This window comes from Nicotiana sylvestris, chromosome 6, assembly GCF_000393655.2.
Source record: "Nicotiana sylvestris chromosome 6, ASM39365v2, whole genome shotgun sequence".
NCBI classification, from domain to species: Eukaryota; Viridiplantae; Streptophyta; class Magnoliopsida; order Solanales; family Solanaceae; genus Nicotiana; species Nicotiana sylvestris.
Window position 1 is genome coordinate 118885090 of NC_091062.1, and position 72089 is coordinate 118957178.

The following is a 72089-nucleotide window of genomic DNA, read 5'->3' on the forward strand; positions in this document are numbered from 1 at the left end:
AGAAAGATTTAGCAGAAGTCACACCTGTAGAAGATATAACTTAGATTTAAAATTGTCGTTTAGTTAAGAGTTGTCAGGACCCCCCTGCATAATGGGACCTAGCTTTCAAATTCTTAGTAATATTTGGTAATATGATTCAGTTTAACACTCACATATGTGCCCAGATACCAAACTAGGCCAGAAAAATTTTCTTTGTTTTTGTCTATTTTGTTGAAATCAGGAGCCCGCCTGGAGAGCAGGGAATACTTTCAAGCGTAGCAGTCAGGAGCCCGCCTAGAGAACAAGGGAGTACAATTTAAGTTTTAGCTTTGAAAGTCTTTGCTTTGTTTATTGTAAAGTCAGGAGCCCGCTTGGAGAGCAGGGAATACATTTCAAGTCAGCAGTCAGGAGCCCGCCTGGAGAGCAGGGAATACTTTCAAGTTAGCAGTCAGGAGCCCGCCTGGAGAACAAGGGAGTGCAATTTAAGTTTTAGATTTCAAATTCTTTGTTTTGTCTTTGGTGAAGTCAGGAGCCCGCCTGGAGAGCAGGGAATACATTTCAAGTTGAAGTCAGGAGCCCGCCGGAGAACAAGGGAGTACAATTTAAATTTTAGCTTTCAAATTCTTTATTTTGTCTATCATGAAGTCAGGAGCCCGCCTGGAGAGCAGGGAGCACTTTCAAGTTGAAGTCAGGAGCCCGCCTGGAGAGCAGGGAATACTTTCAAGTTAGCAGTCAGGAGCCCGCCTGGAGAACAAGAGAGTTCAATTTAAGTTTTAGATTTCAAATTCTTTGTTTTGTCTATCATGAAGTCAGGAGCCCGCCTGGAGAGCAGGGAATACATTTCAAGTTGAAGTCAGGAGCCCGCCTGGAGAACAAGGGAGTACAATTTAAATTTTAGCTTTCAAATTCTTTGTTTTGTCTATCATGAAGTCAGGAGCCCGCCTGGAAAGCAGGGAATACATTTCAAGTTAGCAGTCAGGGAGCCCCGCCTTGAGAATAGGGTCAGTTTTTACTTTAGTCAAGCTTAATTTACAGTTTTCCTAGTCTATTCTTTAGTTTAATTTCATCATTGCATCAATAATACAGGTGGTTTACAATTTTGCTAACAACTCACAAATCTTCCTAGTGCAAACTGGGGCAGAAAAATTTCTTTGTTGTGTTTATTTTGTTGTAATCAGGCGCCCACCTGGAGAACAAGGGAAAACAACTCAAGTTTCTAGGGAAAACAGTTTCGAAGGAAGACAGTTCGAGTTTCAAGGAAAATGGTTCAAAGTGCAAGGGAAAACAATGTCAAGTAACAAGAGAAGACGGTTCAAGTTCATCAATTAGGCGCTCACCTGTGAAAAAAAAGGGAATTCAATTCAGAATGCAATTCAGAAGTTGATGAAGGATGTGAGCTGATCAAGACATGGCCGAGGTCACAAGCACACATGTCCGGTCCTGACCCAAAAGCTGTAGAAGAACGAGCTAGCACCTGCAGCTAACAAGTGTCAAAGTTCAAATCTAAAGTCTGCATGAAGAACCATTCAAGACTCAAGATCAAGCTTCAGAAGACTTATAGATAGGAATCTTGTAACTCGTAGTCGATAGGCTTATCTAGTCTTTTTCATCTTTTGATTTTTGATGTAATAACATGGACCGCAGACCGGAACCTCGACGGAACGGCACCTCGACCGGATTTCCACCTCGACATACTCCATCATCTCACTCATTTCTGAACTACACGTGACCTGATTCCTTTATAGCCAAGGATATGTAGGCAGCTCAGATACCTGGGCTCGGTCACACTCCCTTCTCTTTTAGCTTTAGTCTCTCCAAATAAGGGTCGGGTCAAAAACCTGTCTAGTCAGTCTTTGTCTGAAAACTCTGTACGTTTCCAGTCAAAGAGGGGCAGCTGTAGACATGTGATTTTTAACCCTCCCCATGATCTTTTATATATTAGCGTAAAATATTTAATATAGGCATAATATAGATATTTTAAGTAATTTTGACTCTTTTACTCTATTTTATTACAAGAAAACAAAATTTACAAAAATAGGTTCATTAATATTTTGTAGTCATTTTTAATCCAAAAAATATACAAAAAAAAGGTATCGTATTTTTATTTTAATATGATATTCGAAAATACCAAAAATAGATTTGTTTTAATGATTAGTTTTATTTTAATAATTATTTGAATAGTAGGACTGATTAATAAATAGGCCCGTATTTTTAATCTTGTTCACAGCGAAAGAATAGAACTTGGGCTCGATCAACCCATCTTTAGGCATAATTTTGGACCTAGCCTACAATTGCCAAGCCCATAATTCCTAGGCCCATACCCCTTAACCTAAAACCCTACCACTAACCTAGACCTATATATATGAAACAAAGCCTAAGACTAAAGAGAGGAAGGAAGGGGGAACGAACAAAAAGCTGCGCCTAAAGAAAAAGGGCTGACAAGCGCAGCATCGCATAAGAAAAAGAACAAAAGGAAAAACGCAGCAAAAGCTGCGCATAAAAAACGGAAAAAGGGGAACAAAAAAAAAAGGGGTTGCGAACCAAAACGACCCCCCTGAGATCGTCTTCTTCAAAACACCCCTCGTCACGTCATCGTCTTCTTCAACAAGAAAAGCACCCAACGACCCATTTTCCTCCTTCATCACACCACCAGAAAACCACCGTTCACACCACCAACGACCACCTCCCTTCCTCAACCACGCTGCCGACGTCGCTCAGTCCAAACGACACAGCCCTTTACCTCCGTCGGAGTCTGTTAAACCAGCAGCCATGGCCTGAAACTCGCCGAACAAAAAACGAGCTCCACCAGCTCATCGGAGTAGCGAGTTCCGAACGCGACAAGTAGAGCCAAGCGACCCCACCCAGCTCACCATCATCGTTGGACCTCACGTTCACCGTGAAGCTGCCATTTCCGGCAAAGCCGAGTTCGAACCCAACAGTAGGTCCAGCTCCAAACTCCCTGAACCACACCAGACCAGTAGCTCAAAATCTCCACCCCAAATCCAGTCGAGTTTGTGTTGTTGAGTTTTCTGGCGAGGTCGTAAATTTGTCGAGGTTAATATTCGTAGCTCCGGTGCCGATTCGAGGTTCGTCCACGGTTCGTAGTGTTTTTGAGTTCAACGTTACCTCACAGTTAATAGGCTGATTCATTTTAAGGTTTGGTTCCTCATTTCCTCATACTATGTTTTGCTTAATAGTGTATTCCTGTCAATTTGTTGATTATTGTTATGGTTGACTATTCCTTGTTATTCTCAAGAAAATGCAAGCTTGTTGCTGTTGATTTGTTTGTGGAATTATTTAAATCATTTTGTTTTCCTAATGATGTTGCTTAATGTCCATGTATTATTACTTGCCTCTCTCGTTGGAGGAGTCTGACCTCCTTTATCAGACTATGATGCATATTTCTTCTTGCAACAACATTAATGATGTTAACAGCAAGATTATGTGAGCCCCTGAGTAGTGTTAAATTGATTTATGTGTCTTGTGATGTGAAATCTTTCAGTTTAATTCTTCAATCAACATAGAAGTGCCAAATCCAAATCTCAACGGAGTCGAAATGTGTTGACAACCATGGGTGCATTGATTGCGATGTGGTTCGAGATGCATTTCCACAACGTTGCAATTCTTTTAAAATATAATGATAAAAGCGGTTTACGAATAAGCGGCACATAGGCTAGCATGTATTAAAATCAGATAAAATCAAATACAATAGTTGAGCGACCGTGCTAGAACCACGGAACCCGGGAATGCCTAACACCTTCTTCCGGGTTAACAGAATTCCTTACTCGGATTTCTGGTTCGCGGACTGTTAACAGAGTCATAAATTTCCTCGGTTCGGGATTCAACCGGTGACTTGGGATACCATAAATCTCCCAAGTGGCGACTCTAAATCTTTAATAATAAATCCCGTTTTGATTGTCACTTTAAGTTAGAAAAAACTCCCTCATATGCCCCTTTCCGGGGGTATAGGTGAAAAATGAGGTGTGACAATACAGAAATCAGGGAAGAACATCACTGCCCATCTCATATCCTCAGTTAGCTTTGAGACAGAGAGTAAGTTGTATTTGAAATCAGATATATGTAGGACATTACTAATCTTCTAACCCTGAACAATGTAGGAGGATCCTATATGGCTCATGTGAGCTATGTTTCCTGTAGGAAGTTGAACTGTACCACCCTTATTATTAGCAATCAACTTAGGATTAATCAACAAATTAAAGCTATGCACCATGTGACTCTAAGCACCTGAGTCTAATATTCACTTAGCCAACACTTCTGAGTTCATTACACAAGATGCCATACCTGCTGATCCTGGTGTACTTGTACTGTTGCCTTCACTTCCTTTACCTAATAGCTGAATTATCTATTGATATTGCTCCTGAGTGAATTGAGGAATGTTGAGCATTTGAGTCCCCTGTCCAGTTGTAGTACTATGTTGTACCTGTGAAGAACCTGCAAAATTAGCAATAGTAGCAGTTTGGCTATTTCCTTTATCATTTGATGCATCCTGAACGTGATGTACTGCATTCCCTGAGCCAAATTTTTTCTTAGTCTTAAAGTCAGGGGATATCCATTTAGCTTGTAACAGTTCTCCCTAGTGTGTCACTTAAAATTGCAATAATCACAGTATAGAGAGTTCCTTTTATGTCTATAATTGTTTCCTCCAGCATAGACATATCCACCAGAGTAGTTATTTCCTCCTGTAGATCCTCGTGAGTTATTATGACCTTTTCCACTGAATAGACTTGTATTGTTGTTTGGTACACTATATTTTGCTACTGAACAAAGCAATTCCCTCAGTTACTTCAGCAATTTGAGATGTCTGACACATAGATCTTCTGCTCTCTTCAGAAATAATCATGGAAATAGGCTCTATTAATAGAAGGTATGGCAGCATGTTCAATATTTGGTTGCTATACTGTGAATCGGACTCATTCAACCCCATCAAAAACTGCAACAGCCTTTGGTATTAGAAATACTCAAAATACTTCTTTGACTTCTCACAGCAACACCAAAGGCAGGGCATAAGTGCATCAAACTCTGCCTAAAGTTCCTTCAACTTAGAAAAGTAAGTTGACTCAGAGAATATTCCTTGAGTCAAAGTGGCAATCTGTTTGTGAAGATACAACACACGAGAGCCATTGACCTTATCAAAACTCTTTTTGAGGTCCATCCACACTTTGTGAGAACTTAAGGCATACACCATCCACTTAGCAATTCAGCACTTACTGAATTCATGATCTATGAGAGTACTATGGCATACACGTTTCCCACAATTCATGAAGAGTTATATCAAACTTCTCCTTAGGGTATCTATTATCCACAAACCCTAGCTTACTTTTTCCTAGTAAACTCACACGCATCGTACTACTCCACAATGTATAATTCTCAGGTCCAGTTAATTTGACTGAAATTAGAGAACTTGGGATATCGCATGGTTGAAGGAACAGTGGATGATGTTGATCGATTAAGATAGGACTTCCTTCAACTGTTGTTGCACTTGTATCAATTTCTTCATTCTCGATCACCATTGTTGTACAATAATCGAGCGTAGATGAAGAAGAACATAGGAAATACAGTCGTTGATTATCGATTAAGCCCTAACTTTGAAGATATCGAAAAATTGCTTCAACTTGCTCCAACTCAATTACTGGATGCAGCTAAGACTCTAGGAATTTGATAACGATGCGTGGATCTTCAACACGAGCTCTGATACGATGATGAAATCCTAGATCTAGATTGAGCTGTTGAACTATGGAGATGAAGAAGCAATTACACAAATAAAAAGAAGAAAGTGATTCTCTTCATTTTCTGTTAAGTTGGTTAATACATTGTACATTGATATATATATATATATATATATATATATATATATATACATACTGAGTAAGTTATTAGTTATGTATCTACTTAGCTAACTAATGATCCACTAACGTAATACAACTAGCATCCAGTTGTACATTCTAACACCATAACTAACACCCTAACTAACATTTCAACAGATACATGAAACGTTATATTTTTAAATTTGACTTGTTATATATTAATACATTTAAGTTATAAATATTTCTCATGTTTTCCTTAACCGTTGTAAAATGAAAACATTAGTCTAACTAATATTTACGTAGGATTTTCATAATTTTATAAGGGATTGAATTATATATGATCTCAAAATAAAAAGGGTGCATCTGCAATTGAGTCATATTATACGGGCCTTTAGTGTAATTTATATACTACTAAATTAAACTTTAGTGTTGGTATAAAAAAAAAGGGCAACTCCGTGTGTACTAGCGTGTAGTAACTTAGCGAATCCAAAACTGAGTTTAAAGGGGAAAATGGTCTTAGCAATAGCACAACCCTTTTCTTCGGGCTCAAGAAACTTTAGAAACTATATATAACTCTCCACACTAATATTCCCACACACCGCCCCAATACTATACTATTGCCATGACAATAAAGAGAAGTAGAGAAGAAGAATTGACACTGGAGACACTAGCCATGGCTAATTGCGTCAATATCTTAGAGAAGAATAGTTCATTAGCACGTAGACTTTTCGAGTGCAGGACTTGTAAGAAGCAATTTGAATCTTTCCAAGCTTTGGGTGGCCACAGAGAAAGTCACAAGAAACCAAAACTCAACACAGTGGCAGATCTAATTAAACCTAACAAGAAGAAACATGAATTCTCCTATTGTGGAGAGGAATTCTCTCTTGGACAAGCTTTGGGTGGTCACATGAGAAAGCACCGCCACAAATTGCAGAAACTGAAACCGCAAGATAGTGATGATGATAATTCTGCTGGTGAAGAAGTTGTAGAGAAAAAGATTTCGGGTACTGAAAAGGCTTTGTTCTTGGATTTGAATTTGACACCATATGAGAATGAGTTGATGTTGGGAATTATCCCGCTTAGAGTAGTTCAACATTCTTGGTTGTAACCTTTTGAGTTGTTTCGGTTAGATACGTAGATACTATAGTAGTTTTGTGAATTTTTCCTTTTGGAGTAGTTAAATTCTATGATTTCGATTGATTTGTGGCTAGTCTGTATAGGAAAACCACAGAAATTTTGTTAGTCATATAAATTAGTTACTGGATTCCTTAGTTCCTTCCGCAGCAAGTTGTGGTGTGCAAATTGATTAACACATCTCGGGTCAATAACATGGACTCATTAAGAGAGATAAGGAAGCCTGTTTGGCGAATTAAAGAAACATTTTCTCAAGATTGTGGTTTCTTAGAACGAAAGCCCAACAAGTTTGAGATTAGGTTTGTTATCCATTGCTTAAATTTTGAGCAATTGACACTGTATAACAATGCTTAATTACAAGTGGCATTCAACAATCATGGCAGTTGAATATCAATTTTCAGAATTCGGATTCAATAATTAGTGCTTTCTTCAAGAACAAATGTTACACCTTATGTTTTCGTACGTAAAAGTATATCATAAGTCAATTGATGTAAGCTCAGAATTGAGATCATCTTTGGAAGTATAAGTAAGTTAATAATGTTACTTTGGAGGTTATAAATATTAAAGATCATGCATAATAAGTACCAAGAGGGTTGGAAGGCTTAGAAGCTAAACGAATTGAAGAAAATAAGTTTCGTCGAAAGTCAATAAGTTTGGAATCTTATAACATGGCATGACATCACCCTTCGTGCATTAACACTCACTCACGATATCTTACACGGCATCACTCTTCGTGCTTTACACTCTGCCTCAACCAAACAATAGAAATAATACGTCCCGGTAAGGGAATCGACAATATAAGCAATAACATCCCGGCAAGGGAATCAGCTATAACCAATCTCGTTTCAACAGTTACTTTACAAAATGAATCTCAACTTAAGCCAATACTCAACAATGGTCAATTACTAAGAAATTATCATGAATCATGTTCAACATTGATAATCATTAACCCAAGCATGGACAATAGACAATAGTCGCAACAATATAGTATAAGACTCACGGGCATGCTTGACACCAACGTATAGATACTCATCACCACACCTATACGTCGTACTCAATATTAACACGTAGCAAATAAGACCACAACTCATATTCCCTCAAGCAAAGGTTAGAGTTAACACTTACCTCGATTCCACGGATAAAATCAAGCCTCAATTACCTCTTTACCTCTCGGTTCCACTTCCAATCCGCTTGTATCTAGTCATAATTTGCTTAATAACATCAATAAATGCTAAATAAACCAATTCTATTTCATGAATACGAATTTTCCAATGTTTTCCCCAAAAGTCAAAAATCGACCCCGGGCCCACTTGGTCAAATCTCGAAGTTCGAACCAAAATACGATCACTCATTCACCCACGAACTCAAATATGCAATTAGTTTTGAAATCAGACCTCAATTTGAGGTCCAAATCCCCAAAATTCTAAAATCCTAACTTCTATCCAAAAACACCCAATTTCCCATGAAAAACCCTAGATTTTAAAGTGAAATTATGTAAAAAGATGAATTAGATTGAAGAAGATGAGTTAGAAATCACTTACTGATAGGTTACAAGTACCTTGGTTATAAGTATGTTTTGATGATATAACAAACTTACCATCCAGAACCAGATAAGGAAGTTGTTATACATTTACAAGACCTTGAGATCACAAAGTTCCAGGTTAGGATCCAGCGTGGGATATAACTCAACTCTTCAGAGTGGAAGGAACAACTGAGGGAACAGGGCCCTACCAGTTCCCGAGGAAACTGTATGAAGTCAACTCTCCAGTAGGAAAGTTGCTGCCTGCACACGCTACTGCACGGGAACAGTGCAGTAGTCAGCTTTATATGAAAGACTTTTTACCTACCTTGCTTACATTATTGTAAGTGATGTCACACACGTATAAATACAATCAAGGAAGGTAAAATAACTTACTTCATAAGAGAACCAGATAAAGGACCTGAAGCATGCCTAGTACAATCATTCAAGTTAATCGACTCAAGATAATCTAGGCAGTGTGCCTTAGATTCACAGGAACCAGATTAGGGGCCTGATCCCTTGGTGTTCCCCTGACAGAAGTATAAGTCAACTATACAGCTGGAAAGCAACTGCAGAAAGTGACTGCCTGCAGCTGTACACGCAACAGTGCAGCAGACAGTGCAGTAGTCACTTCCCATTAGGAAAAGGCATGTACTAACCAAGATTTGACATCACCATTATGATGTCTTTTGTAGTATAAACCTGGTGCAAGGCATAAGACATTCTCAACACTTGCAAAATCAGAAAAGAAAATATTCTCTCAAGTGCTAGCAATAACCTCTCTCAAGAACAAAGTTGCTGCAACATCAAGGACCGGATCCAAGATTGAAGATATCTTAAGTCCTTAGACTTGTTGAATCTTTGTTAATTGTTCTTCATTGTAACTCCTATCTTGCTTTCTTATAAGTTGTTTTTAGAAAACCCAAAATCCGTAAACTCTCTAGTTTATGTTGTGACTAGGTGTAGTCATAAGTTAAAGTCTTTGTAACTAGAGAGTTACAAAGTGGCTTGTAATAGTGTTATTACAAGTTAGAGTGAGTAAAAGCCTTTGTAACTATAGAGTGACAAAGTGGCTTGTGGTGAGAGCATCACAAGTTAGTTAAAGTCTTTGTAACTCAGGAGTCACAAAGTGGCTTGTGGTAAGAGTACCACAAGTTAGTTGAGTTGAATTCTTTGTAATAGAGTCATTACAAAGTGGCTTGTAATAGGTGTTTACAAGTTAGTGAAGTTGAAAACATACAAGTGTAGGTCGTGGCTTTTGTCCCCTTGAGTTAGGATTTTTCCACGTAAAAATCCTCTGTATTTTTTATTTACTGCTGAGCTAATGTGGGAACAATTAGAGAACCTGATTCTCTATACAGTAGGAACTTATCATGTGTCTCATTTACATACTAGTTCAGTAGTTAGCACTATGAGAACTGATATAGGACCAGATTCCCTATACTGGTTGGTTTTACAGTCTGTTGCTTACATTGGGAACTGATAGAGAATCTGGTTCTCTATACAGTCTGGAGGACGCTTAGTTATAACACTTACTTATGATTTGGAGAAGTTTGGGTCTTTGAAAAATTTCCTAGGGATGCTTAGGGTTTGAAATTTTGAAGAATGAAATTGAAATCCTGTCCAAATGATGTTTTGTTCAGGTGCAGATGTCGCAATTGCGACAGGAGCTTCAGAATTGCGAAGCTCGCAAATGCGAGACAGGCTTCGCAATTGCGAACATGCTGCATGTCTGCTCCTTTTGCAATTGTGAGCATTTTATCACAATTGCGATGACTGCCCCTCCCTGATGGCTTCGCAATTGCGAAGGAAAGTTCACAAATACGAACAAGGCAGGACTGGGCTTTCTTCGCAAATGCAAACAAGCCCTCGCAATTGCCAAGCCTATTGGGCTCGCAATTGCGAAGCCAGACCTCAAAATTGCGAGATCAAAGCCTGCAACACATACCAGTTGCAACAGCAATTTTCTCTAAGTTCAAACTCACTTCGCGGCCTATCCAAAACTCACCTGAGCCCTCGGGGCTCCAAACCAAACATACACGCAAGTCTAAAAATATTATACGGACTTGCTCGTGCAATCAAATCATCAAAATAACATCAAAAACTACGATTTTAACCTCAAATTCATGAAATTCATAAAATAGTTCAAATTTTCCATTTTCTCAACCTAAGGTCTGATTTATATCAAATCAACTCCGATTCTTACAAAATTTCACAGATTCGACTTAAATATTATTTAAACCTATACCGGGCTCCGGAACCAAAATAGAGGCCTGATAACATCAAGAACACACATCATTTCATTTCGAAAAGTCATTGTATTTTTCCAGCAAACAATTTTCTTTAAAAATTCTTTTTTCGGACTAGGGACCTCGGAATTCGATTCCGGGCATATGCCCAAGCCCCATATTTTACTATGGACCCTAGGGGGCTGTTGGAACGCAGGTTCGGGTCTGTTTACCAAATATATTGACCAAAGTCAACCTAATTCCATTTTAAAGGCAAAACTTAGCATTTTTTTCTCAAATTTTCACATAAGGGCATTCCGGATATATGCCCGAACTGTGCACGCAAATTGAGAAGAGATAAAAGGAGGTTTTCAAGGCCTTGGGATGCATATTTGACTTCTAAGACAAGAGATGACCTTTTAGGCCATCACATTCTCCACCTCTTCAACAACCGTTCGTCCTCGAACGGACATAGAAAAGTACCTAAGTCGGGGAAAAGATGGAGATATCGGCTCCGCATATCAAAGTCGGACTCCCAGGTCGCTGCCTCAACAGGCTGACCTCTCCACTGTACATAAACTGAAGGGAAACTTTTCGATCTCAATTAACGAACCTGCCAGTCTAGAATAGCTACCGGCTCCTCCTCATAGGTCAAGTCCTGGTCCAACTGGACAATGCTGAAGTCTAACACGTGGGATGGATCGCCGAGATACCTCTGAAGCATGGACATATGAAACACTGGATGCACAGCTGATAAACTCGGCGGCAACAAATGTCTGTAAGCCACCTCTCCCACTCGATTAAGAATCTCAAAAGGACCGATAAACCTAGGGCTTAGCTTTCCCTTCTTTCCAAATCTCATCACGCCCTTCATGGGCGACACCTGAAGCAATACTCGCTCTCCGACCATGAATGCCACATCGCGAACCTTATAGTCGACATAACTCTTTTTCCTGGACTGAGTTGTACGAAGCCTATCCTGAATGATCTTAACCTTGTCCAAGACATCCTGTACCAAATCCATACCCAACAACCGAGCCTCTCCCGGCTCAAACCACCCAACTAGCGATCGACACCGCCTACCATATAATGCTTCATAGGGAGCCATCTGGATGCTCGACTGATAGCTATTGTTGTATGCAAACTCCGTTAATGGTAAGAACTGGTCCCACGAACCTCCAAAGTTAATAACACATGCTCGGAGCATATCTTCCAAAATCTAAATAGTACGCTCGGACTGTCCGTCCGTCTGAGGATGAAATGTTGTGCTCAACTCGACCCGAGTACCCAAATCACATTAAACTGACCTCCAAAAATGTGAGGTAAATTGCGGACCTCGGTCAGAAATAATAGACACGGGCATACCATGAAGACGAACAATCTCCCGAATATAGATCTCGGCTAACCTCTCTGAAGAGTAGGAGACTGCCACAGGAATGAAATACGCTGACTTCGTCAGCCTATCAACAATAACCTATACCGCATCAAACTTCCTCTGAGTCCATAGGAGTCCAACAACGAAGTCCATAGTGATACACTCCCACTTCCACTCAGGAATCTCAATCTTCTGAAGTAAACCACCAAGTCTCTAATGCTCGTACTTTACCTGCTAACAATTCAAACACCGAGCTACATATGCAACAATATCCTTTTTCATCCTCCTCCACCAATAATGTTGCTGCAAGTCCTGATATATCTTAGCGGCGCCTAGATGAATAGAATACCGGGAACTATGGGCCTCCTCTAGTATCAACTCTCGAAATCCATCCACATTAGGCACACAAACTCAACCCTGCATCCTCAAAACTCCATCATCTCCAACTGTAACCTGCTTGGCACCACCATGCCACACCGTATCCCTGAGGACTAGCAAGTGAGGGTCATCATACTGTCAATCTCTGATACGCTCAAATAATGAAGATCGAGCGACTGCACAAGATAAAACACGACTGGGCTCAAAAACATCCAACATTATAAACTGATTGGCTAAAGCCTGAACATCCAAGGCAAGCGGTCTCTCACCGACCGAAATATATGCAAGGCTACCCATACTGGCTGACTTCCTACTCAAAGCATCGGTCACTACATTGGCCTTCCCCGGATGATACAAGATGGTGATATCATAGTCTTTCAATAGCTTCAACCACCTCATCTGCCTTAAATTTAGCTCCTTCTGCTTGAACAAATACTGTAAGCTCTTGTGATCCGTGAACACCTCACATGACACACCATATAAATAATGCCTCCAAATCTTCAGCGCGTGAACAATGGTTGCTAGCTCCAAATCATGAACTGGATAATTTTTCTCGTGAATCTTCAACTGACGCGAAGCATATGCAATAACCTTGCCATTCTGCATCAACACTGCACCAAATCCTGTGAGCATGTGATTTTTGCCCAAATAATAATATTCCTACAAAAGTCACAAATGTATTTTTCTTTCGAGTGTTTATTATTTTAGGAATTTATAGTAATTGTTCTGTAATTGTTTGCATTTAGTTACATTTTTTGTGCATATTTAATATTTCAAAAATCATGGGAAATACCCTAAGATGTTCAAATTTCATGCATTACACTTTTAGGTTGATATTTGCATTTTTAGGTTTAAGTTGATAGTTAATTGCATTGATAGATAAAGAAAAAAAATCAAAAATATTGGTTGTTTTTACATTTTTAGCTTTTAGTCTCAAATTAGTAATTTTTTTGCTTTAGCTTTGAGTTAATTAATTATTTTTATGTTTTTAAATAAATAAATTAAATTTTAGTTTAGTATTTTTAATTAAATTTAGTAGTTAAAAAAATTAAGAAAAGAGAAAAAATAAATAAAAGAGGGGGAAGACTTTGTTTGGAACTCAAATTGGGCTAATTAAAATGCTGAGCCCAAATTGTTTTGCATGGATCCGCCCCTACCCAGCCCAAATACGGTCTGACCCGTCACCCCTCCATACATAAACCCTATTACAACATACCCCCCAAAGAAACCCTAATCTCCCAAGGCTGAAACGGCGCTACCCCTCCAACCAAATCTCCGTCGCACTCAACCCACCCAAAACTCGCCAAACTCAGGCAAGTTCACTCACACACGGGCTTCATCTCTCCACGTCACTCTAATCCTAATGAATTTCTGACAAACAAGAAGATTCCTTCCGGATTTGCACGTTTTTTAGGGCTCTTGAGCGATTTGTTGGATGAATGAGAGCCGTAGATGGATGGAAATCAATCCATGCCTTTTATTTGTCCCTAAAATCGTTTAGAAAGAGATTGAAATTTTTCGGATTTGAGGAGAAGATTCGAGAATTTTTCAGAGGTTATATAAGGTGAGCATGTACTTGTTTGGGGGGGGGGGCTTTTTTTGGGGGGCGGGGGGGGGGGTAAAAAGATTTTTGGGTATAAAAATTGAGGAGACAGAATTTTTCGGGCAGATTTTTAGAGGAAATTTAGGGTTCTAGAAATGCTCTTCTTCTTCTCTATTGTTCATCTTCATTCTCAGTTTGATTCCAGAACAAGAAAATACAAAAAAAATTAGAAACATGTTCAGTGTTCTATGATTCCATTGTTATTTGGTTTACTGTCTACAAATTTCGAAATACATAGATTCCGTCTCTTCTTTCAATCCGGATTTTGTTAAAAATGGAGTTCGATTGAGAGATAGTTGAGTTCGTTGCTGCTCGAGGCATCGATTTTCGGCTGTTGTGGTTTTTTGGTAGATTTCAGTGTTGTGGCTAGTACAGTTTTCAATTCTAGGTTCACTTCTTTTCCTCCTCTTTATTTCTATTGTGAAGTGAGCCATGGACGAACTGTAAAATGACTCAGTTTAAGATAATAGCTGAAGCTTGTGTGGTTATTTTTCGGTTTTATTTACTGCTCTACTTTCAACCTCTTCCATGATTTCACATGTTGGTTAATGAGTGTTCAGATGATCCTCCAATCTTAGAATTCATTAAAACATGTAAATGTGTGTGTTCATCTGCCCCCTCTATCACTATTCGACCATAGGTTTGTTTGGGGAAAATGTTTGAAAGCTGGTTTCTAAATAGTCGAAGGTTAACTTTGCTTGGTTTTCTTTTATCATGAGCTGTCAAAGTTGGTTTGTTGTTTCCAATTGAATAAGTTGAATGAGTTGTATTTTTCTGAAATTTCATGCCTACTCATGTACTATTCGCAAATCAGTCAAGTTACTCATAGTTTTCGTTCATGCCTTAACGCTAAGAATGTATGCCTATCTTGACGTTTGGAGTCCAATCAGCTTGTATTTTCTATCTATTTGTTCACTTTTCCAGTGATCTGTTTTCACCCTTGGATAATATTGGGATCATTTCAGTTCTCAAACATCAATTTCCCTTAACTAGATGGGTAGAAGTTGGTAGCTTTCTACTTCTTTGAAGTTCTGTGCAACTTTTCCCACTCGAGATGGGATTGAATTGGAGTTTGTTGGTGTATTGTTGTCCTTTCCAAACTGGTTATTTATGTGGTTTTATACTCAAAGGAGCATTGATATGCCTAAAAGAAAGTCGACCCATGAATTAAGCTGTGTGATTGCTTCTTAGTTTCTTGTTCATGCTTAGAGCCACAGATTTCTTTTAGTGTCAAATGCATAACTGATGAATGTTTGCTCGGATCTTGTACTACCGCAGTGTTATCATGAAGAGTTTTGTGCTTGACTGTTTGAATCTGCCTATTCTTGGCATAACTTCAACGTGATGAGCATTTAAAATAGGCATGTTTAATCTTATTAAAGTTTTAGGTAAGATAGGTCCATTATTCTTGCTTGATAATTCTTTGAAATTAAAAGAGTCTAAACTAAAGTGTCGGAGTGTTCCTTCTTATAAAACTGGTGAAAACCTTCAAAAATTGATGTACTGTTTCATATTTTTTGTGAGTTCATACCTAGGAATGATGATTATTCTATTAATTGTTAGCAAGTCTAAAGTCCGTTTCAACTGTTACTAGAGGAAATATAATGAGAGGGAGGGGTGATTGCAGGAAACACCATCCAGAGAACAAGAATATTTTGAGTAGAGTTGAAAACATCTGTAAAAAAATAAAGTACATATATATGAAGTTTCTCTGCATTACTAGCTAGAAATCAGTTTGTGGCTAATGGCTATTAGTGTGGATCGATTGAATTGTGGTAAGACATTTAGGATCCCTGTTCGTTTTCGGCTAAATATCATACTTTGGGACATTTCATTGGCTTAAATTAATTGGGGTGGGGTAGAAATCTTTAAATGGTTCGGCCTAATGGCTATTATTTGCATTCCTCTACCTCGTGGTTAATTGCTGTAGTTTTCTTTAGTTCATATCTTCTATGAATGCTCGATGCTTTTCTGTCAGATAATTTGCTTTGCTAATTAGTGTTGTTTGGGTGTCAATTTGTTTGAATTGTGGATCTGGGAGTGGAGTGGGGATTTAAAAGAAATAGAATTGAGATTTGAGCGCTACATTGACTATTTCATTATAATTTATTGTTCAGTTAGGCACGTTTTGAATTTATTATCGTGATTATGTACACGTTCGCATGACATGATTACGGTTTCTAATATGAATATTTGTAGATTACTTTAGGCGCGCATTAAATCTGCCATCGTAATTGTGTATATGTTCGCGTAACATAATTACGACTCTAAAAACCAATTCGGAGTATGCGTTCTCGCAACTTCGATCAAACTTTCTTAATAATAAAATTGTTATTAATAGACCACTAATTTAATTTAGTTCATATAGTTCGAGGTGTGCCATCCACATTTAATCATTCATGGCCCTCGATATTAATCTTATGACTTAGATATTAAAAAATGATACTCGTAATATGCTTTAGGCACGTTTAATATATCATCGTGATTGTGGACACGTTCGCGTGACATAATTATGATTCTAAAAACAAAACCGAAGTATGCGTTCGCACAACTTTGACCCAAACTTTTCTTAATAACAATAAAGCATTATTAATTGTAGACACGTTCGCGTGGCATGATTTTTGATGCGCCAAACAAATGGGTACACGTACGCGTGACCCGTTTCAAGATAATTTCCTAATTAAAAGAGGCAAATGCACATAGGTTCTAAAATCAGTAATCAAACAATTTGCTTAAGCCAAATATAATCAAAGCGACTGTGCTAGAACCACAGAACTCAGGAGTACCTAACACCTTCTCCCGGATTAACAGAATTTCTTACCCGGATTTCTGTGTTCGCGGACCGTAAATAGAGTCAACTTCCTCGATTCGGGATTTTGAACCGGTGACTTGGGACACCATAAATTATCCCAGGTGGCGACTCTGAATCTAATAATTAATCCCGTTTCGATTGTCACTTAAATTGGAAAAAACTCCCTTATACCCTTCCGGGTGTGGTAAAAAGGAGGTGTGACAAGTCCAATACGAGATGCATCACAATATATTGTATATGGCCCTGAACTTATGGGCAATGCCAATACCGGCGTCGTAGTCAAAGCTGTCTTGAGCCTCTGAAAGCTCGCTTCACTCGTCCGACCACCTGAACTGGGCACCCTTCTGGGTCAACCTGGTCATCGGGGCTGCTATAGATGAAAACCCCTCCACAAACCGACGGTAATATCCGCCAAACCCAAGAAACTCTGGATCTCTATAGCTGATGTGGGTCTAGGCCAGTCTGCCTCAATCTTCTTAGAATCTACCTGAATACCCTCTGATGATACAACGTGACCCAAGAATGCAACTAAACTCAACCAAAACTCACATTTCGAAAATTTAGATATAACTGAGCATCCCTAGAGTCTGGAGAACGACTCGAAGATGTCGCTCATGCTCCTCTCGACTGCGGGAGTAGATCAAGATATCATAAATGAAAACGATCACAAAGGAATCCAAATAGGGCTTGAACACTCGGTTCATCAAATCCATAAAAGTTGTTGGGGCATTAGTCAACCAAAATGACATCACTAAGAACTCATAATCCCCGTACCGAGTGCGAAAAGCCGTCTTAGGGACATCAGATGCCCTAATTCTCAACCGATGGTAGCCAGATCTCAAGTCAATCTTCGAAAACACTTTGGCACCATGAAGCTGATCAAACAAATCATCAATCATCGGCAATGGATACTTGTTCTTGACGATGACCTTGTTCAACTGCCGATAATCTATACACATCCTCATCGACCCATCCTTCTTCTTAACAATCAACACCGGCGCACCCTAGGGCGAGACACTAGGTTTGATAAAGACCTTATCCAGCAAGTCTTGCAGTTGCTCCTTCAATTCTTTCAACTCTAGCGGGGCCATACGATACGGCGGAATAGAAATGGGCTGAGTGCCCAGAGCCAAATCAATGCAAAAGTCAATATCCCTTCTAGGTGGCATCCTCGGAAGGTCTGCAGGAAATATCTCTAGAAACTCATGAACGACGGGCACAGAATCCATAGAAGGAACCTCAGCACTAGAATCACGAACATATGCCAAATAGACCAAACATCCCTTATCAACCATACGTCGAGCCTTCATATATAAGATAACCTTGCTGCTAGAATGACCAAGAGTCCCTCTCTACTCAAACGAGGCAACCCCGGCAAAGCTAAGGTCACGGTCTTGGCATGACAGTCCAATATAGCGTGGTAAGGTGACAGCCAATCCATCCCCAATATGACATCAAAATCAACCATATCCAGAAGTAGAAGATCTACGCGGGTCTCAAGACCCCCAATAATAACCACACACGAGCGATAGACACGATCTACAACAATGGAATCACCCACTAGTGTGGACATATATATATAGGAGCACTCAAAGAATCACGAGGCACAACCAAATACGTAGCAAAATAAGATGACACATATGAGTATGTAGACCCTGAATCAAATAGAACTGAAGCATCTCTACTACAAACTGAAACCGTACCTATGATAACGGCATCGGATGCCTCGGCCTCAAGACTGGCTGGGAAAGCATAATATCGAGGCTGGGTCCCACCACTCTGAATTACATCCCCAGTACGGCCTCCTGCTGGCTGGCCTCCACCTCTAGAGGCATGACCTACACCTCTAACGGCCTGACATTCACCTCTATATGCCTGACTCCTACCTCTAGATGGCCGAGCGGGTGGTGGAACACCCGATAACTGAACCATGGCACGGGAACCCTGATGCTGAGAACTGCTCAAAATTTAGCAATATGCCTCGTATCACCACAAGTATAACAAGCCCTCGGCTGTTGGAACTACTAACCCTGACAGCCTGAGTAACCACCCTGAAAACTCTGGAGCAGAGGTGCACTGATAGGAGCTGGTGATGCACTGTAAGGTAGCTGATCTGAGTACTGCATATGAGAACTACGACCACCTGGAGCATCGTGAGAAGTCTGTAGTGCTGAATGAAATGGCCTGGGAGGATGGCCTCTGCCAAAAGAATCCCTGCCTCCAGACGAGGCACCACTAAAACTGCCAGAATGACGAGGCCTCTTGTCAGACCCCTGACTGCTTCCCTGAGCTAGAACCATCTCAACTCTCCTAGCCACATTGGCCGCATCCTGAAAAGAAATCTCGCTCCCTGTCTCCTTAGACATCTGCAATCGAATAGGCTGAGCGAGTCCCTCAATAAACCTCCTCTCTCTTTCTTTCTCTCTCTCTCGGTTGGAAGTATAAGAAGAGCATGATGGGCCAAGTCAATAAATTTGGTCTCGTACTGAGTGACGGTCATAGAAAACTGCTGGAGACGCTCAAACTGCCTCCGATAGTCCTCCATTTGAGTAATAGGAAGAAACTTCTCCAGAAATAGCTGAGAGAACTGAGCCCAAGCCAAAGTCGATGACCCAGCCGGTCTAGCCAAACAATAATCCCTCCACCAAGTCTTGGCGGAACCTGACAGACGAAAAGCAGCAAAGTCGACCCCATTGGTCTCCATTATCCCCATGTTCCTTAAAACCTCATGACAACTGTCCAAGTAGTCCTGGGGATCCTATGAAAATGTACCACCATAGGTAGTAGTGAAAAGCTTGGTAAACCTGTCTAACCTCCACAAAGCATCAGCAGACATAGCTGCTCCATTACCGGTCTGAGCTACAACACCCGGCTGAACTACCCCAACTGGCTGAGTTGCTGGAGTTTGAAACTGAGGAGTCATCTGCTCCGGAGTGCGAGTAGCGGAAGTCAGTGCTCCTCCCCCAGCCTGAGAGACGGCTGGTGCTACAAGAAGTAAGCCTGCATGGGTGACACTCTTCATAAGACCCACTAGACGGACCAAAGCATCCTGGAGTACTGGGGTAGCAATGAACCCCTCTGGAACCTGAGCTGGTCCTGCTGGAACGGTTTGGGATGGAACCTCATCATCAAACTCTACCTTAGGATCCGCCGCTGGTGTTGCTACCCTTGGCTGAGCCCTGCCCCTACCTTGGCCTCTAGCACGGCCTCGGTCTTGTCCCTTACCTTTTGTAGGAGCTACCACTCGGGGCTCAGGCATCTGGTCAGCTGATGAAGGGGTACGTGTTCTCACCATCTATCAAAAAATAGAGTGAAAGTTCAATTACCTTTGAGAAATCAAGTCGCACGACAGGAAAGAATAGATGTGAAGGTTTCCTAAGCTCTGTAGCCTCTTGGGGATAAGTATAGACGTCTCTGTACCGTTACCTCAGACTCTACCTAGCTTGTTCGTGAATTGTGATACCTAGGCAACCTAGAGCTCTAATACTAACTTGTCACGACCCGGATTTCCCACCCTCGGGAGTCGTGATGGCGCCTATTCGTGAAAGCTAGGCAAGCCGACAATTATAGTTGTTACCACCATTTTTATTAATCACACAGAATCAGATATTAGCTAAGCAAGATAATTAAGAAACGCGGAAGAGACATAGCAAACCAACGGTCTAATACATAGCTACCCCCAATAGATAGGGTGTCACAATCCACGAACGACAAAGATTTTTACTATAAATACAATTCTGAAAGAAGTACAACTGTTCTCGAAATAGAATAGACAGAAGAAAATAAAACAGGGAAAATGGGAACTTCAGGCTCTGCAAATACCATCAGATCTACATTGGTCTCCCTAGACTGAAGACAGCTACCTCAAGCTACTCACCGGGTCCGACACCGAAATCTGCATAAAAGAGTGCAAAGTGCAGTATCAGTATAACTGACCCCATGTACTGGTAAGTGTCGAGCCTAACCTCGACGAAGTAGTGACGAGGCTAGGACACAACAACCATATAAACTTGTGCAGTTAAATCATATACTAACAGAACAAAAATAATAGGAAATAACAGATAATGATGGGAAGGGACATGCTGCGGGGAATATCATATTTTAACAATAATCCAATAGAGAAGCATAATGAACATCATATTTGTATCAACAAGAATAATGAAACAGTAACACGTGCATGACATCACCCTTCATGTTTTTACTCTCAATCTTACCATATGAAACAACAGAAACGGCACCGCATCACCCTTCATGCATTACCTCTCATAATCATGGCACGACATCACCCTTCGTGCGTTAACTCTCAAAATATCGGCACGGCATCACCCTTCGTGCATTAACTCTCAATTCATGGCACGACATCACCTTTTGTGCATTAACACTTACAATATCGGCACGACATCACCCTTCGTGCATTAACACTCACTCACGATATCATGCACGGCATCACCTTTCGTGCTTTACACTCTTCCTCACCCAAACAATAGAAACAATACATCCCGGCAAGGGAATCGACAATATAAACAATAACATCTCGGCAACGGAATCAGCTATAACCAATCTCGTTTCAACAGTTGCTTTACAAAATGAATCTCAAATTAAGCCAATATTTAACAATGGTCAATTACCAAGAAATTATCATGAATCATGTTCAACATTGATAATCATCAACCTAAGCATGGACAATACACAATAGAGTCACAACAATATTGTATAAGACTCACGGGCATGCTTGACACCAACATATAGATACTCGTCACCACACCTATATGTCGTACTCAACATTAACACGTAGCAAATAAGTCCATAACTCATATTCCCTCAAGCTAAGGTTAGACCCAACAATTACCTCGATTCTACGGACAAAATCAAGCCTCAATTACTGCTTTATCTCTCGGTTCCACTTCCAATCCACTTGTATCTAGTCATAATTTACTTAATAACATCAAATGCTAAATAAACCAATTCTAATGCATTAATATGGATTTCCCAATATTTTCCCCCAAAAGTCAAAAATTGACGTCAGGCCCGCTTGGTCAAAACTCGAAGTTTGAACCAAAACTCGATCACCCATTCACCCACGAACTCAAATATGTAATTAGTTTTGAAATTGGACCTCAATTTGAGGTCCAAATCCCCAAAATTCGAAAATCCTAACTTCTACCCAAAAAACACCCAATTGCGATGACTGTCCCTCCCTGATGGCTTCGCAATTGCGAAGGAAAGTTCGCAAATGCGAACAAGGTAGGCCTGGGCTTTCTTTGCAAGTGAGATCAAGCCCTCGCAATTGCCAAGCCTGTTGGACTCGCAAAAGATCAAAGCCTGCAACACATACCAGCTGCAACAACAATTTTCTCTAAGTCCAAACTCACTCCGCGGCCTATCCAAAACTCACCCGAGCCCTCAGGGCTCCAAACCAAACATGCACGCAAGTCTAACAACATCATACGGACTTGCTCGTGTGATCAAATCATCAAAATAACATCAACAATTATGATTTTAACCTCAAATTCATGAAATTCAAAATATAGTTCAAATTTTTTATTTTCTCAACCTAAGGTCTGATTTATATCAAATCAACTCCGATTCTTATCAAATATCACAGATTCAACATAAATATTATTTTAAACCTGTACCGGACTCCGAAACCAAAATACGGGCCCGATACCATCAAGAACACATATCATTTCATTTCCAAAAGTCTTTATATTTTTCTAACAAATAATTTTCTTTAAAAATTCTTTTCTCAGACTAGGGACCTCGAAATTCGATTCCGTGCATACGCACAAGCCCCATATTTTACGACGGACCCTATGGGACAGTTAGAATGCGAGTCCGGGTCCGTTTACCAAAAATATTGACCTAAGTCAACTTAATTTCATTTTAAAGGCAAAACTTAGCATTTTTTTTCTTAAATTTTCACATAAGGGCTTTCCGGATATACGCCCGGACTGTGCACGCAAATTGAGGAGAGATAAAAGGAGGTTTTCAAGGCCTCAGAACGCAGATTTGACTTCTAAAATAAGAGATGACCTTTTGGGTCATCACACTATGGCTTGCTATGTATAAGAAAAGCACTTAAATAGATCGTATATTAGTTATACATAGGTTAAAAAATACTACCAAACAAGAAATTAATAATATCAAAGGTAATACATGTAGTATTATCTTTCCTAGTGCACCCTACCAAACGACCTATAACTCATAAGGGTTTTATGTCAAGTGAAGCAACCAAATTGGTTGTTAAAGGTAAATGATAAATATTACCAAATCTCGTATGGTATCTGTAGGATTGCATATAGGTGTTCGTAACACGCAGCGGAAGACAATGATAATCCTAGGCAGATCTTTTCGTGTTTAAAATTTATTTACATGTCAAAGAACAAATCTAAGACGTACCTGGTGAAGAGAGTCTTGTTTCAAAATTTCTTCGATAGTGCGAAGATTATATGCTTATCCACACCGAGACCGATCTTTGCTGTCAACTCTTTGATCAATGAAACCCGCGAACAAATTGAACGAAAAAATTGTGCTAAAGTTTTTCTCAAAAATCTCAACTCAAATTAGAAGAACAAGAAACACTTTCCTTGTAATTGTATTTTCTCTCTTGGCTTGGTATTACACTCTCACTTTCACAACGTATTTTTTTTCTCAAGAATTAATAATGCGGTAAATTTTCTCCATCACCATTTATATGGATTGATAAATTCCTAATTGGATTGATAAATTAATCTTTATTAATATTTATATACATATATTATATGTAAATATTAATTTATATATATATATATATATATATATATATATATATATATATATATATATATATATATATATATATATTTCAACCAAGAGATAATTTAATTTTCTATTCCAAATAGAAAACCTCAATTTGTTCACAATATTAATTACACTCCATGTGCTAGCAAAGAATATAATAATATTTCACTTAGACTAATAACTAAATTTATTTGACTAATTAAATTCTTTAATTTAATTATCAAATAGTAAAGTAATTAATCCTTTAGCAAAGATCAGAACACTCGTTAGTGTGCGACCCCATAGGTTCAATACTAAACCGATAGTAAATTATTCTCATCAATATACTAATCAAGGGTGGCGTCTAACAACACTCCTTAACGACCGGATAAAATGAAATATACAATTTACTCTCAAGAACCAATAGAAGAATAATGTAGTAATTCCTTTTGTCCTTATAGCTCTGGGTCACCCTAGGATATGGTTCAACTATCAAATCCAAATAGGCGACCAACTATGTATTCATGTCAAATATAATCGACCATTGAATGACCTAAGAAACTCTTTTCTTCTTTCATTCAGTTGCCCTGGCCAAGGTCTTAGTTTGGTCGTTTATAATTCATGACAACATGGAGCTTAAACTCATTACCAAGAGTTGATAGATTCCATCTTGCAATTGATCAATCACTAATTATACAAGTATTCAATCGTACCCAATGTCCTTTCAACTATCGCCCTAGGGACATAGGTGCCTAGTATTAAAGCACAACAAATAACTTGTCAATTGACGATCTCAGGTCAAAGGAAACTCTTATATCACATTCTTCAAGAGAATACAATTTATGGTAATTCTAAACATTAGGAATTATCCAATGAGTCGGTTCAATGATCATATCTCTATATGCATCATCTATCTATGTGATTCAGTTAATGAGATCAACTAATCTTTATCCCATAAAGACAATCACATAAATATTGATCTAACCGGATTACTAATATCCAAATTAATAATCCTACGATCAAGAACAAATTTAGATTAAATTGTAAGAGACTTTGCTCTCATTATCATGATATCTATCACGATGATAAGCCTCAAATTTTAATCAAGGACCTTATCAAATTAATCAAACAATTAATAATAACTATGATAAAAGAATGCCATATATTTTTATATCAAATAACGTTCACAAAAATATATTCAAATCATCAAATATGAGATTGGATCTAGGGCATATCTACTATATCCCTAACAATCTTCCACTTGCACTAGAGCCATTCGCTCTTGTACTTCATTCCCAATTTTTACTTGTGCTTGTCAAACGCCTTTACACCAAGAGCTTCAGTGAATATGTATGGAGCATTTTCCTTTCCATCAACCTTTTGAATCTAGATGTCTCTACGTCCAATGATTTCTCTTATCAAGTGATCCCTTGGCAGAATATGTTTGGATTTTTAGTGTGATTTTGGTTCTTTCGCTCGAGCAATGGCTCCAGTGTTGTCACACAACAATGGAATTGTACCTTTTATTGAAGGAACCATACCAAGTTCAGTTAAGAACCTTTTCATCCATACATCTTTCTTAGCAGCTTCACTAGCTACTATATATTCTGCTTCAGTCACTGAATCAGCTAATGTAGCTTGTTTGGAACTTTTCCAACTCACTGCACCACCATTTAAGGTAAATACATAACCAGAAATAGATTTGCTATCATCTTTATCTGAAGAGAAACTTGTATCAGTATAACCTTCAAGTTTCAACTCAGAATCTCCATAGATGAGGAATTGGTCTGTAGTCCTTCTTAAGTACTTAAGAATGGTCTTCACCACCTTCCAATGTTCCTAACCAGGATTTGCCTAATATCGGCTAGTCACTCCAAGTGCATAAGCCACATTAGGACGTGTACATGCCATGGTATACATGATAGCTCCCACTGCACTAGCGTATGGGATCCTACTCATGCGTTCTCTCTCTTTAGGTGTTTTAGGATAATCCTCCATATTGAGAGTAATTCCAGTGCCTATCGGTAGATAGCCTATTTTGGACTTATCCATTATATACCTTTTCAAAATGGTATCAATGTACAAAGACTGGGAAAGTCCAAGAAGCTTCCTAGCTCTATCTCTATAGATCTTTATTCCCAATATATAAGCTACTTCTCCCAGGTCCTTCATGGAGAACTAATCAAATAGCCAAATCTTGGTACTTTTCAATGCCAGTATGTCATTTCCTATGAGCAATATATTATCAACATACAATACTAAGAATATAATTGTGCTCCCACTAACCTTCTTGTACACATAAGGTTCTTCTTCGCATCTAACAAATTGAACTTTTCAATTGTCTTGTTAAAGCGAATATTCCAACTTCGAGAAGCTTACTTTAGCCCATAAATGGATCTTTGTAGCTTGCAAATTTTATTATGATCAGACGGAGATGTGAAACCTTCAGGTTGTGTCATATACACATCCTCTTCTAGCTCACCATTAAGGAAAATTATTTTCACATCCATTTGCCATATTTCATAATCATAGTATGCCGCTACAGCAAGCAAAATACGAATTGATTTGAACATTGCCACGGGAGAGAAAGTCTTGTCATAGTCGACTCCTTCTTTTTTGACGATATCCCTTGGCAACAAGACGGGCTTTGTAGGTCTCCACTTTTCCGTATGCTCCAATCTTTTTCTTAAAAATCCATTTACAACCTATAGGTTTTATATCCTTTGAAGGTTCAACTAAAGTCCATACTTTATTTTCCTTCATGGATTCCATGGCCTTTTTCCATTTCTCATAATCAGAACTTTGTATAGCCTCTTCATAGGTCTTAGGGTCATCATCATTATGATCACCCTCATTTGATACATCATCTTGTACCATTAGATTTAATCTAGTTAGTACATGACGTTCTCGTGTAGACCTTCTAAGAGGTATTTGTACAACTTGTTCACCTTGTGCTGGATTTGGTTGTTGTTCAATTTGGTTTCGAACCAGTTCATTAACCTGTTCTTGAACTACATTTAGTTCTTGAACCTCAACCGTTGAAGATGACAACTTCCTTATCAACTTCAAAACATCCAATAAAGGTTCTTTAACTTGTGTCTCGTGATCTTTATATTATGTTGATTCATTAGTTTCTTGAACTTCATCAAGTTCTATTTCTCCATTATAATTTCCTTCTAAAAGAAATTCCATTTCCAAAAAGGTTGTTCCTCTGGCCACAAACACTTTATGGTCAGAAGGGTGATAGAAACAATATCACATTGTTTCCTTGGGATACCCAATAAACCTACACTTATCAGATCTTGAGTCAAGTTTATCAGACTATAGTCTCTTAACATAAGTTGGACAACCCCAAACTTTAATATGTTTAAGGTTAGGCTTACATCCTTTCCATATCTCATATGGTGTTGTAGAGACTGACTTACTGGGAACTTTATTAAGTAAGTATGTTGCTGCTTCTAAATCATATCCCCATAAATTTATTGGAAGATTAGTGAACTCCATCATAGATCTCACCATATCTAATAAGGTTCGATTTCTCCTTTCAGACACACCATTGTGTTGTGGTGTTCCTGGAGGTGTCCACTGTGAGAGAATCCCATTCGCTTTGAGATATCTTGTAAAATCTTCAGTAAGATATTTTCTACCTCTATCAGACCTTAGTACTTTGATACTTTTACGAGTCTGCTTCTCAACTTCACTACGGAACCTTTTGAACATTTCAAAATATTCAGACTTGTGTTTCATAAGATACACAAATCCATATCTTGACATATCATCAGTGAAGGTGATTAAGTAAGAATATCCACCTCTAGCTTGAATTTTTATGGACCCACAAACATCTGTATGAATTAGTCCCAATAATTCAGAAGCTCTTTCTCCACTTCCAGTAAATTGAGATTTGGTCATTTTTCCTTTGAGACAAGATTCACAAGTTGGATATGATTCAAAATCATACTTGTCAAGGTACCCTTCCTTGTACAACTTGTTAATTTTTTCTCTCTCCAATATGACCAAGCCTACAATGCCAAAGGTATGTATAATTTACATGATCATCTCTTTCCTCTTAAGACTTGAAACATGCATAATCGAATTAGCATTCACATTAGGTAAGACATAAATATCATGTTGGAGATAGTCATTCATATATAAATTATCACCATAATTAATAGAGCAAATACCATTACCTATAATAATGTGAAAAACATGTTTGTCTAACATAGAAGCTGAAATTATGTTCGAAACAAATTTAGGAACGTAATAACAATCATCCAACATAAGTACTTTGCCCGTAGGCATTATTAAAGAAATTGATCCTACAGCTACGGCCGCAACTTTTGCACCATTTCCAACTTGTAGATTAACTTCTCCTTTCTTTAGTTTTCTACTTATCTTGAACCCTTGCAATATATTGCAGATGTTATAACCACTGCCAGTATTTAATACCCACAGTGAAGAATTAGTAGTAGCTAAAGAAACCTTGAAAACATTTTTCATTAATGTCTCACCTTGTTTCTTGTCCTTTAGAGTTGCAAGATACTCCTTGCAGTTTCTCTTCCAATGCCCTTTCTTCTTACGGTGAAAACATTCAGCATCATATACTGACTGCAAGATCAAATATTCAGAAAGCTCTTTTCCAAGCTTGTACCCCAACTTCTCATGTTCTTCGGTAAGAACATTCATACGATTGACAAGGGGTCCAACTGGAGAGTTTTCAATGTCCAATAGTGTATCAACCATCTTCTTAAGATATTCAATGATTGTAGTTGGATCCATATTCTGATGTTTCCTCTGGAATTCAGAACTCATAGAAGCGAGAATGATGTGTTTAATAACAAGGCATTCTTGTAAGTGTTTCTGATAAATCTTGGTGCCTTGAACATCATTCTCGGGTGGGATTATCCTTGTAGGCTTATCGATCACATCAATGAGCTTTTCATGCATGAGAAAAATTCTCAAATTTCTATACCAGTCATCAAAGTTTGGTCCTACCAACTTGTTGGTCTCAAGTATTTCACGCAGTGATATAACAGACATTGAGAAATCTAAAATATAGAAAAGAAAAGGCAATAATATAAGAACATATTTACATATATCATAAAGACATGAACTTTTATCTAAATAATATTTTCACTAATTATTTTAAACTATTTACCCTCATTATAGTTCAGGAAATCTTTATTTCTGTTAGTGGAGTAAAGGAATCCTTTAACAATATGTATGAGCCCCTTGGAAGTCAAGTCATTTCTCACATATATTTTAAAGGTAGGTACTCTTACCAATTCTATCCCCATACAATTTCCTTAAATAGCTCTATGTCAAATAGTCCCCTGGTAGTCAGGTCGATCCTATTGGCATAGTTGAGTTCAACCATCATGATAACAAAGAACTTATTAAATATTAGACTCCCCGGGTAGTCCAGGCATCTAGTAAAATATTAGATAATTCTTTCAATCCATGCATCTAATGCAATAAATAATTTTAACATATTCACGAACTATAAGTCTCCTGGTAGTCAGGTCGCTCCTTATAAACAAGAAATAAGTAAAATTATTTACTTTGATGGATAGTTCTATAATAAAATATCTTATATTTTATTATTTAAGAACTCAAATTTTAGTAAGAGAGAATTGTTACTAAAACAGTTTTTAATAACATGAAGATCAAATCTTTTATAGCACGTGATTTAGTTCAAATTGTCTACATGCTTAGTCCTAAATTGATTTACATCACATGTAATAAATAATTCAAAATTATGTAACAAACAAGCATGTGACATAAAAACGAAATTCAACATATTCTAACTTGTTTATCTTATATATCACATAAAAATAATTCATGCCAGAAAACTATTATTAATTAACATCTCATGAACTAATAACAATTAAAATAACAGTAGAATCTAATAACCTATTATAAATTACAATCATATCTAATACAAAAATTTCAAATTCAAGTTACGAACTATCTCAATAGTTTAACTTATATATATATATATATATATATATATATATATATATATATATATATATATATATATATATATATATATTTTATTCACAATAAAATTATATCAATCCATATGCATTCAAACAATTTGACTATTGCATAATACACATGTATTATAGTTTTGAACTCTTCAAATATAATCTTAAAATATTTCGTAAATAAATTTTAGACACAATAAACCACGGCTCTGATACCACTGAAGGATTGCATATAGGTGTTCGTAACATGCAGCGGAGGACAATAACAATTCTAGGTATATCTTTTCGTGTTTAAAATTTATTTACATGTCAAAGATTGGATCTAAGACGTACCTGGTGAAGAGAGTTTCGTTTCAAAATTTCTTCGATAGTGCGAAGACTCTATGTGTATCCATACCGAGTCCAATCCTTGTTGTCAACTTTTTGATCAATGAAACCCGCGAACAAATTGAACGAAAAAATTGTGCTGAAGTTTTTCTCAAAAATCTCAACGCAAATTAGAAGAACAAGAAACACTTTCCTTGTAATTATATTTTCTCTCTTGGCTTGGTATTACACTCTTACTTTCACAAAGCATTTTTTCTTCTCAAGAATTAATAATGCGGCAAATTTTCTCCATCACCCTTTACATAGCATCACCTATAAACCCTTTTTCTATTTGGGTGAGGTAATAATTTACTTAGGGTAAAAATTTATTCCAAAAATAAACTTCATCGATTATTTTCTAACGAAAATCAGAATCTCGTTCTTAATGGGTTTGGTGCCCAACGTCCTTCCTAAGGACTTTGACGTGAAGGTTCTGTTAATGTCCAATTCCAAATTGGACTTTAAGTGCTACTCCAAATAATATTTTATATTAAAACTACCAATACCATTCTTATGGGTTGAAGTAACCGGCGATTTTCACGTTGATAAATTAATCTTTATTAATATTTATATACATATCTTTTATATATATATATTTCAACCAAGAGATAATTTAATTTTCTATTTCAAATAGAAAATCTCAATTTGTTCACAATATTAATTACACTCCATGTGCTAGCAAAGAATAGAATAATATTTCACTGAGACTAATAACTAAATTTATTTGACTAATTAAATTCTTTAATTTAATTATCAAATAATAAAGTAATTAATCCTTTAGCAAAGATCAGAACACTCGTTAGTGTGCGACCCCATATGTTCAATACTAAACCGGTAGTAAATTGATCACATCAATATATTAATCAAGGGTGGCGTCTAGTAACACTCCTTAACGACCGGATAGAATGAAGTATACAATTTGCTCTCAAGAACCAATAGAAGAATAATGTAGTAATTCCTTCTGTCCTTATAGCTCTGGGTCACCCTAGGATATGGTTCAATTGTCAAATCCAAATAGGCGACCAACTATGTATTCATGTCAAATATAATCGACCATTGAATGACCTAAGAAACACTTTTCTTCTTTCATTCAATTGCCCTGGCCAAGGTCTTAGTTTGGTCGTTTATAATTCATGACAACATAGAGCTTAAACTCATTACCAAGAGTTGACAGATTCCATCTTGCAATTGATCAATCACTAATTCTACAAGTATTCAATCATACCCAATATCCTTTCAACTATCGCCCTAGAGCCATAGGTGTCTAGTATTAAAGCACAACAAATAACTTATCAATTACTATGACGATCTCAGGTCAAAGGAAACTCTTACATCATATTCTTCAAGAGAATATCCTATTGACAGTTTATGGTAATTCTAACCACTAGGAATTATCCAATGAGTCCGTTCAATAATCATATCTCTATATGCATCATCTATATATGTGATTCAGTTAATGAGATCAACTAATCTTTATCCCATAAAGACAATCACATAAATATTGATCTAACCGGATTACTAATGTCCAAATTAATAATCCTACGATCAAGAACAAATTTAGATTAAATTGTAAGAGACTTTGCTCTCATTATCATGATCTCTATCACGATGACAAATCTCAAAATTTAATCAAGGACCTTATCAAATTAATCAAATAATTAATAATAACTATGATATATAAAAGAATATCATATATTTTTATAGCAAATAACGTTTACAAAAATATGTTCAAATCATCAAATATGAAATTGGATCTAGGGCATATCTACTATATCCCTAACAATATCATCTAGTTAAGTAGTCAAATCGAGATGGAAGGTTGTAGTAGGACGTTATTGGAAAATAAGTAGTTTGTTGATGTGTGAAAACATCAGAAATATTGGCAACTCTTATTGTAACCTTTCAAACTTAAACTTTTTCCACGAACTTATCATTAGTTACGTATGATGGCCATGCATTTAATTATAGACTTCATCTTATGGAACGTACATCAGTACAGGATTTGATATTTAATTTGGACATTAGCTTTTAATGTTAATTTTGTGCCTCATCGCATGCTCTTATATTGTTATATTTAATGATGCCATAATTCTATAGAGAAAGATCGAGAATCCATATTCATAAATAACAGGTGAGACAGATAATTTTGAGACTAACGACGGTCAACTACAATTCTATGCACGGTAAAGAACATGGTCACAATTACTTGGGGGCCAAGTAAGTACATCCATCACTACTCCGGAAAGTAGAGAATAGCCCTTTGTCCGCCTCTTCGAGCCACATTATACGCTTACGCGTTCGTCTTCTAAGCCCTGTATTCAAGTCGATCATACATTAACATTAGTGAAGGGTAAGTTTTAAGCTTTTAAAAAAGATAACAATAAATTTTACGCGTTAATGATAAAAAAAAAAATCTGTATAATTGGACCATTACAAGGTAATTAAAAGCAAATATTGGTTATGATTAGTATATTATATTGTAATCTTTATGATAAGTATTACTCCGATTAGGATTAAGTTACTTTATAAAGATTCTCTTACAGCTCATCAAGAGATTTATATGTCATTAACTAATAAATGACCTGATTGTTATAAATTTTAAACTCTATACATTGTATCATTTGACAGTTTAAAAAATATTTTCACGTTAACTAATATAACTCAAATTCATACGTAAAATCCAAGAATTATAATGGAAACTTCATCATTAATGTGGAAACTTGGTGGAAGCACACCTTGTAACTACACTCTATCTGCTTCAGCTGATGGTATGGAATGATGTGAAAAGTTCCCATTCAATGATTGCGCCTAACGCGGTGAGATAGCAAACCCTACAAAGTACTAGATTCCTATCACTTTAGTTTACACACTAGTTACCTCTCTCTTTCTGACTAACTTAATCAACTAGGAAAATACAACGTATTGAAAATATACAACAAGAGCAAATATCATTAACAGAAAACACGCAGAGTTCAGTTAGAAGCCCTATCTTCGATTGACCTATATATATATATATATGTGTGTGTATACAGAGTCATGAAAGCAATTAACATTTCATTCAGAGATTCAAAAGCAGTACACCAAAGCATATCTTTGTGTCTTCATCCTTTTAATTAATAAATTTCTTACACCATGGCAGCCATGAAGAGAAGCAGAGAAGACGATAGTGAAGTAGAAGCACAAGCCATGGCTAACTGCTCAATGCTGTTGTCTCGTTTAAACAATAACACTTCATCGTTTGAATGCAAGACATGCAACAAACGATTCTCATCTTTTCAAGCACTAGGCGGCCACAGGACGAGTCATAAATCGCTGAGATCATCATCCATAGACGCCAGAAGCAAATCCAAAAAACCAAAGAATAATATGCACCAGTGTTCTATTTGTGGGATGGAGTTCTTTATGGGGCAGGCTTTAGGTGGACATATGAGGCGTCACCGTGCCCCAGTCAATGTACCAGTTTTGAACAAGTCGAATAGTAGCAAGAGAATATTATGTCTGGATCTTAATTTAACCCCTGATGATCAGAACGATGATTTTATGTTATGGCCGACGGCACCTGCTCCTGTTTTGCGCTGCTTTATCTAATACCCTCGATCACACTACCATTACTTTTAAGTTATATATGGACTAGCTAGAACTTGTTTTTCTTTTTTGTTTAATTACTTTTTTATTCTTTTCGACAACTGCCTTCCGTTTTGATTTTGTATATATCGACATTCTATAGCTATCATAGGAGTACTTTTTTTCTATAGCACTAGTTATACTTCATTAAGATGGAAAATAGAATCATGTGGTACTCCGTGGTACTCCTATCTTATAACCTGTTAATCCGAATTTAATTAAGGGTCGTTTGATATGATAGATAAGTAAAAATAATGCTGAATAAAAGTTTAGTACCATCTTATTCCTTGTTTGACATTAATTCTGGGATTAAAAAATATTACCGGGATAATATATACCTGGCAGCAGGTGGAATAATAATTCAAGTATGCGTTATTCTAACAAACAATAAAAAATAATATCAGAATAATTAATCAACACAACCAGTTCGAATATAATTAATCCCAACATAATTAATCACAACATAACTTATCTTCAAACAAACGACCCATAATAATAATAATAATAATAGAAAAAGTAAATTTCTATTATGAGTATTAAAACAACTGTTTTTCTTTTCAAAACTAATTTTCTCACTGTTGCATCTGTCGGAATTATGTACAAAACGAATTTTCTATTAAGAATGAATTATTCATTAGCTCTACGGGATACCGGGAAGCTCCGGTCCATGGGATTATCACTCATTGACGTCATCAAGACCCGAAATGCGAGTCCGAAACCTAAATATTATTTTTTGACTCAAATTACCTTAATAGGTGTTTAAAAAAAATATATTTCTATATATGGTGTGCAAATACAAGACGTTATATATTAACGGTAATGTCTGCCGTTAAGGTATAGCGTCTTGTATTCATACGTTATATGGTCTGACGATTTGACTGTCATATATAGCGTCTTGTTATTGTACACTATATATAGCGTTTTCTTTTCATACGCTATACCCCCATTTAAATACTGCCCTTCGTCTTCTTCCCCGACCACCCTTTCCCCCATTTTTTTAAAACCCCATTCTGGTCCCCCACCCCACCCCACCCCACTGACCGTTATTTAAAAAAAAATTGTGGGTCCCTCCCGTCACACAAAAGGTTAAGAACGTAGGTCCCACATCGTAGTTGAGCATTGTATTATTGTGGTTTAACTCCTTCGTCTTCAAATTTTCACACAAAACACTCACTACATCGAGGTATTTCGATTTATTTTATGTCCAAACTTGTAATATGATGCATATCACTGCCTATTGAATGTGTTTCCATATCGTTTTGTGTTTTATTTGCGAAACTAGTATGTTATATTTATCCGGACTTAGATATTAGTGTTCTAAAAAAAATGTAAAATTGAGATTTAATTTTTTATGTTAATATCCGAATTTAGATATTAGTGTTTCCATGTCGTTTTGTGTTTTATTTGCGAAACTAGTATGTTATATGTATTTTTGTTAATGTTATGTGATTAAAATGTATTTGTTGTTTATATTTAATTTATTTATTAGCGTTGTAAAATGTAGAAACTTTTAACGTAGTAAACTGTATAGTATTGTAGCGTAGAATTCTTGTAGTTTAAGTATTTCTTATAATGGTAGATTGTTATATATGCTTTGTACAATTAAATAATCAAAATTATAAAACAAACACACACAAAATTATCAAAAAATTGAATTTGACACACATAAATATTCATGATAAGTTGGTGCTACTGGGCCTCAAATATCAAGCCTGGAACCCAATTGTTATATATACTTTGTACAATTAAATACTCAAAATTATCAAAAAATTGAATTTGACACATATAAATATTCATGATAGTTTGGTTCTATTGGGCCTCAAATATCGAGCCTAGAACCCAATTGTTATATATACTTTGTACAATTAAATAATCAAAATTATAAAACAAACACACACAAAATTATCAAAAAATTGAATTTGACACACATAACTATTCATGATAGTTTGGTGTTACTGGGCCTCAAATATCGAGCCTGGAACACAATTGTTATATATACTTTGTACAATTAAATACTCAAAATTATAAAACAAACACACACAAAATTATCAAAAAATTGAATTTGACACACATAAATATTCATGATAGTTTGGTACTACTGGGCCTCAAATATCGAGCCTGGAACCCAATTGTTATATATACTTTGTACAATTAAATAATAAATATACAATTAATGTTATTTAATTTACAGTTGACAATATGGACGCGTCTATACATCCCGGCCCTTACTCTCGTGAGCTATTAGTGCTTCAGGGCGATCATAGGTCCGCCCATATATGGGAGGGAGAGTTAATGTCCCAGACTCTCCGCGCTAGGAGAGTGGACGACCTGTGGGATTTTCTGAGGCACAGAGATCTCCACGAGCGTGTAGTCCATCGCCTCCAGGATATGGGATTCTATAGGATTATTGAGATCGGGCGGATACAGGTTGATTGGGCTTTGATCACGGAGTTGATTGAGCGGTGGCGACCTGAGACGCATACTTTTCACCTGCCCATTGGCGAGGCTACCATCACGCTGCAGAACATAGAGGTTTTATATGGCCTGCCCGTTGATGGCATGCCCGTTTCACTGCCTATTTCTATGAGATTTTTGTCGCGTGATGCTTATTTGGACATACTACAGCAACTCACAGGTTTCAGGCCACAGGACGAGATTGCATCATCGGGTGCTAGTCGGTTGACTTTGACCCCTATTAGACAACACCTGGAGCTACTCCACCCCGATATCACTTACGATACAGAGGAGGTACATATCACCCAGTATACGAGATTGTTGTTGCTTCTTCTATTTGGAGAGGTCTTGTTCCCGAACACTTCGGGGAACCTAGTCAGCCTGTGATTTTTGCATCATCTTCAGCTGCTAGATGAGTTACCCTATTACAGTTAGGGTGTTGCTGTTCTCGGCTACATGTATAGGCAGATGTGCCGGGCAAGCATGGGCACTCAGAGAGATGTTTGTGGTTTTATGCCGCTTCTGCAGGTGACAATATATTCAAATAAAGTGTTCATCAGTTCCAACTCTACCTAGTTAGACTTTATCTTAAACATTACGTCAACTTTGTATGTTAGGTTTGGGCCTGGGAGCGGTTCTTGCAGTTTCAGCCAACACGACCACAATTACCTCCTACTGTAGCACCTCTGTTTCTCCCTCTAGCCAGGGGGTGGGTTCTCCGTCGTACACTTTCACGAGAGTATAATGCTCATCATAATCTCCCCCTCTGCAGGGATGTGTTGGATCTGCTGGAGGGCGCACAGGTAAATATGTACCTAAACTTACCTGGTGTAGATTAACTTAGTGTTGCGCATACTCACGTTTCATGTTCTTATTTGATAGTTCATCTGGACGCCATACAACGACGATTTGATAGCTTCCCTGCCACCTTATTGCTCGGTCGGCCGATTGATTTGGAGCACTTCTGCCCCACTCATATGCCTCGATATTGTGGAGCATCATGCCTCGGAGCGGGTACTTCGGCAGTTTGGCCGCCCGCAGTATATACCAATGGGGCCTATATGGGAACCTACACATTATTAGAGGGATGATCGTTGCAGGGCGGACGACGCATTTATGGCATGGTTAGCGGCGCAGATCCATATTTGGGACCATCGAGATTAGATGATTCCGCCCCCACCTACACATATCCAGGAGGTTGATCTTCAGAGGTATATGTCCTGGTACCGACACGTTACCCGAATTTTTATCGGGAACCCTATTCATCAGGCTGGTGGTCGGTACGTTCCATACACCGGGTGACACGAGGTCCTGTATGTTTTCTATTATTAATCATTATATAACTGTATTTTAGTGCAATATACGTAGTTTATATTTTATACGTTGTGCAGGCTATTGGACTACACATAGTCTATCTGATGGGACTGCAGATGCAGGATTATGTCGGCGATCCTGCGGACGCCTTGCAGGATTATAGCCGTCGATTTGTAGAGTTGGTTGCCCGGACACTGCAGTGAGCCCGGGAGGATCAACGTTTGGCATGCATGCCTGATTATGTGGAGCCAGAGCAGTATGAACGAGGCCCTAGTGTGGCACGAGGTGGTGGTGGCCAACGAAGTGGAGGTGCCCAACGAGGTGGTGGTGCCCGACGAGGCAGGGGAGCCGGACGACGTGGCGGCGGGCAGAGAGGAGGTGGTCCCTGCAAGGGGGTGTTGAGGCCCATGGTGATTATGTTGCTGCCGATCTGTCGGGTGGCCTACATGAGACGGACATGCCGTCATACAACCTTGGGATAGATCTCACTCTAGGGACTTCGCAGGTGACCCCATCAGGTCAATTATTGATCACGGGCACGCACTTTTCTAGAGTGGATTGGGATACATACTTTCCAGGCCCGTCTATTGTTGCTGAGGAGCGACCGACCAGAGATTTACATAGTGGGCACCGACTGAGTTATGATTCATCATCACGTCCGCAGGTATGATTTTCATTGTATTGAATTAGAATTTGTCTTTATTTTTCATAATTTTGTTAACTTCCTTTTAAGGCTGAACGCGATGTTGACATGGCTGCGACAGATGATTACATTCAGGAGCCCCACGAGATAGTGGTACGACAATTCAAATTGTTGTGACTTATTATATACTTTGCTATTCTGAGCTTTTTATTCTTATGTAGGTTTCTACTAGACTGGCGGCCCCTTCTACTGATCCTGTCAGCACCATTGATGATCATGCAGCGGCGCATCCGGCTATAAGGAGGCGACTTGATGATGACGATCCCGATAGCTTACCCAGGCGGGATGAGATGCGCCTCAGGCCAGCGGCTGCGTTGAAGCACACTGGATGCGGGACACATTGATTTTATTCTTTTTTTGTATTATATATAAATAATATTTTTGCATATACATTAACAACAACTTTTATATAATATGTGCATTACTTTTTTATTTCTCCGTTAATTAGCTAGTGTCGTACTACAACACAAACACAAGTTGTAAAGAAGTAAAATTTCATTACAATGACTTAAAATAAAGTTCATTACAACTACTTTAACTTAATACTACAACACGAACACAAACATAGCAACTTAACATAAAAAAATGCTTCAGTACAACTAATAAAAATGCACGACAACACACATAAAGATAAATTGATACACTAAACACATACATTTAGTCACTGCCGCTCATTATTCTCTGCTCCAACCACTTAAATTGTTCTAACAGCTTATTTTTCTTCTTCTACCTCTTTAAGTTTCGCTTTCAACTCCACAACCTCTTTTTTAAGTTGTTTTTCACGTTCCCACTGTTTTAAACACAAATCATTAAGATCGTTCAACAATCCTTTGTAGTATTCCTGATGACAAGGTTCATCAATTCATACCTCAAAATCACAAATAGGTTCGCCGGAAACCTTATAAAACTTGTTCAAACATTCCCAGAAGCGGCGACCAGCTGCACCATTATCCTAACAACTTTGCATCTGGCATTTTTTTCCGCACTTGCACCTTGGGACATAAATAGGCTGAGACATTTTTTTGTTAAAAACTTGCTTTTCAAGGAAGATTTGCTATTAGTTATTTTTTAGCAAAGAAAATATGTAGAATGAGCTCGTCATTTATAGGCAAGACAACACACATAACGTAGTATTTAACCGCACTATATATAGACATAATGTAATATTTAACCATGCTATGCCTTGCGTGTTTAATGTTCTGACGGGTACGAAACAGCTTTATGCCAGATCGACAAGACAACACACACACATAACGTAGTATTTAACTGTGCTATATATAGACATAACGTAGTATTTACCCGCGCTATGCTTTGTGTGTTAAATGTTCTAACGGGTACGAAATAGCTTTATGTCAGTTGGGCAGCTTTTTCAGATCGACAAGACAACACACAGTCATAAATTAATCAAATTTATGAAAGTTCAATGTTGTTTCAAGTTCTTCCGAATATATATATATTTTTTTTTATTAAATAACTAAAATGGAGAAATTCAACTCATAATTAACAAACATAATTTTATTTTATAAATCTTGCAACATAAACAAAACAACTAAATATTACAACACAAACTCATTGATAGTTAGGCACAATAGAAGAACATCCACCCCGAGCTTGATTACTGTTGCCACCCAAAGGACATTTTCGACGGTCATGTCCTGTTTGCGAGCATATACCACATCTGCACGCATAAACGGTATCACTAACATCCATTTGGTTCCGTATACGCGTTCTCTTTTTCACCTGTATTCGACACAAATAGGACTTGTTACACACCATTTTAAATGGTTCAGGCGGCCAATAATGCTCAGCATCCACTAGCTGCAACTGCCCACTATATGTGTTTAGGTACTTCGCAACACTATATTGTTGATCAACATAGTTGGTTACACATAAACCAACTTGTTGAAAGAACTTGATGGCATGCGATCAAGGCATGTGGTAGATGGACCATTTCCTACAAGAGCATAACCTTGTAGATTCATTTACAATATGTACATTATTACCCCGATTTTGATGGATAGCAGTGCGAACTTCAAAAGTATTTCTTTCGTTATCATACTGCAAAAATTAATGCCAATGTACTCGCCGTCTGTATTTCTCAAATCTCTGCATCGGCACTGGCATAAATTCAACACCCCTTTCCATCAATGATGTTGCAGCTGCAGACCTTTCAACAAACCTCTCTGCCATCTGCTTGAACGACATCCGCACCATGGCTGTGACAGACAATCCTCTTGCCGACTTCAATAACCCGTTGAAAGACTCTGACACATTTGTAGTCAGAGTTCCTCATCGTCTTCCACTATTCGCATGCAAAGTCCACTTTTTAGGGTCATGTCGCATTAACCAACGATAGGCTGCCTCGTCTTCTTGCCTAATTTATTCCATGTGCCTCTGGAATTTATGTTGTTGTTGGTCCGTTGCTGCCATCCACATCAAATCATGCAGATCTTTGTTGGAATATGCCTTCTGGAAATTGGCTTTAAGGTGCCTAACACAGTAACGATGGTAGGCATAAGGTTCTTGCCATGCAGGCAAGTTCCCCACGGAACTTAAAATACCACCGTGCCAACTAGATATTAGACAAATACCAGAACGTTGTTTGACAACGTGCTCTTTCAAGTGGTTCAAAAACGGCGTCCACGTCTCTTGGCTTTTATTGGCACAAATAGCAAAAGCTAGAGGAAATATCTGTCCATTAGCATCTACTACCACAGCTATCAACAGCTTGATATCGTACTTTCCATATACATGAGTGTCGTATATGGATATTACGGGCCGACAATGCGAAAAACCATCAATTGCTGGTTTAAACGCCCAGAACACGTAATTGAATGTATATTCTGGTTTACCTGGAATCCACTCAAGCTTCCATTCAACAACCATCCCGGGGTTAAACTGCTGCAGTGTAGCCATGTACCTAGGCAGATCTGCAAATGACTTATCCCAGTTACCATGGACTATTTCAAATGCTCGTTTGCGCCCGAGATATGCCTTTCTTTTAGTAATGGTATGGCCATGTTCCTGGTGGACTACTGTAATGCACTCTTTGATTTTATACCTTATGGACGCTTGGATGTGTGGAATAAGAACAAGAGAAATCAAGTCAATATCTAAGTTAAAGTGATTCCCGTTGAATGTGTCCATTTCGCATGTGTGGGTGGGAATGTATTTACCCACTTTCCACATACTTGTCTTCTTCTTGATCGCACGTAACATCCAATGACATGGCCAAATCCACCTGCGACAAACAACCTTGTATACAACCGGACTTGACTCTCATACTATCATCTCACGATACTCTTTTACGCTATGCATTTTACAAGCCCTGCTTAGGCGCGCTTTATCAGGAAAAAGCATGCCCTTTGCCAGCACCATTGGTCTAGACTCATCCCACATTGCTGTCCGAATTTCATCAAAATCCCTTATGAGAGCTTCCACATCCGGCATGTTTGACAAGTTATCAAGGTAAGGAATCTCCCTTGAATAAAGCGACACTTAGGACTCGTACACTCTTCGTCTAGGAGGGGTGGAGCATACTCTCTCGTCAAATCATGTCCTTCCTTCTCATCCTCTTCATCACCATCCTTACGAAGAAAGGGTGTCTCGTCTCCAGATTCATCAACATTGTTGTCGTAATCACTGTTCTCTTCCTCACTCTGTGCATCTGTCAAATCCCGATTTATTACGTCGTCTTCGGGCAATTGAGTGAGTACATTTGATTCAACTTGCTCGTTTTCACTGCACAATCAACAAAATAATAAGATGCTGAATTTAATAAATATTTTCCATATAGCCGTATCACTTCACTTACAAGTCGTAATGTGATGAAATTCCATGATGGATATTTTCATTTAGGTGATGGCTCCCGGATGGACCACCATGATCCAACACACCAAAACTATGCTTGGGTTCAAAATTTGTAAAATTCATATCCGGCATGTACCCCCTTTTAAATATATAAGCGTTAATGCAAATTCAATACAACAAAAATGTACATCGTAACACAAAGGAAAATTGAAGCTTACCACTCGTCTTGTGAATTATGTAAAGCATGCGGGGATAAGTTTAAATCAAGGAAAACTCTTTTATCCGGAACCTGTCCGGCAAAAACTCCTCCAGAATAGCCACCCGATGACTGGGGGTTATCCGGAACCTGTCCGACAACCTCATTGTTTAGAACGTCTTCGACCTTGACGTACATATCCAACATATTTATTACAAGATATTCCCGGAATTTATCCGGAGTCATCAGAAAATCCCTCAAAGTTTCATCATCGTAGATGTTTAACTCCGAGTAAAAAGCAGCCCCTTGCGGAGTGACAGAATACGGATATCTTCCGGTTACTTTAAGTATCACTGAACGTTTCCTCACACTCATTTTTTTTGCATAACAACGATATCAATTTATCGTACTCTATTGTGAGTGGTAACTTAACATGACCCTGTGGAGATAAACTATACCTCACAGAGTTACTCTCCATCACAACATCACCCTCCCCCCAATATAATGAAACTCTTATTTTACGCTCTTCAGACATTACGAAAAAAATGCTTCAGAATTTAACAACAAGAAAAAATTAAACGGGAGTTAGAATTTTATGTGAACGAATTTTCTTAAAATCCTAACCACTTTATATAGGAAATGGCTAGCCCGGGATATGAAAATTTTTTGCCGTATAGAATTCTTTAAATATACGCTATACACATTTAAATTATTGTGTTTGTCAGTTCACTTATTGGTGGGTCCATATTCAGGGTATAGCGTTTTTTTGGGCGTTATATGTATAGCGTATGAATACAAGACGTTATACCTTAACGGCAGACGTTACCGTTAATATATAGCGTCTTGTATTTGCACGCTATATATAGAAATGTATTTTTTTTAAACACCTATTAAGGTAATTTGAGTAAAAAAAACAATATTTAGGTTCCGGACTCCCCGAAATGCCCAAAGTTAGGAGACAAAAAGCCACATAAACGGCTACGATTCGCCAGATCTAAGACACGTGTACGGTAAAAGAGGGTTTAACAGTATAATCTGATAATGCAGGTTCAGTTACAATCTTGTAGTCTCCACGAGAGCCGATCGTCTGCTCCTCAGTCACCGTAACACCCCTCAATAAGCAAAAACAAAAAGAATTTTTTTAAAAAAAATCTCTTCCTCAATATACAGTCGGCGGCCGCCGATGATGCCGCCGGAAGATTGTCCTGGCCGTTCCTGGTATCTTCCTCAATTTCCGATTGTACGATCCTCTCTTTGCTATGTCCCAATTCACAATTTAGGGCTTTTAACTGACTAAGAATTTTACACTCCGCTTCGAATAGTAGAACGGTAAAAGTAAATTTTGAGCTGATAATTCTTCTTACATTTTGTTTTCTGAGAATTTGAAGTGTAGGTAAAAAAAAAAAATATGAGCAGTTGTGGCCGTCAAATTCGTTGAAGTAAAAGCTGCAGAATGGTAAGTGTTTCTAGTCTTTATTAGAAGCTCCATAACGTGAGTGTTTGTGCGTTGATTTTATTGTATTTTTGGGGTGCTTATTAGAAGAAAATTACATTCTTTCTGTTACTAAAAGAGTGGTTGGTTTTGTGGTGCAAGAGTTAACATACCTAATTTTAATTTTCAGTATAAATTCAGACAGTCTCTTTTCTTAATTCCTATGAAATAAAATTTGCACATTTACACAGAAGATGGTAAATTAAGGCAATTGTTTTGATTTTTTTTATAGTAACAGTGTCATTCTTTTTTAGATGAAGGAGTATTAATTTTCGTTGAAATGTCAGATGTCCAGTAAGTGGAACAATTCTGTCCGAATGACTTGGATTATTTACTATTAAAGATAATATGTTTTTGGTTTTGCTTAATACTTGTACTCAGTGGTGAAATTAGTAGTGTTGCTTCAGTTTACCACTTTAAGCTCTAGTCCATTACTTAAAGCTAAAATTGTCAGTAGAAATCAATTTTAATCCATTTCTAAATAAAAAACAATGTTGATGAGATGCTGTGATTTTGCTGATATCTTCTTTGTGATGCGTCTCATACTTGGTCTTTGCATCAAGTTATATATAGTTTCTTTTGTTGGTTAGTGCTGAGAAATTCTTGTCACACCGTCGTGCTATTTTCACCCCCCCCCCCCCCCAAAAAAAAAAAAACCCAACCACCACACTCGTTTGTTTTCACCTGCTTTGTTCCAATTCACAAACCCTGCCCACCATTCCTGTTTACCATAAGGAGATTATACTGCGAGGAATCAACCTATCTAGTTCATTCATATTAGATCTTTTCCAGTCTTTCCATGACAAGGACTTTTGGATACCAAAGGGTGGTGGACATCTATCCGACGGACAAGCAGTTTTTGATAGCTCATCAAGAATTGAAGCAAAGCGAACTCACCCATTGTTCTCCAGTGCTGCTGAGCCGGAGTTATTTCCTAACAAGAAACAAGCTGTCAACACTTCACTCGGCAAATCAGCTTCCGAACTTGCAATGGAAAATTCCACATGTTGGGAGACTACTTCTGGTCTTCAGTCAGGAGCATGCCAATTCATTGATAGGCTGTTTGGAGTTGGTACCCCCAGGCCAATCGACTTAACTGAGAGAAGCACGTCTCCTGGTAACACAGGGAATTCAACCACAAGGGAAAAGGTGATTGACAACCAAATTGGAGATGATACATTAGTTGGTTTATCAATGTCATACACTACTGAAGAACCACATATATGCGTAAGCGATAGTGGAATCAGAAAAGTTAAAGTTAATCAGGTTGAAGATTCAGCGAATGCTTTTCATTCACCAAGTGAAAACAACATTGACATGTCTATCGGACAGGTAAAGAATAGAGTTAGTGAGACATCCTTTTTATGCATGGGTCATGCATATGGGAAGAACAGTGAATGTCAGCCCTACAATCCTGGGGCTATAAGTACTAGATCCATTGGATCCAATGTTGAGAAAGGTCACAATACTATATCAATTGCTGACTCCTATACCGGAGGGGATTCAGACACATTATTTGGATATGAATTGGTGTCTGATATTGATGTTCTGGCAAGGCCAGTTGGTAGTTATGATTATTTGCATTATCAATCGTCAGTTCAGACATCAGAAACACATGGTGACAAGCAGCTTGATGGATCAAATGCTAATGCAGTTGATATATCCTCTCAGACTTCAAAATCTACGCATGATTCCATGCCAAAAAACAAAATAGAATGTAAATCTGCACATAAAGGAGCTCCTAACAGCTTTCCATCAAATGTTAGAAGTTTGGTGTCAACAGGGATGCTTGACGGGGTACCTGTAAAATATGTCTTGTCCCCGCAGGTACATTTCTCTCTATTTGAATTTCATTAATTTTGCTGTCAATGGCTTACCAGCAATCTTCCTGCGTGTTATAATTAAGGAGCTTCGTGGTATTATAAAAGGTTCGGGCTACCTATGCGGCTGTCAACCATGTAACTATTCAAAGGCAAGTTATTCACTTTACTTTTTCATTCATATAGCGGTTTTTGCCTGTGTGCTGATTTTGCAATTATATACACATTTGAAGGTGCTTAATGCCTATGAATTTGAGCGTCATGCTGGTTGCAAGACAAAGCACCCTAACAATCACATATACTTTGAGAATGGAAAAACCATATACCAGGTGACACAGGAGCTAAGGAGCACACCACAAAGTTTGTTATTCAATGCGATTCAAACGGTGACTGGTTCCCCTATCAATCAAAAAGCTTTCCGAATTTGGAAAGGTAGTTGTATCCAAATTAATTCTCTCTCTCTCTCTCTCTTTGTGTGTGACAAGTCATCAAATATCTGATGCATATGATTTATGTTCGAACTGATTCTCATCATCAGAGTCATTTCAAGCTGCAACCCGAGAGCTTCAGCGAATATATGGAAAGGAGGAACTGAATCTGTAAGTTCAATGCTGGTGGATCAATGGGAGTATAAAGAATGTTCTTGTCCATGTAAATAAGAGACAAATAACTTTCTTGATGTAAAATATGTGGACTATATGCTCCGGCAATTGTAATTTGACAGCGCAAGCGTTTATGAACAAATCTGTAACATACTAAATAAGATTGCAATGGCAGATCATGTTCTATTTCACTGGAGTACGGCCATCCAGTTATTCACAGTATAGCCATGACGGACTGCGAGTTTGGTCCTTATTTCCTTTTTCATTTTCTCGGGAGTGGGGTGGGAATCCAGTTATACCGAGTCATTTCTTTCTGGAGGAAGCTTTTGCCTCGTATTTCCAGTCTTTTTCAGGTCGACGAACACCTGCCCTCTTTGAGACAGCATCAAGAAATTTGAAGTATATGGTAGTAATCCATTGTAATATACTCTACTATAAAGAAGCGGCCTTGAGAGAGATTTTGGGTATGTCCAACACTCAACAGGATTAATACGAACAGGGTTAAATGCCCGGTATGGATAAGTTTTTTACCCTAATGTAAATAACTTTCTACGAGTTCCAGTTATCCAACAAAAACGTAGTACTTGCACATAAAATTCAGGGACAGCCAGCTAGATTATCAATTATCATGTCCTTGAGTTAATGAAGTTCAGTAGAGAGGAATAACCAAAGAGGTGACAGAGACAGTAGCGAACTGTATGCACCAAGGAGAGGATTAGCTTATAGCCATGGGGGTAATTTTTTTTTAAGTAGTTCACTTATTTTTACCTTTCCTTTTTCTTTTGTAGAGAGAGGATAAAAATTTAACTAACTTATAATTAGTAGCAAATTAAAACAACATAACTAATAATCGAGCACAAAATACAGTCACATAATGAGAGGATTGTCCGAATAAAAAAAAGTACATTTGTCAAAAGATCATAATTTGATTCATTCTCTGTCACCAATTTCGGGAAAAATATCATTGTGTCAAGAGTTAAGAACCAAAAAAATAAATATGGTTCACTAGAATAGGAGTTAGAAAGCGTGGAATCCCTCCTCCCCAATTCAAAATTCATATTTTAAACAAAATAAATAATTACCAGATGTCCTACCAATCAAATTAAATAAGGTCCTTTTCTAGGAGAAATTGACCTTCTAAATTTATATCCACTTCGTTTTCTGATTATGGAGCTCTATTTGAATTTGGTCCGAGAAGATGATAATTCACACAGTGAGGATTTTGCTTCATATACCCACCCACCCGCCTGTGAAAATAAAATAAATGTTTTTTTTACTTGTACATGATTTTTGTTTCCATTTTATATAGTATGACTAGTTTCTTATGCACGTGTATACTAAGGCATGTAGTACACAAATTAATAATAATAATAATAATAATAATAATAACATTATTATTATTAAATAAAGTTTTAAGTGTAAAATTAGGCATAAAAGAATAAACCACAGGTTTATGTGAATGATCAATGTGGATTTTCGTACTGTGACTTATTTGTCAAGGTTAATATAATTAGATATCTTTTAAACCTATGAAGATAAAACAATCGAAGTTTAATTAGATACACATGATTGTTTAATTTATTTCAATCTTATGAGTTATAAAATATAATGAAGTGAATCTTACATAAACTTCCTTATAAATGATATTCTTGGTATATGTTCCTTTTTATATGTCTCAATTGCTTTGTCATTAACAAAACTTATGTTGTCAAATTAGAACATGTTTCATATTACATATGAGTTGGATTCAACTTTACGAGAACATGACCCTTGATAGGAAGGTGTAGAGGTTGAGCTTTAGGGTTGAAGGTTAGGAGGTTGTTAAGTGTTTTCTACTCTGTACTGGGTGTAAGGCTAGTCTGATAGTGTCTTGTCTTAGACTTCTAGTGGTTCATGTTGTGTTCATACTATTTTTTCGCTCCGTTTACCTAGTACCTTGCCATTATTAACGGTTATTGATATTGGTTTTTCCATCTAATTTTCTGCTTCTTAGGTTACTGGTATTATTTTTCTAGCCTTTGTTGTTGTTACTGTTGTATTGTCTCTTTTCCTCTTCTTGAGCTGGGGGTCTATTGAAAGCAACATCTATACCCATTAAGGTGGGGTAAAATCTGCGTACACACTACCCTCTCCAGATCTCATTTATGAGATTATACTGGATGGTTATTGTTGTTGTTGATATCTTAATTTAGGAAAATCTTGAATCATTTAGCTAAACAGATAATAACATAGAATTCACTTATACCTATAGTATATATTGTGGAAGTCCTTTTATTGAGTAATTATGTTTGCGTAATATAGATATATAATTTGTGGAAACTAATTGTCACGATCCGAATTTTCCACCCTCGGGAGTCGTGATGGAGCCTACTAATGAAAGTTAGGCAAGCCAACCAATTGAACTATCTACCTTATTTCCATTTTTAATCCGATAACGATTAAGAGCCAACAATTAGATAACAACATAATTGAATAAGCGGAAGACTACATTGTAAAGATTTAATAATACTGCTAATACCAATCCATAACAAATCTACCCAAGACTGGTATCACAACTTCACAGACTGTCTAGGAGTACTACAAATAAAGATCTGAAAGAAATAAATACAACACTGTCTCTGAAAATACATGAAAGAAACAGGAATAGTAGATAGAAGGAGACGCCAAGGCCTGCGGACGCCTGTAGGACTACCTGAGATCGCCTGATGAACAAGAAACAACAATCTCACTGCGGTCCGAAGTCTACCGCATTGGGATCTGTACACAAAAATATACAGAAGTGTAGTATCAGCACAACCGACCCCATGTGCTGGTAAGTGCCTAGCCTAACCTCGGCGAAGTAGTGACGAGGCTAGGATCAGACTACCAAATAAACCTGTGCAAGATAGCGTACAAAAATAATAGGAAGCAGATAACAATGATGACAACAATGATCAACCAGGGATATAAATAGCAGACGACAAGAACACCATAAATGCTTCTCAACAAATAATAAATACAAGTGCAATCAATTAATCAAGTCCTTCAAATATAAATCTTTCGCCTAGAAATCCTTCAAGTAATAATCTCTAAGATAATATGTTTTTCAATAAATATATTTCGAACATATTTCCTTCAAATAAATATCTTTCAGATAAGCATCTTTCGAATATAATTCTTTCGAGTAAAGGTCACCTTGTGACACCTCATTTCATAATCATAAATAATATAGGTCTCAGCCCATTTTCATATTTTCACGGCACCTCGTGCCCATATTTATGTCACAACCGCACGGACAACTCACGTGCCATTAAATAAAACCATAATATTTTCCCCGGCACCTTGTGCCCACATATTTCTGTCTCACATTGCACAACAATATTCTCATGTTACTCAGCTCATAGGTTCCATAACCCAATACAATTAAGAATGTTCAAGGAGCCTCCTTCACTTAACATAAAGTAGAGTACAACTTCCAACCCAATTAGGAAATCAACAAGAAAAGATGAAGTTATTTTTAGAAATCATTTGATAAAGAAAATACCATTTTCAATTAAAGTACAATATCGAAGGAATCATTACCTTTAATACGAGAAATTAATAAATCAAAACATAGTAGAAATTCCTTTTTAAGTAAAGTACAACTTCAAATGGTTTAAGGAAACTTTAGTTGAGAAATCAATTGAGTTAAAAATGTAACAATTCTTGAAATTTGAAGTATTGGACATATTAAAAAAAATAAGGCGAGGTATTGTAAACACTATGGATTCCAACACAAAGGATCACAACAGTAAAGGGATCTAAACAGTTAATACACTTGAATTGTTAATAACAAGTAAACACAACAAACAGAAAGTGCACGGTATCACCCTTCGTGCTTTAACACTCTCTCACCAAAACAATACACGGCATCACCCTTCGTGCTTTAACACTCTCTCACCAAAATAATACACGGCATCACCCTTCGTGCTTTACACTCTTCCTCACCAAAGCAACAAACACAAGGCAAATAGGGTAAGGGAATCTATAACATCGAAAAAAAATCAAGTAATAACGGAAAATCAGTAAATAAACGTACAGGACAACATAACTCAGTTAGAATCAGGAAAAATTAAGGACAAGTGCACGGCATCACCCTTCGTGCTTTTACTCTCGTCCTCACCATAAGAATCAATATAAACTGCACGGCATCACCCTTCGTGCTTTACACTCTTCCTCACCATAAAATCAATATAATCGGCACGGAATTGTACATCGTGCGGCACGGCATCACCCTTCGTGCTTTACACTCTTCCTCACAAAATCATACGCGGCATCACCCTTCGTGCTTTAAGACTCTTCCTCACCCAAACAACAATCACAAGAAATAAGGGCAATGAAATAAATGAAATCACAATAAAATCTCGGTAAGGGAACAATAGTACAACAATCAAATCCCGGCAAGGGAAACAACATCAAAACAATAACATCCCGGCAAGGGAAACAACATCAAAACAATAATAATTCCACAAGTCATATTCCTCAATAGAAATTATCATATAGAGCATATACACTACGAAACGGATTCAGATTAATCAAAGTATAAGACTCACGGGCATGGTGACACCAACGTATAGATACTCATTATCATGCCTATACGTCGTACTCAATAAATAACACATAACAGATATGACACAGCTCCTAATCCCTCAAGCTAAGGTTAGACCAAACACTTACCTTACTTTGCAACCAATTCAAAATTTCAACAAGCCTTTGCCTCGTGAATTCGTGCCCGAAATTCTCAAATCTAGTCATAAACAATTTAATTCAGTCAATAAAAATTATAGGAATCAATTCCATATGAAATTCTATATTTTCCATTAAAAATCCGAAATTGCACTAAAAATTCGCCCGTGGGGTCCACGTCTCGGAACCCGATAAAAATTACGGAATATGAAACCTCATCCAACCACGAGTCTAACCATACCAAAATTACTAAATTTCGATAACATTTCGACCCTCAAATCCTCAAATCTATCCGAGAGAGTTTTCAAACTCTTCCAACTAAATTCATAGATTTAATACCAAAACTAGTAATAGATTCGGGTAATCTAACCAAAATTAAGTTAAGAACACTTACCCCGTTGTTTTTTCTGAAAATCTCCCGAAAATCGCCTCTTCCCGAGCTCCAATTTGACAAAAATGGAAAATGGGACATTTTCAGAAATAAACATTCTGTCCAGAATTCGGGGGTTACTGTTCACGCATTTTTACTGTTCACGGGGTACTGTACACGGTACTGTTCATGGGGTACTATACACGATGTTGTTCATGAGGTACTGTACACGGTACTGTTCATATGCTGTAAAAGAAAATTCAGCAGCCTTTTTATATCCGTTAACCTTCTGAAATCCACCCGAGTCCCTCGGGACCTCAACAAAATACATCAACAAGTCCTAAAACATAATACAGACTTAGTCGAAATCTCAAATCGCATCAAATAATGCTAAAATCGTGAATCACACCCCCATTCAAGCCTAATGAAACTAAGAACATCCAATTTCTATATTCGATGCAAAAACCTATCAAATCAAGTCCGATTGACTTCAAATTTTGCACACAAGTCATAAATGACATAACAAAGCTATAAAAAATTTTAGAACTAGATTCCGACCCCGATATCAAAAAGTCAACTCTCCGGTCAAACCTAAGAAATCTTTCACCTTAGATTTCTAGATTCCGTTAAATGGCGATAATTTAATCTAGGGAACTCCAAATTCGATTTCGGGCATATGATCAAGTCCCAAATCACGATACGGAACTACCGGAATGGTCAAAACTTTTATCCCGGTTCGTTTGCTCAAAATATTGACCGAAGTCAACTCGGTTGAGTTTTAAAGCTCTAGTTCACAATTTAATCCATTTTTCACATAAAAACCTTCCAGAAAATTATACGGATTGCGCACGAAAGTCGAGGAATTATTGATACCGCTTTTCAAGGTCTTAAAAATACCGAGATGATTATTTAATTTAAAGATGACATTTTGAGTCATCACACTAATCTATTTATATATATTATTATAAAAGCACGAATGTTAAATGCTAAATGTTGAACGACAAAAATATCCTCGAAATACTGATTGACTTTTATACCCCTAAAATCTAAATTTTGTTTTTGAAAAAGATATAGGTATTGGATAGAATAGTAATATTAACTTCATCAACTATGTCGAATTCTGATTCAACTAAAATCCTGCCTCCCTAAATTTTGGACAACTGGCCATGAATTTGAAATCGTTTCCAATTCAAATTGACAACTGTTTTCATTTCAATTAACCCAAAAACTTAGAATCCTTTTTCTTTTTTAAATCAAAGTTTCATCAGGATTAGACTAGGAAAAAAAATGAGAAAGTTGTAATAAAAAATTGTAAACGTCGTTGATATTTTATTTTGAGAAGATAAATAAAGAAATTAAGTTATAAAAACCGTAAAAAGCTACGGTAAACATATATAATAGCCACCAAATGTGTTTTATAATTATTCGGCTACTAAATAGTCAATTCTTTTAATATTATTATATTATTATATAATTCTTTCCGGAGGTTAAGCAAATTTAGTTATGTAATCCCTACCTTCGTCTCTATCTTATACGGTTTTTGACAACGAAAATCGGACTACAAGCTAATACATACTTTTAGTATTTTATTAAATTGAATACATATCTTATTTATAGGTGGATGTCATACAGTTAAATATATTTATTCATACATCAAGCTAAGTCAATAAATCTTTAATTACATCTCCTTGATAAGCAATTGGGTGAAAATTATAATGGAAAGTCAACTTTATTTTTATTTTTTATAAATAACCAAATATGCAATTTCTAACGAATATTTATACTTAATGTACTACATGAAAAGGTAAAAACTACAAATTGTTATAGCATCAGTCAAGAACTATGTTTCAATTGTTGGATATCGTCTTAACCTGCAAAGGTAATATAATTAGTTAAGTTTAGATAGTATTTGTTCTTAGAGCATAATAACAAATAGATCATCTTTGCAGGTTAAGACGATATCCAATCATTGGAATTCAAGTTTTTTTTTTAATGTTAATGTAATAATATTGATATTCAAAGCAATTCTTTTAAAATATTTTAATAACTTTACTCTATTGCTATATCATAAAAATAATTGACTGAAGATTTAGTGCAACGCACTTATATAGAAACTAGTTATTATAAAAATAGGAACCCCAAAAGTGAAAAGTCAAATTACCAAAATATCCTTCTAAATAACTTAAATATCCTATTATTAAAAAAAAACAATAATACACGTTTGTTTGAAATGATGTAAGTTGTAACTCTTCACAAAGGCTACTAATGATGTCCAAAATTTTAAAAGTTATTATTAACGGTTGCTTTTTTATTTATTTATTAGAGAGTTAAATCTCTTATTTCACTAAAGATTGACGAATCAATTATAACCCTTATTGAAAGTGTCCCCTACAACTGTTATCTTATTATCAGAATTTATTCAAGCAAACTCCTTACTCTTTCATGGCCATGACATCAAATTCTCAAGCAATAATAATATTAAGTGCGACTCTATATTTCCCTGGCAAGTCGCCCTCAACTTTATACTTGTTTATGTCATGCGAGGATCAGAAGAAACATTACTCCGACGTCTTCTGCTAATACAAACAAAGTAACAATCATTTTCAATTGTATTATAACACATCTCTTCTAATGGTCTCGCATTTTTTCAAAGATTTGTATTATGGATATGTAATCTATATATAGGATAAGTTATCAGTACTCCTAGGATTTTTGTCTTTCCAAATCACATTTACATGCTCCTCCATCCTAAGCAATAGTTCTTAATGTATGTTGTTCAGTAATACAAAAATTAATTAGAACAAATTAAAAAGCATGACAATAAGTACTTCTATTGCATGATTAAATTTCTTATTCGTAATATTGTGATTTACATTGTAACTTTTTCATCATCAAGTTATCCGAAACTAAAATACTAACACTTAACAAATAATAAAGTTGTTAACTTGAAAAGAAAATTATTATTATTTTATTTGGCAGAGATAATGTATTAATACTTCTAACATTACAAGAAAAGAAAGCATAGACACCGTTAAAAATAATCTCAAAATAAGATATCTTGAACTAATTACTAAATAAGGTATTTCAAATTTATTATTTCGTTGATTAGCCTTAGAATTTTTTATGTGAAATATTACATTGCTAATTTAATCAGTTTTGTTTCATACAAATTTTTATGAAGACGTTACGGGTGCGCTTATATTTCTGTCTTTTTAGCCACTGCACTACATTCACATATTATATATGTTGTTTGTTTAGAGTGTATTATTCTTTTTCAAAATTTTATTTCAAACAAACTTTTGTTTAAAATTATTATTCGTTTCCTAACATATTTGGTATTGCATCTAATGTAAATTTATTTTGCACTCTTTTAGCAGGTTGCTTGGATTACTCGGTTGCACAATTGGTAATATTTATACTTTTTACATATTAGAATTATTTCAATATACTAACTAAAACAGTAATAGCTATTGCTAGCGCAAGAAATTAAAGCTTATAAATTTTTTTAATTTTTTTTTCGATTTTAAACAAGAATGTTAACTTGTAATTGAAAGAACATAAAATAACCTTATATTGTTCATCATATATATTATTTTAATTTACCCATCTGACTGTACGTTGCACCTTTAAAAGGGATATAAATATTGACAACAAATCCTGGTCACGATGAAATAACCGAAACAAATGAAAAGAAATATATACCGTCAATATCGTGTATAAAAAAATATATTCTGTGAAATATATATATATATATATATATATATATATATATATTACATGTTTGGACCTTACAAAATCAAAATAAGCAACAAAAAACACATGTATCTAATTAAAATTTTGCCGTTCATCTTTCTAGGTTCAGACAATATCCAATCATCTTGACATTGATTTAAAATTTACAATACAGCAATCCAACATTAATCGTTCACAAAATTTATACCTTTTTCTTTCATGTATAATTATTTATTCAAAGCTTTTCTTATAATATTGATTTATAAAATCATACACGTCGAAAAACTAGTAAGAATAAAAGCATTAGGAGAATTATCGATTAAAATGATGATGGTAAGAATACAAATCAAATTTGGAATATTATACCTGCACAAATTTCTCTTTTATATGCAGAAAAATACTAAAATCGATACACAAGCAATAATACTTTTTTGACAAATACAACTTTAAAAGCAAATCAGTTCAAAGTTCATTTACATGTAAAAGAAAGGCCACTCATTTATTTTGAATTTTAAATTATTTTATTAATTGTAGAAGTGATCTTCATTATTTCTTTTCATCCTCTTCCTTCGTATCATTGCTAATTTTTCTTAATTAAGATCCTACTTGAATTTTCACTATCGTATCAATTTTGAGAAGAAAAGTGAATTCTTTCGCTTTACTCAACACCAACTTGAGATAGTACTTAGATTCTTGCTACTACACCATTAAAAGATAGTCCATATGTTAGAAATAATTTATTTTTAAAAAGCTTATTTGACGTATCTTCTTTTGATTAAAGTATTTTCAATCTGTTAATATACTAAAATTTATATAAATAATGTTTTGACCTTCCCAGAGATAGATTGAATGTATTGACATGAAAACCTAACAAATATTTTATAGTATAAAAAAGTATAGCATGAATACAACATCTCCATCACAAACTTCAAGCCTTAAACAATATTCAAAACATTATAAATAAACAAATTGAAATTTTTATCCATGAAAAGGGAAAAGTTTTTCTTAAATCTTAATGCATACGTCTCCCTTCGTGTAACTTTTTAGAACTCTCAAAAATATAGCAGCAGTGGACCTAATCTTTGGATAACATTTAAACTTCCTTCTAAATTATCAAACATCTTACGCTTCTGTAAGATCTTTTTCTTTGAACTTGATAATTGTCTAGTTTTTTTGTTCAGTAACAGTTCTCCATCTTTCTTTATAATGCGAAAATGATTCAACAAAATCTATTCCCATTTTATCAAGTATAATGAGAACCTGAGAAGAAAGCATAAATTGCTAGGCAACTTGCTTTGAATCATTACTAATAGAACAGACAGTGAAGTTGTTTTCTTGGAAAGAGATATAACTAATGCAAATTACATATATAAATGTCAATGTGATAATACTTTTTCACCTGTGAATTAATACGTTTTTTCGGAATAATGAAAAATTAAGATGATGGGGCGCTAATGTTATCAGTCTAATTAAAAGAAGCAACGGAGTACCGCTAATTGAGAAATGACAGCCGAATTTGTAACTACATGCTAATCAGCCTTCGAATGTCAGGACCCGAAATTTCTACCGTAGGAATCGTGATGGCGCATAACATTTCACTTGCTAGGCAAGCCAACGCTAGAGATCATTAAACCAATTCTTAAATCTTTCAGTGATTAACAATAACTAAACCATAACAAGTTGAAAAGAGTGCGAAAATCCATAACAATATTAATATATAAAGCTACCCAGAAACAGGAGTCACAATCCACGAACTTCTAAGATTTAACTACAAGTAAATGTCTGAAGGAAATACAATTGTTTTTTTATACAAATGAAACAGTAAAGAGAATGTATAGAAGGGGACGTCAGGGCCTGCGGACGCCAACAGGACTACCTTGGATCCTTGATCAGATGAAGCCAACAACTAAAATCAGGATCAACTCGGTCCAGTACCAAAATCTGCACAGAAAATGCATAGTGCAGTATCAGTATAACTGATCCCATGTACTGGTAAGTGTCGAACCTAACCTCGGCGAAGTAGTGACAAGACTAGGACACGACATCTACAATAAACATGTGTAGTATGACAATATATATATATATACACACACACCAATAACAGCAACGAAAGAAACAAGATAAGAAATATTAGGAAGGGGACATGCCGAGGGGATCACAAGATAAAGGATCACAACAGAAAAAAGAACTTTATCAAATCGATATACCTTAAACAAATAGAAACAAGTAAACACAGTAAAGAGAAGTGCACGACATCACCCTTCGTGCTTTTACTCTCAATCTCACCATACAGAACAATATAAGTGGCACGGCATCACCCTTCGTGCATTAACTCTCTCATAGCATGGCACGACATCACCCTTCGTGCATTAACTCTCTCATAGCATGGCATGGCATCATCCTTCGTGCATTAACTCTCTCCCTCACCAAAACAAGGAACAATAATAATATGGAGATAGAGATATCAAGAACAAGTCTTATTTCAACCTTTGGTTTCACAATACCAACATCAACTTAGAATCAATACTCAAGCAATACCAAAATTCGTAAACATGATAAGAACGATCAACATAACGATAAACTAGTCTAAACATGAGTAATATGATCACGGAAAGCTACAAATTTCATGAATAAGACTCACTCGCATGCTATGACTCGACAACAATGCATAGGTACTCGTTACTTCACCTATACGGTGTACTCAACATTCAAACACGTAGCAAATAAGACTTAATCCATCAAGCCAAGGTTAACCACGATACTTACCTCGCTCCAACGACTAAACTTAAAGCTCAACCACAACTTTTTCCTTCAAACAAGCCTCCGGACCAATAAAATCTAGCAAATTACCAATCAAACGATTCAATTTAAGCCTTAGGAACTACCTGCGATTGCAAAAAATTAAATTTAGGGCATTTTTGAAAAAGTTAACAAAAGTCAACACCCGGGCCCACTTGGTCCAAACTCGAAATTCGGACCAAAACCCGATTACCCATGAGCTCGGATATACAATTGGTTTTAGAATCCGACTTCAATTTGAGGTCTAAATTCCCAAATTTTGAAATCTCTAGTTTCTACCCAAAAATCCCCAATTCCACCATAAAAACCTTAGAATTTAAGTTAAAATCTTGTAAAATGAAGTGAAAGATTGAAAGAAATTAGTTTAGAATCACTCATCAAGGTTTTGGGGAAGAAATGATCTTTGAAAAATCGCCTCTTGTGTTTTAGATTTTGAAAATTTGAAGAATGAGGGAAAAATCCCGTCTAAGTTAAGTTTTGTTCAGCTGCAGATGTCGCATTTGCGACCTGAGCTTCGCAGATGTGAAGCTCGCAAATGCGAGGGGACTATCGCAAATGTAAAGTCCTTCGCACCTCTGCTGCCTTCAGAAATGCGAAGGTTTGTTCGCAAATGCGAATATCCCACTTCGTAATTGCGACAGAAATGATCACATTTGCGATCATGCCCTCTCCAAATTCACTTCACAAGTGTGAAGCTTTTCTCGCAATTGCGAGGACTGCCTGGCCCAGCTACTCTTCATATTTGCGATGAGTAGCTCGCAAATGCGAAGCTGTAACGCTCGCAAATGCGAACTCTAATCTCATAAATGCGAGATTAGAGGCCAACACCAGAACTGGAACACCAGCAACATCTTTAAGTCTAAATTTCAATCCATAGCCTATCCAAAACTCGCCCAAGCCCTTGGGGCTCCAAACCAAACATGCACACGAGTCTTAAAACATCGTACGAACTTGCTCACGCGATCAAATCGCCAAAATAATACTTAGAACTACAAATTTAGCACCAAATCAAATGAGATTCTCAAGAACACTTTAAAAATTTTATTTTCTCAACCGGACGTCCGGATAACTTCAAACCAACTCTGTTTCTCACCAAAATTCACAGACAAGTCAAATATGGTGTTGGATCTATACCGGGTTTCGGAACCAAAATACCGACCCGATATCCAAAATGTTAAACCTTGGTCAAACACTTCCATTTCATTTAGCCTTAAATTTTCAAATTTCGACAAAGTCCGATATCTCGGCCTAAGGACTTCCGATTTCGATTTCGGGCAAACGCCCAAGTCCCAAATCATGATATGGACCCACCGAGATCGTCAAAACATGAATTTGGATCCATTTACAAAAAATATTGACCGAAGTCAACTCAAATGAAGTTGTTAGGCAAAATTTCTTATTTTATCAACTTTTTACATAAAAAAATTTCGAAAACACACCCGTGTTAGGCACGCAAATTGAGGAGGGTAAAAATGAGATTTTTAAGGCTTAAAAGCGCAGAATTGAGTTCTAAAATACAAGATGACCTTTCGGGTCATCACATTCTCTACCTCTAAAATAATTGTTCATCCTCGAACGGACATAGAAAAGTACTTGGGCTGGTGAAAAGGTGGGATATCTACTCCGCATGTCTAACTCGGACTCCCAAGTAGCTGCCTCAACGGGCTGACCTCTCCAGTGCACCCGAACGGAATGATAACTCTTCGATCTCAACTGACGAACCTACCGGTCTAGAATAGCTACCGGCTCCTCCTTGTAGGTCAAATACAACTGGAGAGTGTTGAATTCTAACACGTGGGATGGATCACCGTGATACTTCCAAAGCATGGACACATGGAACACTGGATGTACCACTGATAAACCACGTGGCAACACAAGCCTGTAGGCCACCTCCCCCACACGCTCAAGAATCTCAAAAGGCCCGATGTACCTAGGGCTCAACTTGCCTTTCTTTCCACACCTCATTACACCCTTCATGGGTGATAAACAGAGCAACACTCTCTCTCTCAAACCATGAATGCAACATCATGGACCTTATGGTCGGCATAACTCTTTTACCTAGACTGAGTTGTGCGAAGTCTATCCTGAATGATCTTAACCTTATCCAAGGCATCCTGTACCAAATCTGTACCAAATAACCGAGCCTCCCCAGGCTCAAACCATCCAACCGGTGATCGACACCGTCTACCATATATTACCTCATATGGAGCTATCTGGATGCTCAACTGATAACTGTTGTTGTAGGCAAACTCTGCTAGAGGTAAGAACTGATCCCACGAACCTCCAAAGTCAATAACACAAGCGCAGAGCATATCCTCCAATATCTGAATAGTGCGTTCGTACTGTCCGTCCGTTTGAGGATGAAAAGTTGTGCTTAACTCAACATGTGTGCCCAACTCACGATGTACTGCCCTCTAGTAATGCGAGGTGAACTGCGTACCTCGATTAGAAATGATAGACACGGGCACACTATGAAGACGAATGATCTCGCTTATATAAATGTCTGCCAACTGCTCTAAAGAATAGGTAACTACCACAAGAATAAAATGTGCTCACTTGGTCAGTCTATCCACAATAACCCAAATTGCATCGTACTTCCTCTATGTCCGTGGGAGTCCAACAACAAAACACATGGTGATATGCTCCCACCTCCACTCAGGAGTCTTTATCTTCTGAAACAAACTATCAGTTCTCTGATGCTCGTACTTTACTTGCTGACAATTTAGACACTGAGCCACATATGCCACTATATCCTTCTTCATTCTCCTCCACCAATAATGTTGCCCTAAGTCCTGATACATTTTGGCGACTCCCAGATGAATAGAATACCGAGAACCGTGGGCCTCTTGTAGAATCAACTCACGAAGTCCATCCACATTAGGCACACAAACACGACCCTTCATTCTCAAAACTCCATCGTCTCCAACCGTAACCTGCTTGGCATCACCGTGTCGCACTGTGTCTCTAAGGAAAAGCAAATGAGGATCATCATACTGATGCTCCCTGATGTGCTCAAACAATAAAGACCGAGTGACCGTACAAGCTAAAACACGATTGGACTCAGAAATATCCAACCTCACGAACTGATTGGCCAAGGCCTGAACATCTAATGCAAGAAATATCTCACCGACTAGAATGTATGCAAGGCTGCCCATGCTCACTGACTTTCAAAGGATCGGCCACCACGTTGGCCTTTCCGGAATGATACAAGATAGTAATGTCATAGTCTTTCAATAGCTCTAACCACCTCCTCTACCTCAAATTGATCTCCTTTTGCTTAAAACAATACTGCAAACTCCGATGATCCGTGAATATCTCACACAAAACGCCATAATGATAGTGTCTCCAAATCTTCAGTGCATGAACAATGGCTGCCAGCTCTAATTCATGAGTAGGATAATTCTTCTCGTGAACCTTCAGCTGCCGCGATGCATATGCAATCACCCTGCCATCCTACATCAATATCGCACTAAATTCAATACGAGATGCATCACAATATACTGTATAAGGCCTTGAACCTGTGGGCAACACCAACACCGGCGCTGTAGTCAAAGCAGTCTTGAGCTTCTGAAAGCTCGCCTCACACTCGTCAAACCATCTGAATGGGGCACCCTTCTGGGTAGGGGTGTCAATGGATATTTAAAAACAAACTAAACTGACCGAACTGTACCGTACCGAACCGATTTTTTGGTTTCTTTTAATAAAATCGTAGGTTTTTATATAAATATATAACCGAACCGATAATTAGGGTAAGTTTTTTATTTTATAAAAATAATCCAAAAAAATACCGAACTGTACGAAATAAATTTACAATGTGAAAAATATATTTATATATTAAGTTTAAAAATGATAAAGCATTAAAAAAAATTTGGGACCTTGGAATTATGAAATAGTTACAAGCCAACAAGTAATTAAACTTAAAATCCTAATTCCCAAATCTATTATGCTGCTCCTATTGAAACTAAATTATTTCCAACATTTTCACTAGCAAAACAAAGGTATTGTAGCGATTATGAATAGAAAACTACAATGTATTGAATCTGTTTCATTTTGTATGATTTAGATTTTATCTTTTTGAATATTTAATCTTCTATAGACTTTATTCTTGAGGCCCAGCTTGGTTAATATCTTTCCACTCGTTTGATTTATATTTTTGTATTTGCTTAGTTTCTTTTATGCTGATGTAGAATAGTTGATGGATCTATACTCTAGCCATCGTTTATATTTTCTTAATTTATCACCTTTTAAACTGTAAAAATATCTAGAGAGTTTTGCCAACTCCTATAAAAGTACGTATGTTATTGCACTCTACTTCTAGTAGTGATTTTTACATGACATTTAAAAAAATACCGAATATTTACCGAACCGTACCGATACCGAAGAGAAACTGACATGATTGGGACAGTTTCGAAAAGTCTAATTTTGGTTATACATAATAGAATAACCGAAAAATTGGTATGGTATAAATTTTATAAAAATAACCGGCCGAAACGAACCATTCACACCCCTACTTTTGGGTCAACCTGGTCAACAGGGCTGCCATAGATGAGAACCCCTCTACAAACCGATGGTAATAACCTGTCAATCCTGGGAAACTCCAGATCTCTATAGCTGATGTGGTTCTAGGCCAGTTCTTGACTACCTCAATCTTCTTAGGATCTACCTGAATACCTTATGCTTATACAACGTGCCCCAAGAAAGCGATTGAGTCCAACCAAAACTCGCATTTTGAAAACTTAGCATATAACTGGTTGTCTCTCAGAGTCTGAAGAACGATCCGAAGGTGCTGATCATGCTCCTCTCGACTACAGGAGTAGATCAAAATATCATCAATAAACACAATCACAAAGGAATCCAGATAGGGCTTGAACACTCGGTTCATCAAATCCATAATTGTTGCTGGGGCATTTGTCAGCCCAAATGACATCACTAGAAACTCATAATGCCCATACCGAGTCTGAAAAGCTGTCTTGGGGACATCGAATGCCTAATCCTCAACTGATGGTAGCCAGACCTCAAATCAATATTTGATAATACCTTGACACCCTAAAGTTGATCAAATAAGTCGTTAATCCTTGGCAACGGATACTTGTTATTGATGGTGACTTTGTTCAACTGCTAATAATCTATGCACACCCTCATCGATCCATCCTTCTTCTTCACAAACAACACGGGCGCACCCCAGGGCGAGACACTAGGTCTAATAAAGCCTTTATCAAGAAAATCTTGCAACTGCTCCTTCAATTCTTTCAACTCTGGCAGGGCCATATGGTATGGCGAAATGGAAATGGATTGAGTGCCCGGGGCCAAATCAATACAAAAGTCAATATCTCTATCGGGTAGCATCCCCGGCAGGTCTACATAGAACACCTCTAGAAACTCACGAACGACCGATACTGAATCCATAGAAGGAACCTCCGCACTAGAATCACGGATATAAGCCAAATAAGCTAGACATCCCTTCTCGACCATATGTCGATCTTTTACATAAGAGATAACCTTGCTGGTAGAATGGCCTGGAGTCCTTCTCCACTCTAATCGAGGCAACCCCGACAAGGCTAAGGTCACCGTCTTGGCATGATAATCCAATATAGCATGAAAGTTGACAGCCAATCCATCCTCAAAATGACATCAAAATCAACCATATCGAGGAGTAGGAGATCTACACGAGTCTCAAGACTCCCAATGGTAACCATACACGAATGATAAATACGATCTACAATGATAGAATCTCCCACAGGGTTGGAAACATCCATAGGGGCACTCAAATAATCACGATGCACAACCAAATATGAAGCAAAATATAAGTAGAACCCGGATCAAATAGTACTGAGGCATCCCTACTGCAAACGAAAATCGTACATGTGATAACCGCATCAGATGACTCAGCCTCGGGCCTGGTTGAAAAAGCATAGCATCGGGGCCGGGGCCCACCACTCTTAACTATATCTCGACGGGCCTGTCTGGATGGCCTCCACCTCTAGCGGTCTGACCTCCACCTCTAATGCCCCGACCTCTACCTCTAGTTGTTTGGCCCCTACCTCTAGCTAGATGGGCGGGTGGTGAAGGACCTGGTACAGAAACCATGGCACGAGAACTGTGACATTGAGAACTGCTCGATGCACGAGGGTAAAACCTAGCAATGTGCCTCGGATCACCACAAGTATTACAAGACCTCGGTTGTTGTGACTGCTGACCCTAAAACTGACCCTGTCGGCCTCAGTATTCACCCTAAAAACTCTGGAGCAGAGGTACACTAATAGGAGCTGGTGGTGCACTATAGGCTAGCTGATCGAAATAATGCATGTGAGGGCCACGACCACCTGAAGCACCATGAGAATTCTGGAGTGCTGAATGACACAGCTTGGGTGGATGGCCTCTACCAAAAGTACCCCTACCTCTAGAAGAGGCACCACTAAATGGACCAAAGCATCCTGAAGTACCAAGGTGGTGATCAACCCCTCTGGGACCTGAGTTGGTCCTGCTGGAATGGTCTGGGCTGGAGCCTTCTCATCAAACTCCACCTGAGGCTCTGCCGCTAGTGTTGTAGCTCGAGCTCTAGGCTGAGCCCTTCCCCACCTCGTCCTCAGGAACGGCCTTGGCCTCATCCTCTGCCCCTCGTAGGATCTTCCACTAGGGGCTCTGACTACTGCTTAGCTAAAGATACGGTACATGTTCTCACCATCTGCGAAAGAACAAGAGTATAAGAGTTCAATTAGCACTGAGAGGACAAAATCACACGATAGAGAATAATAGAAGTGACATTGTTCCTAAACTCTGTAGCCTCTGAGAAATAAGTACATACGTCTCCGAATCGATCCCCAGGACTCTACTAAGCCTACTCGTGAATTATGAGATCTAGGCAACCTAGGAATTCCTACCATCAGAACCGTGATAGCGCCTAATATTTCACTTTCTAAGAAAGCCAACGTTAGAGATCATTAATCCAATTCTTAGACCTTTCAGTGATTAACAACAATTAAACCATATAAAGTTGAAAAGAGTGCAGAAATTCAAATCTTAATATATATAGCTACCCAGAATCTAGAGTCACAATCCACAAACTTCTAAGATTTAACTACAAGTAAATGTCTGAAGAAAATACAAATGTTTTCGATACAAATGAAACAGTAAAGAGAATGTATATAAGGGGACGCCAGGGCCTGCAGACACCAACAGGACTACCTTGGGTCCTCGATTAGATGAAGCTAGCAGCTAAACTCAGGATCAACTCGGTCTAGTACCTAAATCTACACAAAAAGTGCAGAGTGCAGTATCAGTACAACCGACCCTATGTATTGGTAAGTGTCGAACCTAACCTCGGCGAAGTAATGACAAGGCTAGGACAAGACATCTATAATAAACCTATGCAGTATAAAAATATATATACCAATAACAGCAACAAAAGAAACAAGACAAGAAATATTAAGAAGGGGACATGCCGAGGGGATCACTAGATAAAAGATCACAGCAGAAATAAGAAATTCATCAATCGATATACCTTAAACAGATAGAAACAAGTAAACACGGTAAAGTAAAGTGCATGGTATCACCCTTAGTTTTTTTACTCTCAATCTCACCGTACGGAACTATAGAAATGGCACGGCATCACCCTTCGTGCATTAACTCTCTCATAGCATGGCACGACATCACCCTTCGTGCATTAACTCTCTCATAGCATGGCATGGCATCACCTTTCGTGCATTAACTCTCTCCCTTACAAAAACAAGGAACAATAATAATCTGGAGATAGAAATATCAAGAACAAGTCTTATTTCAACCTTTGGTTTCACAATACCAACATCAACTTAGAATCAATACTCAAGCAATACCAAAATCCGTAAACATGATAAGAACGATCAACATAACGATAAACTAGTCTAAGCATGAGTAATATGATCACGGAAAGCTACAAATTTCATGAATAAGACTCACTCGCATGCTATGACTCGACAACAATGCATAGGTACTCGTTACTTCACCTATACGGTGTACTCAACATTCAAACACGTAGCAAATAAAACACGTAACATTCAAACACGTAGCAAATAAGACTCGACAACAATGCATAGGTTGTGACGACCCAAAGGTTCATTACCTGTTTTCTTACTCATTATGTGCTTCTGAGGCCTTGAAAACCTCATTTAGAGTCGCTTCGATTTGCGTGCGTAGTTCGGGTGCATAGCTGGAAAGCTTAAATATGAAATTTTGTGAAGAATGCTAATTTTTGATGTTAAAATGAATAAATTTAACATCAGTCAACATTTTGGGTAAACGGTCCCGAAGGGTCCGTAGGAAAATATGGGACTCGGGCGTATGCCCGGAATCAGAATCCGAGATCCCTAGCCCGAGAAGTGAATTTCTTTAAGGAAATTGTTTTTCTGAAAATGTCTAAGGAAATTGAAATGAAATTTTATTAGAACGAGTTGGTATCGGGCCAGTATTTTGGTTCCGGCGCCCGGTACAGGTCTTATATATGACTTCAGTCATTCCTATAAAATTTGGTTAAAACCGGACGTCGTTTGACGCGATCCAGACCTTAATTGAGAAATGTGATGTTTAAAAGAGTCTTGAGAAATTTCATTGATCTCGAGGTGTAATTCGACGCTCATAATGTTATTTTGGTAATTTGATGACACGAATATGTCCATAGGATGTTTTTGAGGTTATGTGTATACTTGGGTTGGGGTTTCGAGGGCTCGAGTGAGTTCGAGCAGGTTCCGGGATGCCTTAGGCTTAGAAAGTCAGATGTTGCAGGTTCAGGAAGTTGTAGGCCTCTTAACCCTTTAGTGCGGTCCGCGTGAAATCGCGTGTGACCGCGGAGGGGCCAACGCGGCCGCGGTCCCCTTTGTGCGGGGCGCGGTGGAAGTTGTGCGGTCGCAGTCACCTTTGTGCGGTTCGCATAGGGTGCTGAACTACAGATCTTCAGGGAGGCCTGTGTAGCCGCAGTCCGTTGAATGCGGTCCGCGGTGGAGCTCCCCGGCCGCAGTCCTTTTTATGCGGTCCGCGATGATGGTCTGAGAGGGGTATAAATAGACGAGATTTTCAGTTGTTTTTCACTTGTCAAAACCCTAATAACATAAGAGGCGATTTTTCAAACAACCTTTCTTTTCCAAATCAATTGTAAGTCATTTTTAACTAGTTTTCTTCAATCATTAATATCTTTTAACATGGTTTCAACTTAAAATCAAAGATTTTCATGGGGGAAATTGGGTGTTTTGGGTAGAACCTAGGTTTTTCCAAAAATTGGGGATTTGGACCTCAATTTGAGGTCCGATTTCAAAACAAATTATACATATGGATTCGCGGGGGAATGGGTAATCGGGTTTTGGTCCGAACCTCGGGTTTCGACCACGTGGGCTCTGGGGTGATTTTGAATTTATGGGTAAAACTTTGGGAAAACTCATTTTCATGCATTGGGGTTGATTCCTTAGCACTTATTGATGTAATTAAGTAACTTGTGACTAGATCGAGCGGATTGGTGGTGGAATCAAATTGGTAAAGCTATAATTGAGGCTGGAGTGGTGTTCAATGCTTCGAGGTAAGTGTTTGGTATAACCTTAGCTTGAGGGATTAGGAGTTGAGTCTTATTTGCTACGTGCTAATTGTCAAGTACGACGTATAGGCATGGTGACGAGTATCTATACGTTGGTGTCTAGCATGACCGTGATTCTTTATATTGCGGATATTCTGATCTTGTTGTATCTTTCGTGCCTTAATGATGATTTCTATATGTTGTAAAAAATATGTGAAAGAAATTGTGATCTTTGAACTTCGAGGAGCATTGGCTCGAGTTATAATACGAATTGCGAAAGTATATGAGATAATTGAACCCTTTGGAGCATTGACTCAAGTGGTAGAGAGAGTCATAAAGTTAGAAGTGAAATAAAGAGAAAGAGTTATTGAATTGTTCCCTTGCCGGGATGTTTGTTGCTTTGTTGATTTTCTCCCTTTGCCGGGATGTTGATATTTATTTATATTTTTCCCTTGCCGGGATTTCTACCGTTATTTGTCTACTCCCTTACCCCTTTGTTTGTGATTGTTGTTTGGGTGAGGAAGAGTGTTAAAGCACGAAGGGTGATGCCGTGCAATGTTTGCTATTGTGAGGAAAGAGTGTAAAGCACGAAGGGTGATGCCGTGCCGTACGATGTACCATTCCGTACCGATATTTATTGATTATATGGTGAGGAAAGAGAGTAAAAGCACGAAGGGTGATGCCGTGCATTTGTTGATTTCTGATTCTTTGTTGATATTCGAGTTATGTTGTCTCCTTTATTACTTGTTGTTATTTGATTTACTTCAAGGTTATAGATTCCCTTACCCTATTTGCCTTGTGATTGTTGTTTGGGTGAGGAAGAGCGTAAAGCACGAAGGGTGATGCCGTGTATTGTTTTGGTGAGAACGAGAGTAAAAGCACGAAGGGTGATGCCGTGCAAATTGTTGATTTCTGTTTCCTTGTTGATATTCTAGTTATGTTGATTCTTTCCTTACTTGATGACTTTCTATTCGGAACTATTATCTCCCCCACAGCATGTTACCCCCTCCCACATTGACTGGTTATTTCTGCATCTCTTTTTCGATGTATATATATACGAACTGCATAGGTTTATTTGGAGTCTGGTCCTAGCCTCGTCACTACTTCGCCGAGGTTAGGCTAGGCACTTACCAGCACATGGGGTTGGTTGTGCTGATACTACACTCTGTGCTCTTTTGCACAGATCCAGGTCTTGGACAGCAGCAGTAGCACGGGAGCCAGCCTTCAGTCCTGTGAGACACCAATGTAGCCTTGCAGGCGTCCGCAGGCCCGGCGTCTCCTCTATCTTTTATTTTAGTCTATTATCTTATGTTACTGAGACAAATAGTTTATATTTTTCTTTCAAACTATTGTATTTAGTACTCTTAGAAGTTCGTGAGTAATGTGACACCAGTTCTTGGGTAGAGGCATATGTTGATTTCCGCATATTTATTTAATTCCGTTGTTTTCATGATATTACTGATAATTGTTAAAAGAAGTAATTTGTTAATGAAGTAAGCAGTTAAGGATTGGCTTGCCTAGCTCACATTAGTAGGCGCCATCACAACTCCCGAGGGTGGGAAATCCGGGTCGTGACAAGTTGGTATCAAAGCCTTAGGCTACATAGGTCTCACAACTCACGGACAAGCTCAGTAGAGTCTGAGGGATCGGTACGGAAACGTCTGTATTTATCCCCCAGAGGCTACAAAGTTAGGAAAATTTCACATTTGTTCTTTCTTGTTGTGCGAATTTGTTCCTCAAATGCTAATTGGATTTCTACTCTGTTCTATCGCAGATGGCGAGAACACGCGCTTCCTCATCTACCGTTCAGCAGCCCAAGCCCCCCAGCAGCAGCTCCTACTAGGGGAAGAGGGCAAGGCTGAGGCCGTGCTAGAGGTCGAGGTACGGACAGAGCTCAGCCCTGAGCAGCAACACCAGTGGCGGAGCCTCAGGCTGATTTTGAGGAAGAGGTTCTGGCCCCAACAGTTCCGGTGGGCCCAGCTCAAGTCCCAGAGGGGTTCATTGCCACCCCAGTTCTTCAGGACACTCTGGTCCGGTTGGTGAGCCTCATGGAGAGTTTCACCCGAGCGGGTTTGCTTTCCGTAGCACCAACCACTTCTCAAGCTGGAGGAGGGGCTCAGACTCCTGCTACGCGCACTCCAGAGCAGGTAGCTCCCCAGGTTCAGGTTCTAGCGGCTCAACCAGCTGTGGCAGTACAGCCAGGTGTAGTGGCTCAGACCGGCGATGGAGCGACTATGTCCGACGATGCTTTGTGGAGGCTGGATAGGTTCACCAAGCTCTTCACTTCTACATTCAACGGTGCATCTACTGAGGATCCCCAGGATTATCTGGATAGTTGTCACGAGGTTCTTCGGAACATGGGGATCGTTGAGACCAATGGAGTTGATTTTGCTACCTTTCGTCTGTCTAGATCCGCCAAGACTTGGTGGAGGTATTATTGCTTAGCTAGACCAACCGGTTTGCCATATTTGACTTAGGAGCAGTTCACAACGTTGTTTTTGGAGAAGTTTCTCCCCGTGACTCAGAGAGAGGCCTTTTGGAGGTAGTTTGAGCGCCTCCAGCAGGGTTCTATGGCGGTCACCCAGTAAGAGACCAGGTTCATCAATCTAGCTCGCCATGCTCTTGTCATACTTCCCACCGAGAGAGAGAGAGAGGGTGATGAGGTTTATTGATGGTCTTATTTAGCCGATTCGTCTTCAGATGGCCAAGGAGGCTGGGAGTGAGATCACTTTCCAGGACGCGGCCAATGTGGCCCGTAGAGTTAAGATGGTTCTGTCATAGGGAGGTGGTCATGGGTTGGATAAGAGGCCCCGTCATTCAGGCAAATTCAATGGTACCTCGTCTGGAGGTAGAGATCCATATGGTAGAGGCCATCCTCCTAGGTCCTTTTAGTCAGCTCTCCAGGTCTCTCATAGTACGTCAGGTGGTCGTGGTTCTCAGACGCACTATTCTGATCAGCAGCCTTACAGTGTACCACCAGCTCCCATCAGTGCATCGCTACTTCAGAGTTTCCGAGGTGATCATTCAGGTCAATAAGGCCAGCAGTTTCAGCAGCCGAGGGCTTGTTACACTTGTGGTGATCCCGGTTACATTGCCTGGTTTTTCCCTCGAGCACCAGGTAGCTCTCAGTATCAGGGTTCTCGTGCTATGGTACAGGCACCAGGCGTTCCATAGCCCGCCCAGCCAGTTAGAGGTAGGGGTAGAGGTGCTAAAGGTAGGGGTAGAGGTCCTAGAGGTGGAGATCAAGCCGCCAGAGGTAGAGGCTAGCCAGCAGCAGGCCGTCCCAGAGAGGTACTTTAGGGTGGTGGGGCCAGTCTCGATGTTACGCGCTTCTAGCTAAGCCCGAGGCTATGGCTTCAGATGCAGTCATTACAGGTACCATTCTGGTTTGTGATAGATATGCTTCAGTGATATTTGATCCAGGGTCTACGTATTCGTATGTGTCATCTTATTTTGTACCGTACTTGGTCATACCTAGTGATTTATTGAGTATTTTTGTTTATATATCTACACCGGTGGGTGATTCTATTGTGTTCGATCGAGTTCATCGTTCTTGTATTGTGGTGATTGGGGGTCTTGAGACCCGAGTTGATTTGTTGCTTCTAGACATGGTCGATTTCGATATCATATTGGGGATGGACAGGCTATCACCTTACCACGCTATCTTGGACTGTCACGCCAAGACTGTAACCTTAGCTTTACCGGGTATGCCTCGTTTAGAGTGGAGAGGGACTCCTGGTCATTCTACCTGTAGCGTCATTTCTTATGTGAAGGCTCGGCGTATGGTCGAGAAGATGTGTTTGGACTATTTATCTTATGTTCGTGATTCTAGTGTGGAGGTTTCCTCTATTGATTCTATCCCCGTGGTTCGTGAGTTTCCTGAGGTATTCCCTTCAAACCTGCCGGGTATGCCGCCCTACAGGGATATATTACTTTTGCATTGATTTGGCTCCGGTCACTCAGCCCATTTCTATACCGTCGTATCGCATGGCCCCGCCTGAGTTGAAAGAGTTGAAGGAGCAGTTGCAGGACTTGCTTGAGAAGGGTTTCATTAGACCCAGTGTTTCGCCTTGGGGTGCTCCGGTGTTGTTTGTTAAGAAAAAGGATGGTTCGATGAGAATGTGCATTGATTACCGGCAGTTGAACAAGGTCACCATTAAGAATAAGTATCCACTGCCGAGGATTGATGATTTGTTCGATCAGCTTTAGGGTGCCAAGGTATTTTTAAAGATTGACATGAGATATGGCTACCATCAGTTGAGGATTAGGGCATCCGATGTCCCTAAGACAGCTTTTCGCACTCGGTACGGGCATTATGAGTTCTTGGTTATGTCATTCGGGTTGACAAATGCCCCAGCAGCTTTTATGGATTTGATGAACCAAGTGTTCAGGCCTTATTTGGACTCGTTCGTTATGTCTTCATTGATGATATTTTTTGATATATTCCCGCAGCCAGGAGGAGCACGAGCAGCATCTCAGAGTGATTCTTCAGACTCAGAAGGATAGTCAGTTATATGCTAAGTTCTCGAAGTGTGAGTTCTGGCTGAGTTCAGTTGCATTTCTGGGTCATGTTGTATCAGCTGAGGGTATTCAGGTTGATCCGAAGAAGATTGAGGCAGTCAAGAACTGGCCTCGACCAACATCAGCTACAGAGATTCGGAGTTTCTTGGGATTGGCAGGCTACTATTATCAGTTTATGGAGGGGTTCTCATCTATTGCAGCCCCGATGACCAGGTTGACCCAGAAGGGTGCCCAGTTCACATGGTCAGACGAGTGGGAGGCGAGCTTTCAGAATCTCAAGATGAGTCTGACTACCGCACCGGTGTTGGTTTTGCCCACAGGTTCAGGGCCTTACACAGTTTATTGCGATGCTTCCCGTATTGGCTTGCTGCAGTGTTGATGCAGGAGGTCAAGGTCATTGCCTATGCTTAGAGGCAGTTGAAGATTCATGAGAAGAACTATCCAGTCC

At 38.1% G+C, this 72089-nt stretch overlaps 5 protein-coding genes across 14 annotated transcripts; 4 read left to right on the forward strand and 1 right to left on the reverse strand.

Moving 5' to 3' along the window:
* Positions 1–6426: 6426 nt before the first annotated feature.
* On the forward strand, positions 6427–6912 carry LOC104228498 (zinc finger protein ZAT11-like). Its single transcript, XM_009780969.2, has one exon. It carries the CDS (start codon positions 6427–6429, stop codon positions 6910–6912), a length of 486 nt encoding a protein of 161 aa, XP_009779271.1.
* Positions 6913–32657: 25745 nt separating this feature from the next.
* On the forward strand, positions 32658–33553 carry LOC104228496 (zinc finger protein ZAT11-like). The gene is made up of 2 exons (XM_009780967.2): positions 32658–32733; positions 33105–33553. Exons 1-2 carry the CDS (start codon positions 32658–32660, stop codon positions 33551–33553), a joined length of 525 nt encoding a protein of 174 aa, XP_009779269.2.
* Positions 33554–35788: 2235 nt separating this feature from the next.
* LOC138871182 (serine/threonine-protein phosphatase 7 long form homolog) lies at positions 35789–37560 on the forward strand. Its single transcript, XM_070149049.1, has 4 exons — positions 35789–36337; positions 36479–36571; positions 36661–36846; positions 37435–37560. Exons 1-4 carry the CDS (start codon positions 35789–35791, stop codon positions 37558–37560), a joined length of 954 nt encoding a protein of 317 aa, XP_070005150.1.
* A 2879-nt stretch (positions 37561–40439) lies between these two features.
* Positions 40440–41207, reverse strand: LOC138871183 (uncharacterized). Its single transcript, XM_070149050.1, has one exon. The coding sequence runs from the start codon at positions 41205–41207 to the stop codon at positions 40440–40442; it is 768 nt and encodes a 255-aa protein (XP_070005151.1).
* Positions 41208–43129: 1922 nt separating this feature from the next.
* LOC104228495 (uncharacterized) lies at positions 43130–46171 on the forward strand. Of its 10 annotated transcripts, none has more exons than XM_009780964.2 (6): positions 43130–43306; positions 43455–43522; positions 44384–45385; positions 45465–45530; positions 45612–45810; positions 45917–46171. In XM_009780964.2, exons 2-6 carry the CDS (start codon positions 43520–43522, stop codon positions 45979–45981), a joined length of 1335 nt encoding a protein of 444 aa, XP_009779266.1. In that variant the 5' UTR covers positions 43130–43306; positions 43455–43519; the 3' UTR covers positions 45982–46171. The 10 variants fall into 10 exon arrangements, with proteins under 10 accessions (XP_009779266.1, XP_070003605.1, XP_009779267.1 ...); XM_070147504.1 differs by having other exon boundaries at positions 43460–43522; XM_009780965.2 differs by having other exon boundaries at positions 43130–43284.
* Positions 46172–72089: the final 25918 nt, after the last annotated feature.

Bases quoted from the DNA above. Each gene is read 5' to 3' on its own strand.
- LOC104228495 (XM_009780960.2), top strand. The intron at 45,386-45,464 runs GTACATTTCTCT...GTTATAATTAAG, and splicing joins AATATGTCTTGTCCCCGCAG to GAGCTTCGTGGTATTATAAA. The intron at 45,531-45,611 runs GCAAGTTATTCA...ACACATTTGAAG, and splicing joins AACCATGTAACTATTCAAAG to GTGCTTAATGCCTATGAATT.
- LOC138871183 (XM_070149050.1), bottom strand. From the start codon at position 41,207: ATGGACACATTCAACGGGAATCACTTTAACTTAGATATTGACTTGATT.
- LOC104228496 (XM_009780967.2), top strand. From the start codon at position 32,658: ATGGAAACTTCATCATTAATGTGGAAACTTGGTGGAAGCACACCTTGT. The intron at 32,734-33,104 runs GTATGGAATGAT...ACACCATGGCAG, and splicing joins TCTATCTGCTTCAGCTGATG to CCATGAAGAGAAGCAGAGAA.
- LOC104228498 (XM_009780969.2), top strand. From the start codon at position 6,427: ATGACAATAAAGAGAAGTAGAGAAGAAGAATTGACACTGGAGACACTA.
- LOC138871182 (XM_070149049.1), top strand. From the start codon at position 35,789: ATGGACGCGTCTATACATCCCGGCCCTTACTCTCGTGAGCTATTAGTG. The intron at 36,338-36,478 runs GTACATATCACC...TATTACAGTTAG, and splicing joins TCACTTACGATACAGAGGAG to GGTGTTGCTGTTCTCGGCTA. The intron at 36,572-36,660 runs GTGACAATATAT...TTTGTATGTTAG, and splicing joins GTTTTATGCCGCTTCTGCAG to GTTTGGGCCTGGGAGCGGTT.